We start from the raw sequence: 72089 nt of genomic DNA on the forward strand, positions 1-72089 counted from the left end.
GGCAGAGCCAGTCGGCAGGTGTGATGCAGCCACGGCGGTTCAATTCATCAAGAAGGTGATATTCCGGTTTGGCTTTCCGCACATCATTATAACAGATAATGGTACTAACTTGTCAAAAGGGGAGATGGAAGAATTTTGTCAATGTGAGCACATCCGGCTCGATCTAGCATCGGTGGCTCACCCCCAATCTAATGGTCAAGCAGAGAGGGCAAATCAAGAGATTCTACGGGGTATCAAACCCAGGCTTATGGTTCCCTTAAAGCGGACACCGGGTTGTTGGGTTGAGGAGCTACCTTTTGTGTTATGGAGCATCAACACCACACCCAATAGGTCTACGGGTTACACACTGTTCTTCAAGGTCTATGGAGCGGACGCCGTTCTTCCTAGTGACATCCGTCACGGTTCGCCCCGTGTAATAGCTTATGTTGAAGCTGATAATGAGAAGGCACGTCAGGATTCTCTGGACCTGTTGGATGAAGAGCGTGATCTTGCAGCAGCACGATCGGCAATTTATCAACAAGATCTCCGACGTTATCACAGCCGCCGGGTTAAAACCAGAACCTTTCAAGAAGGAGATTTGGTGCTCCGGCTCATCCAGGATCAGACTGATATGCACGAGTTATCCCCATCTTGGGAAGGACCCTTTATGGTCAGCAAAAATCTGCACAACGGGTCTTACTACCTCATTGATGTTTGAGAGCATAAAGACTCACATCAATCAGAGGAGGAGACCAAGCGGCCATGGAACATAGCTCTTCTTCGGCCTTACTATACTTGAGCCATAGGCTCTTCATATGTACATATTTATGATAATGTATATATTATATAATAAACCGGAGCCTCCATTAAAGCGGGGTTTATGTTCTTTTTACATCATGTGTGTGCTCACAAGAGTTTCTACTGACAAAGCGGAGTTTTTTGTTAAACCGGTATTTACAGCCGCGCGGATATAAAGAATATCACTAGGGGGCTTGGTCATATCTGAACTATAGCTACACCTCTTGATTGGTTTGAAACGACAAAGGGATATCACTAGGGGGCTTGGTTGTTATCACACCACAGCTACACCTCTTGATAGACGTTTAGCCAGAAAGGAAATTATGTGGAGCCAAAGAGAGTGTTGCACAAAGCACAAACTCAAACATGGGCACCCACGGAGCACAGCTCACAAAGTTACTTGGGGGCTCTTTGTGCAAGCAACAAAGAGTTTGAAAGGACCCTCGTAATTGGCTATCAAGCCACGACTTGGAAGCCTGGTGTATTCACCTAAAAACCCGGGTTAACCTGCCTTCATCAATTAAGCCACTCCTGTCCAGGTAATCCTGGTATGACCCATCGAACGTTTAACATGTCACTCTTTTATAAACCCTGAACTTGTCAAAGTTAAAACGATGATTGGTTAATTGGAGGCCCATCTTAAAAGGCTTTGTTAAATGGTTTAACTCAGAGGCCTGGCAGCCCATGAAAAGCCTTGATTTGGAGCCTGGCAGCTCGTAAAAAGCCTTGCGTATTTTTCCTTTTTGAGTTTTATTTGTTGAATTTTATAAGTATTTTTGATAAACCGGCGTCCTTGACCCGGCTTGCTTCTCAACTACAAGTTGTTGACACATGCTCAGTTGTAAACAGGTGTTTATTGACCCGGTCTGGTTTGACTAAATCACCAGTGTTATAAAGAAAACCCGGTAGTTATCCCGGTCCGGTTTATATATAAACCAGTAGTATAGAGATGAGATTATCAACGCTCCGGATTGGTATTAACACCTTTGCCTTTGAGGGAGTCCTGGATTAGGGGGTGTTCAGGTAGCCGGACTATACCTTCAGCCGAACTCCAGGACTATGAAGATACAAGATTGAAGACTTCGTCCCGGGTCCGGATGGGACTTTCCTTGGCGTGGAAGGCAAGCTTGGCGATGCGGATATTCAAGATCTCCTACCATTGTAACCGACTTTGTGTAACCCTAACCCTCTCCGGTGTCTATATAAACCGGAGGGTTTTAGTCCGTAGGACAACTTCATCATACAACAATCATACCAAAGGCTAGCTTCTAGGGTTTAGCCTCCTTGATCTCGTGGTAGATCTACTCTTGTACTACCCATATCATCAATATTAATCAAGGAGGACGTAGGGTTTTACCTCCATCAGGAGGGCCCGAACCTGGGTAAAACATCGTGTTCCTTGCCTCCTGTTACCATCCGGCCTAGACGCACAGTTCGGGACCCCCTACCCGAGATCCGCCGGTTTTGACATCGACATTGGTGCTTTCATTGAGAGTTCCTCTGTGTCGTCACTTTTAGGCCCGATGGCTCCTTCGATCATCAACAACGATGCAGTCCGGGGTGAGACTTTTCTCCCCGGACAGATCTTCGTCTTCGGCGGCTTCGCACTACGGGCCAATTCGCTTGGCCACCTTGAGCAGATCCAAAGCTACGCCCGTGGCCATCAGGTCAAGTTTGGAAGCCTAAACTACACGGCTGACATCCGCGGGGACTTGATCTTCGACGGATTCAAGCCACAGCCAAGCGCGCCGCACTGTCTCGATGGGCATGATATAGCTCTGCCGCCGAACAGCGCCTTGGAGGCCGCACACGCATCGGCTCCGACCATTGATTCGGAGCCTACTGCACCGATTGAGGATTAGCGGTTGGACGCTGCCTCAGGGGCTGCGATCTCAGAAGCGATCGAGCCGAACTCCAGCCCCGCACTCCGCATGGCCCGTGACTCCGAGGAGCCGGATTCCTCTCCGAACTCCGAGCCCCCCGTGCCCCTGCCGATCGAATCCGATTGGGCGCCGATAATGGAGTTCACCGCCGCGGACATCTTTCAGCACTCGCCCTTCGGCGACATCCTGAATTCTCTAAAGTATCTCTCTTTATCAGGAGAGCCCTGGCCGGACTACGGTCAGCAAGGTTGGGATACGGACGATGAAGAAATTCAAAACCCACCCACCACCCACTTCGTAGCCACTGTCGACGACTTAACCGACATGCTTGACTTCGACTCCTAAGACATCGACGGCATGGACGACGATGTAGGAGACGAACAAGAACCAGCACCTGTAGGGCGCTGGAAGGCCACCTCATCATACGACATATATATGGTGGACACTCCAAAGGATGGAGATGGCAATGGAACAGCGGGGGACGATACCTCTAAGAAACAGCCCAAGCGCCGGCGTCAGCGGCGCCGCTCTAAATCCCGCCAAAGCAAAAACGGTGATTCCGACATGGGAGATAATACTACTCCGGATAGCGCCGAAGATCACCCCCTCCAGCAAGATTCAGCACAGGAGGACAGAGAAGCCAGCCCTCACGAGAGGGCGGCGGACCAAGAGGTTGAGGACGATAATTATACGCCTCCCTCCGAAGATGAGGCAAGCCTCGACGACGATGAGTTCGTCGTGCCAGAGAATCCCACCGAACAAGAGCGTTTTAAACGCAGGCTTATGGCCACGGCAAGCAGCCTCAAGAAAAAGCAGCAACAGCTTAGAGCTGATCAGGATTTGCTAGCTGTCAGATGGACTGAAGTCCTTGCGGCCGAAGAGTATGAACTCGAACGCCCCTCCAAGAGTTACCCAAAGCGCAGGCTGCTACCCCGACTAGAGGAGGAAGCACCTACATCACCAGCGCATGACATGGCCGACCAGCCACCTCGTGGCCGCGACAGAGAGGCCTCTCGGCCCTCCACTCAAGCCATGCCCTGGCGCCACGTCAAGCATACTAAGGCACGGGAAAATGCGCCCGACCTGCGCGACATACTGGAGGACAAGGCAAGGCAAACAAGATCGATCTACGGATCGCGCAGGCGCCCCACGGCATGTGACGGTGATCGTCACTCCGGATGCAATGAATCTGGCCGGGCCGAACTCAACAGACAAAGCTCCTTCGAGATGCGTCGTGATATAGCCCAATACAGAGGCGCCGCACACCCACTATGCTTCACAGATGAAGTAATGGATCATAAAATCCCTGAGGGCTTCGAACCCGTAAACATCGAATCGTACGATGGCACAACAGATCTTGCGGTATGGATCGAGGATTATCTCCTTCATATCCACATGGCCCACGGTGATGATCTACACGCCATCAAATACCTCCCACTCAAACTTAAGGGACCAGCCAGGCATTGGCTTAACAGCTTGCCAGCAGACTCAATCGGTTCTTGGGAGGACCTGGAAGCCGCATTCCTTGACAACTTCCAGGGCACTTATGTGCGACCACCGGACGTCGATGACCTAAGCCACATAATTCAGCAGCCAGAGGAATCGGCCAGGCAATTCTGGACACAGTTCCTAACAAAGAAAAACCAGATAGTCGACTGTCTGGACGCAGAGGCCTTAGCGGCCTTCAAGCATAATATCCGTGACGAGTGGCTTGCCCGGCACCTGGGAAAGGAAAAGCCGAAATCTATGGCAGCCCTCACGACACTTATGACCCGCTTTTGCGCGGGAGAAGACAGCTGGCTAGCTCGCAGCAACAATTTAACCAAGAACCCTGGTAATTCGAATACCAAGGACAAAAGCGACAGGTCACGTCGGAACAAACAAAAGCGTCGCATTAACAGCGACAGCAACGAGGATACGGCAGTTAATGCCAGATTCCGAGGCTAAAAATCTGGTCAATGGAAAAAGCCATTAAAAGAAATACTCAGGGCCCGTCCAGTTTGGAACGAATACTCGACCGCTCATTCCAGATACATGCCACCCCCGAAAAGCCAGCCAATCACACCAACAGGGACTGTTGGGTGTTCAAGCAGGCAGGCAAGTTAAGAGCCGAAAACAAAGACAAGGGGCTGCATAGCAACGACGAGGAGGAGCCTAGGCCGCCGAACAACAGTGGACAGAAGGGATTTCCCCCGCAAGTGCGGACGGTGAACATGATATATGCAACCCACATCCCCAAGAGGGAGCGGAAGCGTGCGTTACGGGACGTATATGCGATAGAGCCAGTCGCCCCAAAGTACAACCCATGGTCCTCCTGCCCGATCACCTTTGATTGAAGGGACCACCCCACTAGCATCCGCCATGGCGGCTTTGCCGCATTGGTTCTAGACCCAATCATTGACGGATTTCATCTCACAAGAGTCCTCATGGACGGCGGCAGCAACCTGAACCTGCTTTACCAGGATACAGTGCGAAAAATGGGCATAGATCCCTCAAGGATCAATCCCACCAAAACGACTTTTAAAGGCGTCATACCAGGTGTAGAAGCCAACTGTACAGGATCAGTCACACTGGAAGTGGTCTTCGGATCTCCGGATAACTTCCGAAGTGAGGAGTTAATCTTCGACATAGCCCCGTTACGTAGTGGCTATCACGCACTGCTCGGACGAACCACATTCGCAAAATTCAACGCGGTACCGCACTATGCATACCTCAAGCTCAAGATGCCAGGCCCTAGAGGAGTAATCACGGTCAATGGGAACACCGAACGCTCCCTCCGAACAAAGGAGCACACGGCAGCGCTCGCAGCAGAAGTACAAAGCAGCCTCTCTAGGCAGTTCTCCAGTTCGGCCTTCAAAAAGCCGGACACTGTCAAGCGCGCCCGGAGTACCCTACAACAAGACCACCTGGCACGTTCTGAGCTAGCGTAGCAATGCAGCCCCAACCCTAGCCCTCGCGATATAGCGAAACCAGTACTTCGCGTACATAACTACGCTCTTGAAATACCATGGGCACAGGGGAAGGGGCACTATCACGGCACACCCAAAATACGGCTTAAACCGCACCAGGGGCTGTCGGATTCCTTTTTTTTCTCTTACTCTCAGGACTCCATACTTCGGATGACCCGTTCGGCATTTCAACTTCCGCACAAATTATGCAAGATCCAGGAACGCAGACAAGCCATGCCGCATTATGGAACTTCCAGGTGGTCTCTATTGCGAGCAGTATACCCGTTTTTAATACAATTCTGCGGCCTGCCCCTGGCCAGGACATGTTAAATAGTCCAATTTCTTTTGCTAATCGCACTATTTGTATCGTTCCGCTTTCATAGCAACCTTTCTGTAAACAATGCATAGCTTTTTGTCTATTTTTTGCATTATCCTCTTTCTATATATTTGTTTATTAATAACATGTCGCATCCGTACACTGTGGTACGGCAAAATACGCCAGGGGCTTCAGTACCCATCTATATGGCGTGAGAAGTCTGTACACTTCCACAAGTGCGACACCCCCGAACTTATAGCACTATATGCATCGGCTCCGAATCATGATTTGGGTCAATGGTTGGGTTTGCCCGGCTCCTATGTTTTGGTGCCTTATGTTCCGCTATATCGGCTAAGGTAGCACTAGGAGAACTACTGCGATTGTGCCCCAGTTGAGCTGGGCTGAGCACCTCAGTAGAGAAAGCTAAAACCGACTGTCATGATGAGGCGAGAGACCGGTCGCTGTTCGAGAGGTTTTTCGAGTCCTTAAAGGCTTATGCCGCTTCGAACGAGGAACCGGCTTTGTCCGGCCAAGGCGTGGATAGCACCCCGAACTCGGTCTTCCGAATACTAGGGGCTTCGCCGAAATTTAAAATTATAGAGTTCTATGGCTAAGTGAGAGTGTTCAAGCATTATAGTCCGATTGCCTTGTTCGTTGTGCTGAGCGCCTCCCTCGACGGACCCAATCATGGGAAAAAGAGCGCTCAGGTTTATCTCGAACACCCCAGCACTAGTGGCATGGGGGCAGAAGCCGACGACTGGCCATCTCTCAATTTTTTGATAAACGGTCGCACATAAAGTAATATTTAAATTCAAGCATTGCTTAGCGCATATGAACAAGTTTTCAGCGCACAGGATAACACGAGCGAGTTCATTCAAAAATTACATCCTTGGTGCATTCATCCGCCATAAGGCGGGCACTGGCCAGAACATCCTTGTAATAGTTCTCGGGCTTGCGATGCTCCTTCCCCGGCGGCGGCCCGTCCCTCACAAGCTTCTCACCGTCCAGCTTACCCCAGTGCACCTTTGCACGGGCAAGGGCCCTACGGGCACCTTCGATGCAGACGGAGCGCTTGATGACCTCGAGCCTTGGACAAGCCTCCACCAGCCGCCGCACCAGTCCGAAGTAGCTCCCAAGCAGGGCCTCTCCAGGCCACAGCCAAACTATGAAGCCCTTCAGGGCCTGTTCGGCCGCCTTGTGGAGCTCGACCAGCTGCTTCAGCTAGTCGCTCAAGGGCACAGGGTGTCAGGCCTCAGCGTACTGAGACCAGAACACCTTCTCTGTCAAGCTGCCTTCCTCGACTCGGTAGAATGCGGCGGCATCGGATACGCTGCGGGGAAGATCTGCGAATGCCCCTGGAGAGCTCCGGATTCGGGTAAGTAACAAGTAGTTTACTTTTATATGTCTACTTTGCATAGAGAATGCCTTACCTGCCGCTATCTTTTTCACCGCATCCAATTCCTGGAGGGCCTTCTGGGTTTCGGCCTTGGCAGATTTGGCAGTTTTAAGGGCCGCAGCAAGCTCGGACGCTCGCGTCTTCGAGTCGAGCTCCAAACTCTCATGTTTTTTCATGAGAGCCTGAAGCTCGTGCTGCACCTCGCCGACCTGCGCCTCAAATTTCTCCTTCTCGGTGCGCTCCGTGGCCGCTCCCTTCTTGGCCTCGGACAGCGCCTGCTTGAGGGTCGCCACCTCAGTTGTGGCCCCTACAATAAGCAGTATACTCCTGTCATTTTTTGCAATTGCGTCTTCTTATAGGCATTTTTTCTATAGGGTATCTCTTACCTTCTTTCTCCTCGAGCTGCCGTTTGGCAAGGCCAAGCTCTTGCTCGGTCCGCTCGAGGCCCTGCTTCAGGGCATCCACCTCCGCAGTCAGTGCGGCGGTGGCCAGCAGCGAAGCCTGCATATGTATATTGACTCCTTTTTAGTTAGACTCCTACGATATTTAATAGATCCTCTATTCGGCTTTTCTTTCTGAACGCCAAACAGAGCATCAGGGGCTACTGTCTATACGGTAATATTTTTTACATATTTCTACTTACCTCGAAGCCTGTTAGAAGGCTAGCACAAGCTTCAGTAAGTCCGCTTTTGGCGGACTAAACCTTCTGGACCACCATACTCATGATAGTACGGTGCTCCTCGTCGATGGAGGCGCCCTTAAGCACCTCCAGCAGATTGTCCGGCGCCTCCGGTTGGACGGAGGACGCCGGCTCAATAGGCTTGCTCCTCTTGGCAGGAGTTCGCCTGTCGTGGTCCGGAACCGTTGATGATTCCGGCGCGGTGTCCGGATTAAAGCCGGACTTGGAGCCCTGGGGGGTCTTGTCCCCTTTACTCCTGGAGTCCGGGAGGTCGCCTCGCGGCTCCTCCTGGACCACCTCCTCTTGCCCTGGAGCTTGTTGCGACGCCACTTCAGCGTCATCCGCGGCACAGGGGGAGGCAGCGGGCGGAACTGAATTCACGTCCGATGAATCCAGGGAGCCACTCGATGACTCGTCGAGCCCGTCCTTGGGCGGGCTGCATGATTATATTCAACATTAGGGAAAGCTGTGCAACCAAAGGAATATCATGAGTTACTCTGGTATCCGAACACTTATGATTTCACCGGATGGTTGGCCCTTTCTGGCCACTCCTCTTCGTCCTCGTCGGCCTCGGGGGTGTAGTCCGGCGGAGGGGTTTTCCTCTTCCTGGACCCCTCGGCCTCCCCTACTGGGGTGGCCTTCCTCTTCTTTCCTCCCCCCGCTGGAGGGGGAGAGGTTTCTTCTTCCTCCTCCTCGTCTTCACGGGAGGAGTGCGTCTCAGACTCGTCGGACGACGAGTCCGACACCACCATATGCCGAGAACTCTTTCGAGTCCCCGTGGCCTTCTTCTTCTTGGCCTTCTTATCCGGCACCACATAAGGTGCCGGAACTAGCAGCTTCACTAGGAGAGCAGGGGCTGGGTCTTCGGGCAAGGGAGCCGGACAGTTAATCAGTCCGGACTTCGCCTGCCAATCCTGTCAAAGCAGGATGCTGCGAGCTGAATCCGCGGTCTTCGGAGGCGGATGTGGGAGACTCGGCGCCTTTGGTTAGCCCCTTCCAGACATCTTCGTATGTCGTGTCGAAGAGCCTGCTTAGAGTTCGGTGCTGCGCCGGGTTGAACTCCCACAAATTGAAGTCCCGTTCTTGACACGGAAGGATCCGGCGGACGAGCATGACCTGGACTACGTTGACAAGCTTGAGCTGCTTGTTCACCAGGGACTGGATGCATTTTTGCAGTCCAGTCACCTCTTCTTCGTCGCCCCACAACAAGCCCGTCTACTTCTAGGACGTGAGCCGCGTAGGGGGTCCAGATCGGAATTCAGGGGCTGCGATCCACTTCGGATCGCGTGGCTCGGTGATGTAAAACCACCCTGACTGCCACCCCCTCAAGGTCTCCACAAAGGAGCCGTCGAGCCATAGGACGTTGGCTATTTTGCCCGCCATGGCACCTCCGGAATCCGCCTGGTAGCCGCGCACCACCTTTGGCTTGACGTTGAAGGTCTTGAGCCAGAGGCCGAAATGGGGGTGGATGCAGAGGAAAGCCTCGCACACGACGATAAACGCCGAGATATTGAGGATGAAGTTCGGGGCCAGATCGTGGAAATCTAGGCCATAGTAAAACATGAGCCTGCGGACAAATGGGTGGAGAGGAAAACCCAGTCCGCGGAGGAAGTGGGGAAGAAATACTACCCTCTCATGGGGCCTTGGGGTGGGGAGAAGCTGCCCCTCCTCGGGAAGCCGGTGCGCGATGTCTTTGGACAGGTATCCGGCCTTCCTTAGCCTTTTGACATGGCCCTCCGTGACGGAGGAGACCATCCACTTGCCTCCCGCTCCGGACATTGTTGGAGAAGGTTGAGGTAGGAAGTGCGGGCTTGGGCGCTGGAGCTCGGGTGCGTAGAAGATGGGTAGGCAAAGGAGGAAGAAGGCGTAGGTAAAAAGGTGGATCCTTATCCCCTTATATGAGCGGATGCAACTATGCGTCCCCACCAGCCTAGTAAAACTCGCTTGCCTCCCAAGCGTCGTGATAAAAGGCGCGGTTGGGTTACCCACGTCCCTATTGATGAGAATCCCGTAAATGGGGGACACGATCTCTGCTTTGACAATACGTGCCAAGGAAACCGCCTCGCAAAACACACTGAGGTGGAAAAGTGAAAATGATTCGAGTAAAGGCTTGGCCGTAGTGTGATGTCACGCTGCGGAATACGTCAGCAGATTAGATTTGTGTTAATATTATTCTCTCTGTGGCAATACGTGGAAACTTATTTTGCAGAGCTGGACACTACTCTTGGTGTTTACAAACTTTTATGAAGAACTTGGAGGAGGAACCCGCCTTGCAATGCCGAAGACAATCTACGTGCCGGACTCGTCGTCATTGAAGCCTGGTTCAGGGGCTACGGAGGGAGTCCTGGATTAGGGGGTGTTTGGGTAGCCGGACTATACCTTCAGCCGAACTCCAGGACTATGAAGATACAAGATTGAAGACTTCGTCCCGTGTCCGGATGGGACTTTCCTTGGCGTGGAAGGCAAGCTTGGCGATGTGGATATTCAAGATCTCCTACCATTGTAAACGACTTTGTGTAACCCTAACCCTCTCCGGTGTCTATATAAACCGGAGGGTTATAGTCCGTAGGACAACTTCATCATACAACAATCATACCATAGGCTAGCTTCTAGGGTTTATCCTCCTTGATCTCGTGGTAGATCTACTCTTGTACTACCCATATCATCAATATTAATCAAGCAGGACGTAGGGTTTTACCTCCATCAAGAGGGCCCGAACCTGGGTAAAACATCATGTTCCTTGCCTCCTGTTACCATCCGGCCTAGACGCACAGTTCGGGACCCCCTACACGAGATCCACCGGTTTTGACACCGACAGCCGTATACACCGTTGGTCAACCAATGAGGTATGTTATGTATACTGTTTTTTGTACAAACACTTTGACTATTTCATCTATGTCCTATACACTTCCTGGATATATTGACCAGTTTAGCAGTAAACCGCTAGACACTTTTAAGTTGTTAAACCCAGGAACACAATTCATCATGGGTTATGCATAAATATATCCCAAAGGGTGGCACAAGTTGTCATGAGGCATTACAAAACATGCTCGATGGCATGGCAAATAAAAGATTTTTAGCTATCCTATTACAAGAAGCCTTCAAAATGTCTCCAATGGCATAATTGTTTTTCACAAGGTCGGCACATGGTGGACAGTAAACCGGCAACCGGTTTAGGATGCTTCGTCTGGACGGTTTGATGGTTGAGGGTCAGTTGGTGTGGGCACTTCTTCATCCCTCCCCAGACGCTGGAAATTAGCCGTTGACCAATCGATTCCAGTTAAAGCTTGAAACACTGCTTCTTCATGAATAAGATTGGAATGGTTAATATCAGGTGCATAAGTGTGCTTATGAATCGGAGGCACAAGTTCTTCAACTTCATGCATGTCGGCTAGCTGCCTCTTCCCCTCCGCATTGTAAAACGGTTGAAAATGGGACAAATCTGTATCATCGGCCAATTTGCTGGCTGCTGGCCACATCTGTTTGCTCAGCCGCCAGGGATCATCATCGTTAAAGTTGGAACCATCTTCTTTAACTCCTGGGTATCCTTTAATGATGTCATCCGCTTCAAGATCTGGAATCCAAGCTTTTGCTTGAATAAGTGTCGTTAAAGCTCCGGCTTTGGCAGCTGCTTTCTTCAACTCGGCGATGCGGGCTGGTAACATGGCCAATTTCTCAAGCGTTTCTTTAATCAAAGTTGGGGCCGGTTTGTTATAAGCTGCCGTGCTAATAGCCCGCTGAGACCCAGAGTATAGCTGCTGAACCAATGTGTATGCTGCTTTGAGCTTCATCCGCATATCTGTACCAAGATGAGCAATCCGAGTGCATGCCAAAGATTTTATCAACATTTTGTTCAGTTTTAAGGTTCATCGACTTGCGCAACACACGTAAGCAGGCACTTACCAAAGATAGTAGAGGTCATAGCATTGATTTGGTGTTTCAAACCGGCTAGTTCATCAACCACTGGCTTCAGGGCTGCTTCGGCGTCTACAGCTCTTTTGGTTAAAACGGATTTCTCGGTTTCCCAGTCAGCACGATATTTATTGAAAGATTCTTTCAACTTTTCCACCACGGCCAGGGCTTGGGTCAGCTCCTATTTGGCTTTTTTAGCCTCGGCTTGTTGTGACTTCACATTCTCTTGCAAGTCAGAATTTCGGGCATCTTTGCTTCTCAGTTCAGCCTGCCACATTGAAGGTATATTAAACAAACAGAATATATATGTGCTAAGTACAAAGTGTCTAACAAGTTATGCACTTCATACTTGGGGGCTAATGCCTATTTGCTCGGAAGTACTACACTTTATACAAGTCTCCAGAATAATGCAAGAATTATACTTGACACTTGGGGGCTAATGTACGTCTGTTCTAAAACAGATGTGTTGATTAAAAACCGGATTAACTTGCCAAGTTAAACCGGCCTTTGGAGGCTATGCTGCAGAAAGTTGTCTAATTATTTCAAGATGAGTCTTATCTATCATTAGAGACCTGCCATTGCAAGGATCAATGATGAGAAGCGTAAAGTGTTACAAAGACCCGGTTTATGATTAATAATCATACAACGGCCCTTGGGGGCTACTTGGGATAGTAGTTCAGCTATAAATCAATAAACAAAGGGAGAGGAATTTACCTCATATCGCTCTTTCATCAAATTCACCAAACCGGCTTCATAATCCCGGTTTGAGTGCAGACGGTTCAAGAAGCCAGAATGGAGCTCATCAGCGTTAGATGAGCATAGTTGGATAAATCGCTGCTCCATTTACCTTTCTCCCTGGCAGCTTGCTCTTGTTTGGCACTGTGTTGAGCCAAAATGACGGGATGGCGAGGAGAGTTGTGGCCCATTCCAGTAATAGTAACGTCATCACCTTGGCCTTCAGGGTTTTTGGTTGATGATATTGGAATTTCAGCATCTTTCACCGGACTAGCCCGGTTTGGTTCTGCCAGTTCAGCATCAGGCGCGGCAGGATCAGCGTCTGCTGGTTCATCAATATTTTGGCCTTCAAGGGGCGGGTTATCAGAAGCAGCTTCAGGATGAGGGCTTTCCGATTCACGAGTTTGTTCCAGTTCACCTCTTGGTTCTTCTTCTTCGGTGACTGGATCTTCGAGCGGATTGGTGGTCCGAGCTTTCTTACTGGGTCTGGCTTTGCCCCTGCAAATAGAATAAAAGAGGATTAACATCCTAGTCAAAGGATTTATGACGCATTGAAAGGAAAGGTTTTTACAACTCACCCGGCCACAGTTTTCAAAGGGGGGAGTTGAGTTGCTGTCGATTCACCAGAAGATGAAGGAGGTGTCACCTGATAATTTGAATTGGACAGATTAAGAGGCTGTCTGAAATAACCTGCCTTGGGGTAAGAATGGTCAGAAGTAGGAGAGACCTCAGACCGGTGCTTCCGAATCGGAGTATCAGGTAAACCGGCTAAGGTGGCCTGTTGGCCACTGTGCCAGGTTGTCCGGCGAGCTTCATGTTGCTGAGTCTTCAAAATAAATGTTGGATCCAAGTGAGCAAGAGGATGAGAAAAGCTTACTTTCTGGACTGCTTGGCGAGTTTTTTGTGTTGGCATAGAGTTTGAACCGGAGGAAAGGGTAATTACCTCTACATCATCAGCTTGACTAGCTTCTGCGTCCTCCTGAGGAAGATCATTGTTAATGAGATGCATGAAAAGAGAGCCAAGTGAGTCAAGTTCTACCTCAACTTATGGATCATCAGTATCATCATCAAGCTCCATATTAATCCGGTCAGCCGTTTTCTGTTTTGACGTCCGTTTTACGGCTTTGGTCTTTGGGTGGGATGGCTTGATCGCTTTGTCTCCAATCGGCTTTGCCGCTTTCTCTATGGTTTTCTGTTTCCAGAAGGGGTCATCTCCCTATATACAAAGAAGAAGGATTACAGATTGCATAAGCTAAAATATTATAGATGAGGGGGAAATATAATGCTTACAGCAGGCGGTTTGTTTTTGGCATAGAAGGGACTCAGACCGGTTTGACTACAGATCAGTTCCGATTCATTCAGAATCTTCATTACACCTTCAATGACCTCTTCCTCAGATAATTGGATGCTGCAATGGCGTTGAGGGTCGTCAACCTCACCGGTATATTCACACATTAAACCGGGACGCTGGCTTAGCGGCAAGATACTCCAGGATATCCAACAGCGCACAAAGTCCATGCCTATTAAATCATTCGCCATAAAGGCCCGGAGTTTGGCGAGTTAAGGAGCGTATTTTGCGCTTTCTGAAGAGCTCAGGCGTTGTGGCATTGGGTGAGTGTTGGATAGTTTGTGATCACGAAAGCCGGGGAGGGGATTTTCATCTTCAGGCCAAGTGTCTCTGCAATAAAACCAAGTTTGGTTCCATTCCTTTGGGTGGCTATGATGTTTGGCATGAGGAAATTCAAGTTCTTTCCGCTTTTAAATCGAGACACCACCAAGTTCTGTGTTCGGTCCATTTATAAACTCTGTGTGCCGGTTTAAGTGGAAGAAATCCGGAACAGTTCTGCAGTTGGTTCTTCTTGTAAATATACTTCACAGAAGACCTGGAAGTTGCATAAATTGGAGATCGAGTTGGGACCGATATCTTCCGGATGAAGTTGGAAGCTGGCAACCACATCTCGGTAAAACTTTGATCCTGGCGGTTTGAAGCCATGGCCTATGTGATCAACAAAGACCACCACCTCGCCCTGCCTTGGGGTCGGAGGATTTTCTGTTCCGGGAACTCGCCATTTGATTTCAGTTTTCTTAGGTAGGGAGCCAATGCTGATCATCTCATTCAACTGAGTCTCAGTAACCCGGGAACGAGCCCAGTTGCAGGCAGTGAATTGTTTGGCCATTGCGAAACAAACAAGCTGAAAATGAAAGGCCGGTTTATAAATCACGCATGATTATATGCACGATACAATGGAGTAAGAGACATACTGATAGAGGACATGGCATAAACCAGAGATCAATGCAATAATGCATAAAAGGTAATACCACGACAGGGGTACTCAGACACTATTAAACCGGAATATAATTATGGAGACAAAAGGCTCTTCCAGTTTATGAGTGGGCTAATGGTACAGATTGATTATGCAAAGTTAAACCGCTTATGATGGTATGAGGAGAAACATATTTCACAGAGATGTATAAACATTTCGGATCTAAGATAAGACAGAAAAGCAAAATATTTCGACCTAAAAAGGGTAAGACCCGAAACAGTTTATGAAGGACTGCAGCAGTTTTCTGCGTATAAGGATTTGTGAGGGTAACAAAAGATTCATCACGGCAAGGGATATGATAAGTACGAAGCATTCATCTACGGGCCAAGGAAGAATAGCGCTATAAGCTCTGACGAACCTCAAGAACAGCGAGGAAACCCTAATGGATCTAGGAAAGAAGGGGGAAAGGACTTACTGCGACCACGGAAGCCGCGGAAAGGGCGCTGTGGAACTCTGGTGCGAACAGGTTGATGCAGCGGCCGACGACGGAGCAGAGGCGAGGTTCGAAGATGACGGCGGCGCTCAAGTGCGGGGTCGTTGAGAGGAAGAAGAAGAGATGAATGGGTAGCAGAAAGAAAAGAAAGGGGTCCTCTGCCCCTATTTATAAGGCGAAGCGGTAAAACGGCAAGTGCGGGAATCGAGGAGCCCAAAAATGGATAAGTTAATAAAGGTGTCGCCTCGGTGACTGAATACACATTAAATGAAGGTAATCTCTGATGTCGATGGATGGATGACGTCAGGGCGATTTATCATAATTTGGAAGTATGACGTCACGGCGGTTTACAAGATCAAGGTGAAGATATGAGAGAAGATTTCTTCTAAGTGTAGAAGATTGACATGAACAAGTTCAAACCAATCTGGGGCCTAATGTTGGGGATATTACTACTGGAGGTAAACCGGCCTTATGTAGCCGGGTTGACTCTTTGAAGATTAGAAGCCCATGAAGATGCAAGGATGATGGCGCTTTACGGAAGGCCCAAGGCCCAAAGGCGGGTTACAGCCTGTAAATGTAAACCGACCTAGTCATATAACTTGTATTGTAAGATAGGAAGAGTAGAGACCGAACCGAACACGTTTATGATCCGTCTTCGGGACTCTGTAGCCCGGCGGGCGTCAACCTATGAATATAAAGGGACGACCCGGCCGCGGTTGAGAGAGAGACAACAACTCGAGAGCCAGACAAAGCGGATTCGCTCCCTGGCCTTTGAAACCCTAGCAATACCAATCACAACTAGATGTAGGCTTTTACCTTCCTCGAAGGGGCCGAACTAGTATAAAACTCCCCGTGTCCCCTTGTCCTGTTTAACCCCTTTAAGCTAACCCGTAGCGATGTCTCCATGGCTAAGTCCCTTCACAAGGACATCTGCCGTGACAAACCCACGACAGTTCTAGTTTCGAAGTGCGGCACTATTCCCAGATGGAGTACTTCTTTTTCTACTCCCTCCTTTCCGGTTTTATAGGGCTTATCTCAAAATTTTAGTTTTTCCATTTTATAAGGCTCAATTTGGTTGTTCCCCAACACATGTTCAGATTCCAAGGTGCATTAAATCATTGCATGCAAGTATTAAGAGAAAATTGACCAATGCATGAACTTTATGCATGCATGCATTGCAACTAATGCATTAAACCTATCTCTCGGGACTTCTCGCACGCACCATCGTGCCAACAACAAAAACTTGTACTCTGATTTTAGTAGTACGTTATACAGGAAGAGAAGAGGTGCACGCACGCACTCGTCCTCTCACACACGTGTCTGTTTTTTCTCGAAAAGGAGGATGATGACCCCCGGCCTCTGCATCTGGGAGTCACACACGCAAATTATTGAAATATATCGAGTGCAGTGCTTTGATGTGTCACGTCAACTCGTACATCAACGAGAAGTTTGATTATCCTCTCCCTCGCGAACTTAACTGCACCTACCTTTGGCTGTATGACAGGTTGGCCACACACTATAGGGCCCACCTGTCATACACGCAAAGGCAAGAGCGTCCCTCCCTCGCCCATGAGCGTGGTGGCTGGCAAGACTAGGAGAAGCTTTCGCTACATGCTCTCCCTCCCTTACGCGGTGGACATGCAGCAGTTCAATCGGTGTCAGATGGCCAGAAGCGTACTGTAGTACTCCTCCAGTGCAGTAGTATTCCATCATTTTTCGACTTCCCGAAGAGGCGAAGAGCCAAGCGCAGCCCGGATGCTCGTGTGGCAGTTTCATGTGTATATTAGTCTAGGATAGCGTGTACCGTGCCTGTAAGCTTAAAATCGTTGGGGTCGGCTCCATGCTATGTGGCCGTCTCCAAGTTTTTTTTAGAAAATTAAAATAGTCTTCTGGCCCTACCCGAATACTGCCACACATACTGCCCGGAAAAGCCCCGCCCTCAACTTTTAACTACGCGAAAATAGTTCGAGCTTGTTCATTCTATATAAATACAGTACTTACTGTATGTTTATTCACCCGTGGGGTTGTTCAATGAATGGAGGGGCGGGGAGCACAAGTAAACAATACTGTAGTACTACTAGTAGTAAGTAGGAGTCGTACAGTAGTCACCTTAAACAGAGAGTTTCTTTTCTTTAATGCCACATACACAAATTGAAACGCTTGTTGTGGAGAGAAAAAAGATAATCACTCCACTATATATGGACGCAGGGGCCTGAGCGCTTGCTTTCTTTATAGTTGCTCTCTTCATTCTCTCATCCTCTCTAGATATAAACAAGACAGTGGTAGCGACATTTTCTCTCTGCTCACCGCTGGTCACAGATCTGGCGGGATCCCTTCGGCCGGTGTGTGTAGAGGACTAAAAGGTGCATCGTTCACGCGTCATCGCCACCGAGGGAGGAAACCCACAGCTGCCGGAGGGGCCCGATCCTCTGCCCGTGCCGTTCTCTTCGACACATGGCCGGCTCGGGAGGTCCTCCGACCCTTCTTCCTCCCTGCCGTATTGTCCGCAGATCCAACCTGCCACCGCCGACATGTCGGCGACCCTCAGGTATAAGTTCTTCGAAAGTGGCCTTGCTCTACTGCCCCAGCTCCCCACGTGTCTGCATGTGCATCTTTTTCTACTCCCATTAGCTCTTCCAAAGCCACCTATATTTTAGTATTATTAGGGGTAAAGCTACTTCATGCATTCGAATCTAGGGCTTTGTCCAAACAACGAAGAAAGGGGGGAAAGTTGTAGCATGCATCTAGGACTTGATTCAAAGAGGAAATAATATGGTGAAAGTAGTAGAGACCGAATACCCAACCGGTCTCTTGGTTGAAAAGGGAAATAATGGGAAAACGCAGTACAAACTGGATAAGGAACAAATCTATTATTGGTTGAAAAAAGAATAGAAAGTGGCGGCTGGTGGACAAGTCAACAGAGTATATCCAGGATTAGATTTGCTGCCATCACATAGTAAAAGGTCTCCAGGATTAGATTTGCTGCCCTCACATAGTAAAAGGTCTCAGGATTAGATTTGCTGCCCTCACATAGTAAAAGATCTCCAGGATTAGATTTGTGCCCTCACATAGTAAAAGGTCTCCAGGATTAGATTTGCTACCCTCACATAGTAAAAGGTCTCCAGGATTAGATTTGCTTCCCTCACATAGTAAAAGGTCTCCAGGATTAGATTTGTTGCCCTCACATAGTACAATGGCACTCCTGCTGTTTTCCCCAGTATGATAAGTAAGTTGCTCCTTTACGCTGCTGAGTGTCCTGGTGTCCCCACGGTCCCATGCCCTTAAAACAACTCTTTAGCTATTGTTGATTTACTGTGTCTGGTAAACAAGCAATGCCACCATTAAAGTAATCCCATATTTGAGGAATCTCATTGTTGATCATAATGCTTCTGGTAACATGAAGCATTGCGACGTTTTAAAATTTCTATTGTCCTTGCGTGATTTCCATGAACATAATTAAGATGCTTCTTTTCATTTTGTATATGTTTCGTATATTCTTATTGACCAGCAACTGTTTACTTTCTATCTTTTTGTGCAGATAGGGATATCCATTTCACGTTGTTGCTATTGTGACCTTTTGGTGAACTGCACAAAACACTTTTTTCTAGAATGAGTTTCTTGTGTAGTTCAACTAAAATGTCACGTGGGCAACATCTCTCAATTTTGGTGGAACTGCAAAAAATGGTGATTGGAGTTTCCAAAATCTCCGTCAAGTTCTGCTGGTAATCTCATGCAACATTTTATTAGCCTATGCAAGATGGAACCGTCACTGTCACCACAATGGCACTTTATTTTAGTGGAACTGCACAAAAGGATAAGAAAATTATAGTTGCACCTTACATGAGCCGGACAGCCAACCTTAATGTTCCTCAATTTTAGTGCAACTACTAAAGAAGAACCTGCCAGCTCACAAGAGCAAGTACTTCTTGCTAGCTGAATGATGCAATCTTTGCTTCATTTCAGGTGAACTGCAAAAAAGGCGCATGAATTGAATCATGGAACTCCAGGCAGACCTCATCCAAGTAGAGCTGGAGGTTGAGTTCAAGGAGGCCACTATTAAAGCGAAATCATGCTCTCCTGTCTCCTTGTTTGTGCTGTGCAAACATGCTGTGCAAACAGGAATACTCAACTACAGATGTTGTGACGGTCAAGAGCATTCGCCAAGTTCTTCGATTGTATGACATGGCTAGCCAAGATGGATTTAATCCCGATATTCACTTTATCAAAAGGCTCTAATGTGTTGGTTCTGAATCTTGCAAGCTAGGAATCAGTGAGATGTGTAGGCATCTTTGTTGTACTTATTATTTGAATCTTATTTGTTGGTTCTGAATCTTGCAAGCTGGGAATCAATGAGATGTGTAGGCATCTTTGTTGTACTTATTATTTGGATCTTATTTGTTGGTTCTGAATCTTGCAAGCTGGGAATCAATGAGATGTGTAGGCATCTTTGTTGTACTTATTATTTGGATCTTATTTGTTGGTTCTGAATCTTGCAAGCTGGGAAACACGACATGATGATGTAGAGGACAACAACCATAACAAACAGTTCAAACTTGGTTGTATTATCTTTATGAAAGTGCGACAAATGTGCTGATCGTGTGCGTCCTGAGAATAATAATTCTAATTGTTGTGCATGTTCATCATGTGGCACTGATAGAGCGAGCGAATGCATTGCTTGTTTTAAGTACAAATTTCTATTAAAGCTAATTAAATTTAAGTAAAGTGACCACTAACTCCTGTTATTATAGTACCAATATAGACCCGCTCGTGAACCGACGTGTGGCCGAGGGTGCATCTTCTGCCGGGCGTGCAGCGGACGACGGAGGGGTAGTAACTGTTGTCGCCTGTACACACTCAGCTTACTGTTGAATCTAGTTCCCCAAGAGCTGAAAAATGAACTGCTGCTGCCGCCTAAACACTCGTTCACTCGAAGAGACTCCAATGGCGATCCGAGGGGTGAGCCTGCTAGATATGGACTTCAGCAAGGAGTTCCCCTTTGAGTTCGCCATTCAGTATTATGGATGCACCAAGTTGAATGTGATGTACACCAACGATACGGACTCGGTGAAGCTCTGCCTCGCCTCAGTCCTATGGCTGCACCAGGTTCTGGAGCATTCGCCCGTTTCATCGGCAGCGCCGACTGCACCTTCGCTACTGTGGAGAGAAGGAAGAACGCGATGATTCGGCCATCTGGTGCAACAAGCTTGTCGATATCCAGAAGCAATACAAGATCATCAGCAACGGGCAGGAGAAGGACTCCGTGGTTGACCTCGCTGAGACCATCATCGACCCCTGATACGCCTACATGAAAGGAGATGACCTGAACACGTGGGAGGTACCTCTGAATCTAGCCTACATAACCTACGCGGCCAAGGACGCATACGCATGCTGCGACATGTACATGCAGATCTTGGACATGAGGGCGTGTCTGCTTCCCGTAACCGACGAGTACACGGATAGCCGCAGATGTTGTACTTTATCTGTTTATAAGCACCTTTATCATCTGAGTGTTTCATGCATTAGCCTATGCGTCGTAATTATCTGTTTTGTCCGAAATATTTCTTTTGAGAACCCATTAACCTGATTGCTTTTTTAGTGGCTATTTGCTTATGTATGTAAACTAGTTCACTTGTCCGTTAAAAAAATTAGTTCACTTGGCTGCCGTGCTTTGAATCTCCTTCCTCCCAACATATTCCCCTCCTCAGGTGGACCCAGAAGGTCTCTCAATTTTCTCCCACTTTCTTTTTCGATGTAAACTGAGTTTTCTCCCAGTACTTTCCCCTAGAACCAACTCAACTATCCCATGTCTAGCCTAAAAAATAATAATACCCCACGTACTATTAACTCATCAAATTAAAATGATATCTTATTTCGTAAGTTGAAAGTTCTTACAAAATAATAATAATAATTGTTTATATATAACTTGGCAAGTTAACTCCTAGGGAGTGCGTACATAAGCTTGCAAAGATTATATTGACGTGCAATCATGTGTTTATGTTTTTATAACATTTCTCCGTCTAGCCCAACATGATATTTTCACTCAGCCCAGCAAGTCCGCGGATTTCGAGAAAATTGCTAATGGGATTTAAACGGGCTGCATAGATGCTACATCATTGTTTCACCCAGCCCACCAAATGGACTGACAGCTAGGTCCACGGCCACAGCCTAGTTTTTTATCATTTGCCAAGTAAGTCGCTTTGTCAGGCCTGTTGGGCTGCAAATCTTTCAAGACGAGGAGAGCTTCATTCGGCTGGCCGAGAAAATGGCCTATCAGTAATGAGAAATGGGCTATACATTTTTAAAACACATCAAACCGGCAATTAGTTTCAAATATCTTTTTTTCATTTCGAGATTTTAAATTGCATTAATTTTTATGCGTGGAGAATTTGTTGGATTTTATATTGATATACATTTATTTTTAAAATCAGTTTGAATGTGAGTCAAAATTTCAGGATTAAAAACAGTTCGGATCGCACCGAAATATGCAAAATTTCGTATAATTGTTTAACCGTGGCCACAATATGGGCTGTAATGCTAACAAAAAGAATATGGGCTCAAAAAAACCTTAATAATTAGCAAATGGGATGTAAATTATTAGAAATAATGGCAGATGGGCTGCATGCTGTTTTCCACAGATTTGAGGCGTTCCTAAAAAATGTTGACGCACAAGTAGTGACTGTTGGATGCCCATCGAATGGCCGTCGTGCTTCTTCAATCTCTGCTCTTCCTGCTCCAGCCGCTCAAACAAGCACCGGTGGGACTGCCTGCTCCCTCCTCCCCACGGCCGGCTCTGCTGTCGCGCAGGCCTCACCGCCCCACCGTACTCCCATCGCTGGCCTAGCCATCCCTCTACTCACCCACACCTGCTGTTATTCTCCGGCGACGGCAGACGAACCAGTAAACCCTCGTACAGTCGTACTCCCCTCTGCGTGGGAAACAACTGCCGAGTCTTCCTTGCCTCCGTGTCGTTCCCTTCCTAGGACTCGCCGTTGTCCACCGCCCTGGTGCTCTCGGCGCGGCCTGGCCAACGTGGTCAACGACCGACATGCATCTGAAGTGGACTGTACGTGGAGAGGCCGACAGGTGGGTCCACGGCTGCACACAAGGAAATGCCTCCTTATCACGCGCAAAATAATGATTCCTCCACCTGACATCAGGGACCCACCGAAAGGGCCTCTGTATTTCGCGAAAAAAACGTTACCGCCGCTGACAGCTCGGACCCACCAGCTATATCTTCGCACGCAAGGAAGTGCCTCCTTATTACACACAAAAAAAATGAATACTCCCCCTGTTAGCTGAGACCTAGTATAGTGGTAGGCTGACTTGTGGGCCTACTAAGTTGACGGGGATGGAGGGCTTTGTCAACTTAGTCAATATGCATGATTCTAGCTCCAGTGACCGTACGATGTCCATCCAACGGCCGTAGTGCTTCTTCAACCTCTGGTCTTCGTGCTCCAGCCGCCCAAACCAACGCCGGTCGTGCCTTGTGCTCCTGCCTCCCGTGGCCGGCTGCGATGTGGCGGAGGCCTCATCGCCCCCTACTACTCCCACCACTGGCCAGGCCATCCCTCTACTCACCCACACCCCCTGTTATTCTGCGGCGACGGCAACCTCACACCGCAGCGAACCAGTGAACCCTCGTACTCCTCTACGCGTGGGCATCCACTGCTGCATCTTCCCTGGCTCTGCGCCGTCCCCTTCCTAGGCCTCGCCGTCGTCCACCGCCCTGGTGCTCTCGGCGCGGCGTGGTCAACGTGGTCAAGGAACGGCTTCCATCGGACGTGAACTTTACGTGGAGAGGCTGACAGATGGGTCCACGGCCGCAGCAAGGAAGTGCCTCCTTATTACGTGCAAAATAATTATTCCTCCACCTGACAGCGGGGACCCACCGGACAGGCCACCGTATTTCGCGAAAAAAACGTTTGCCCCTGACTGCTGGGACCCACCAGCTACATATTCGCACGCAAGGAAGTGCGTCCGGGCAAAAAAAATGATTCGCCCCCTGACTACTGGGACCCACCAGCTACATCTTCACAGGCAAGGAAGTGCCTGACAGTCGGGACCCACCTGGTCGAGGCGTACGTAGCGTTGTCAGTCTGGTCGAGAACGTGTACGTACATGTATATTGGTGGATGTAGAGGTGCACACGTGTCGTAGTAGAGGCGCGTATGTGTCGTAGTAGAGGCGCGCACGTAGCATATACACGTACGTACAATGGCTAGGGTGCAAGAAAGAAAATACGGCCATGTATGTGTACATACGGGCGGGGTCTCGAACGCCTACTCTCGCATACGTACGGCCAGGGCTCGTGTACATGGCTGGGTCGGAACGGAGAAACAACGTCGTCGTCATGTTCATGGGGAGGCAACAGAATGCATCGTGTTCATGGGGAGGCAACGGAATGCGTCGTGTTCATCGGGAGCCAACGGAACGTGTGGGAGCCAACCGGCTGGGTCGGAACGGAATGCGTGGTCGTGTTCATCGGGAGGGCTTGGACGGAACAGGCGATGGAAACGAGGCCTGGTGTACCGCACAACAGAGGAAACGGACCTCCTATGTTCAGAACGGGGTCCTGTTGATCAGGAGGGGTGTGGCATACCGCAAAATGGAGGAAACGGACCTCCTACGGTCGAAACGGGGGCCCAGTTGATCGGGAGGGGTGTGGCGTACCGCAAAACGAACGAAACGGACCTCCTACGGTCGAAACGGGGGTCCTGTTGATCGGGAGGGGTGTGGCGTACTGCAAAACGGACGAAACGGACCTCCTACGGTCAAAACGGGGGTGCTGTTCATCAGGAGGTGTGTGGCGTACCGCAAAACGGGACTCCACGGGATACTGTTCATCTCCACCGTCGACCTCCTCTAGCCTCCACGGGCTACCGTCGACCTCCTCCAGCCTCCACGGGCTCCTGTTCATCCAGCCTCCACCGCGTGCTACTCCATCGGCTACTATTCAACCACCCCTCCACGGGCACCCCTCCATAGTCTATTGTTCATCCAGCCCTCCACAGCATGGGGTCCTGTTCAACCACCCCTCCACGGGCACCCCTCCACCGTCTACTGTTCATCCAGCCCTCCACCACACCACGGGGTCCTGTTCATCCAGAGGCAACGCCACCGCTCACTGTTCATCCAACCCCCCTAGCAACGCTTACTATTCGTCCCAGAGGCAGCATCGGTCGGCTTCAGTTAGCAGCAGTAGCGAAGGAATCGCTCGATCGGGTTCAGTTAACATCGATCGATCGCTCGGGTTCAGTAACGCGTAGCCTGTAGTGCAATCGCTCGGGTTCAGTTAGAGCCCAACACCTCGCTCGGGTTCAGTTAGATCCAACGCCTCGCACACACGCGTGTACGTGTACGAGAGAAACGCGCATCGCTCGGCCCCTGACCTCCCACCGTAACCGGGAACTCCCCGAAATTTTCCTCCCCCTCGCTACTACCACGGTTTTTTCCGTCATGGACGGCCCAAAGAATGTCATGCAGCTGCATCTCCGGCCCGCCCAGGACGAAAAGCCCATTTTCTGTCATGATTTTTTGTCATAGAAGTAGGAGCCCACCACATCTATGATGATACCGGGTTTTGTCACAATTATCGTCATATAAGTGTCATATGTATGACAGGAAAAAAATTCGTTCGGCCCAAAATGTCACGGATGTGTCTTTTTTTTGTAGTGAGGGGTTAATCATAAGTGGGATCATTTTCCATGTAAGGACAGTACCCAAGCACCGATCCACCCACATATCAAATTGTCAAAGTACCGAAAACGAATCATATGAACGTGATGAAAACTAGCTTGACGATAATTCCCTGTAGCGACCAGACCTCAAACAGTCTGATCTCTGTGCTCCGGTGTCATCCCTGGATCAGTAATGCTGACACCACACAGTACTCAGAGGATTTATAGCAGAGTAGCAATCACACACTTATTACATCGAGTGTCTCAAAAGAGAACTTAGCACAATAAATATGGCTTAAGGCCATCTAATAATGATAACAGCGGAAGGCTTGGAAGATAAGTGAGTCCATCAACTCCAACGGCATCACGGAGTATAGAACCACGACCTAAAACTCCTCAATCGTCGTCTGAAAAGTCTGCAACATTAACGTTGCAGCCCGAAAACGTGTCAGCACATGGAATATGCTGGCAAGGTAACACATAGAGAGTAATGGAATGCAACGACTATACTATATGCATATTTGGCTGGTGGAAAGCTCTATGGTTACAGTTTTTGCGTAAAGCCAATTTTTCCCTACTTCAAAGGAATAAATTTAATTACTATCATGGTGGTTGTTAAACATTGAGAATGGTTGACAGCATTCTCAATCCCAATTAAATAACATCTTTAAAACCCAACAAAATTAAGTTTAGAGTAATATGTTGAGATTCACATGATAATCCAGGTACTAGATACTCAAGATGTCCATAACCGGGGACACGGCTAACCATGATTAGTTTATTACACTCTGCAGAGGTTTGCGCACTTTTCCCCACAAGACTCGATCGCCTCCGTTGGATTTCTCGCACTACAAGGTGTTTGAGAAACGGATGACCGAGACATAGTCTTTCAGAAGCGCTAGCACCTTACGATCGGGTAGACCGTACCACCTACATCCCCTACATCTGCTACTATACCACTGTAAGAGTTCGCACAACTTAGTCAACTATGCCAGAGGCCATAATGGCTTGTGGCTGCACACGGAAGTTTCTAGTATGAATAATCTCATGATCCCTTTGAGCCTGGGTGGCGGTCCAAAAGAAAAACAGGCAAGTCCTGGAATACCCAGGTGCCTCAATCCACCAAGATGTGTGTTTAGGTTGCCACCTTAGATAAACCATTAATTAACAATCTCACATCTGTCATGGATATCACTCACCCAATCCACGTCTACTAGCATAGCATGGCATAGTAAGCAAACGTAGAAGTAACTCCCAAAGGTTTGATAATAAACAGGTAATAGGTACTACCTCATCTACTTCCCATCCCACAATTTAATTAGATCCTAATCATGCAATGTGTGAGGATTGATCTAATGCAATAAAACTGGGTTGTAGAAAAAGGTATGATCAAAGTGTTACTTGCCTTGCTGATGATCCGCGAAACCTAGAGATTCGAAGTAACAGGCGGCGCACTCCGGGTATTCTATCGCAGACAAACAACAAGCATACAATAAGTACTCATCTAATGCACAGGTAAAACTCAAATAGAAGATCTGACTAGAAAGTTCAACTTAAGAACCCTGGTTTGCAAAAAGAATCAAATCGAACGAAGCAAAAGAAATCAAACAGCGAAAGAAAACAACTTCGTTCTAGTAATCTGGATCTAAGGCAAATTTTACAGTAGCAAAAACATGTTTAAGTTGGTTATTCGGAAAGAGGGTTTCGAGACGAAACTCCAGGCGCTTGAATCGCCTGATTCCCATAAACGAGCGAAAAGTTATACTAAAACAAAAATCGGATCAGAAATCGCGAGAAAAAAAAAACCGCGAAAAATCCAACGAAAAAGAAAAACGACGAACATAATTTTTTTTAAATGGCACGGAAGTCGAGGCGGCGGCGAACCTCGGGCGGCGGGCAACTCCGGCGGCGGCGGCGGCTAGGGTTAGGGCGGCGGCTAGGGTTAGGCGGCGGCGGCTGCGCTCTCTCTCTCGGGCCTCGGGCGGCGGCTTATAAAGCCCCCGGCCAGCGGTGTCCTGGCCGAGTACGGCCCAAAGTCGGTTCCGCGCGGGTTTTTTTTAATAATTCCGCTCGGAAGAAAAAATAAAAAGAAATACTAAATGGACTCCAAAAATCACGAAATAAATTTTTCTGGGTTTCTAAAATCAAGCCCGATAAAGTGAACATTTATCTGGGCCCAAACTACAACTTTGAAAAACGCGCATTTTTCCTAAAATCAAATAAAATACCGAAAAACTCCGAAATAAAACTTATTTGATTTTTTTATTAAATCCTCAATATTTATATATTTTGGGAAAGTCATTTTATTCCCTCTCTCATATTTTTGCAATAGAAATAATTGATGATACAATAAATAAAATCAAATGATCCTGTTTACATAATTTGAGAAAACTCAAATATGTAAATAACGAAATCCCCAACTCTCTCCGTGGGTCCTTGAGTTGCTTAGGATTTTCTAGGATCAAAACCAAAAGCAAAATAAAACATGATATGCATGATGACCTAATGTATAACATTCCAAATTGAAAATTTGGGATGTTACAAACCTACCCCCCTTAAGATGAATCTCGCCCTCGAGATTCGAGTTGGCTAGAAAATAGGTGAGGGTGGTCTTTGAGCAAATCTTCCTCTCGCTCCCAGGTGGCTTCATCCTCCGTGTGGTGGCTCCACTGAACTTTGCAAAACTTGATAACCTTGCTGCGAGTAACTCGGCTGGCAAACTCGAAAATCTTGACTGGTTTCTCCTCATAGGTCAAATTGTTATCCAACTGAATTGCTTCCAATGGCACTGTGTCTCTCAAAGGTATGTCAGCCATCTCCGCGTGACACTTCTTCAACTGAGAAACGTGGAACACATCATGAACTCCTGTCAATCCTTCTAGCAATTCCAACTTGTAAGCCACTTCTCCCATACGCTCCAAAACTCGATATGGCCCTACAAATCGTGGCGCTAACTTCCCTTTAACTCCAAAGCGCTTAATCCCTCGAAGTGGGGATACTCGAAGATAAGCTCTGTCTCCAACTTCGTAAACTGTCTCCTTGCGTTTAGAATCTGCGTAGCTCTTCTGCCTGGTCTGGGCTACCTTGAGCCTATCGCGAATCAACTTCACCTTCTGTTCAGACTCCTTAATCAGATCTGGTCCAAACAACTGGCGGTCTCCAACTTCGTCCCATGACAACGGTGTCCTGCACCTCCTTCCGTACAAAGCTTCGAAAGGTGCCATCTTCAAACTGGTTTGATAGCTATTATTATAAGAGAACTCTGCATATGGCAAATTATCGTCCCAACTAGATCCATAATCTAGCGCACAAGCTCTCAGCATATCCTCCAAAATCTGATTGACTCTCTCGGTCTGTCCATCTGTCTGCGGATGAAAAGTTGTACTAAATTCTAGTCTAGTACCCAAAGTCTCATGCAACTACTTCCAGAACTTTGAGGTAAACTGGGTTCCGCTATCTGATACGATGCTCCTCGGAACTCCATGCAAACATACGATCCTGGTCATGTATATCTTTGCCAACTTAGCACTGGTGTAAGTGGTCTTTACTGGGATGAAATGTGCTACCTTCGTCAATCGATCGACTACAACCCAAATCGAGTCATAGCCTGAACGAGTCCTTGGTAATCCCATGATAAAATCCATGCCTAGCTTATCCCACTTCCATTCGGGTATCGGCAATGGTTGCAACAATCCTGCTGGCTTCTGATGCTCTGCCTTTACTCTCTGACATACGTCACAAACTGCTACATACTCCGCAATATCCTTCTTCATTCCGGTCCACCAGAAAATATCCTTCAAATCCAAATACATCTTGGTATTTCCTGGGTGAATCGAATACGGTGAATCATGTGCCTCTTGCAGAATCAACTTTCTGATCTCCGGGTCATTGGGTACATAAACACGGTCTTCAAACCATAGGGTGTCGTGCTCATCCTCCCGAAATCCTTTAGCTTTTCCTTTGCTCAGTTTTTCCTTTATAGCGGCAATCTCTTTGTCAATTTTCTGAGCTTCCCTGATTTTATCCATCAAGGTTGACTGAATTTCTAGCGCTGCTACATAGCCTCTCAGAACTGTTTCCACACATAGTTCATGAAGATTTTCCGCTAACTCCTTGGGTATTTCTCCCGTCATTAGTGTATTGACATGACTCTTACGGCTCAATGCGTCAGCTACTACATTAGCCTTCCCGGGATGATAATGCAATTTCATATCATAATCCTTGATGAGCTCCAACCATCTCCTTTGTCTGAGATTCAACTCCTTCTGTGTGAAAATGTACTTCAAACTCTTGTGATCCGTGTACACCTCACAATGGTTTCCAATGAGTAAATGTCTCCATGTCTTCAATGCATGCACTACGGCTGCTAACTCCAAATCATGCGGGGCATAATTCAATTCATGGGGCTTCAGTTGTCTTGAGGCATACGAAACAACTCTCCCTTCCTGCATAAGCACTGCTCCAAGTCCTCGACGTGAAGCGTCGCAATACACCTCATAATCCTTGGTTTGATCTGGCAAAATCAACACTGGTGAGGTAACCAAGCATTTCTTCAACTCCTGGAAACTAGCCTCACAATCCTCAGTCCATTTGAACTTGGTATCCTTCTTCAGCATCTCCGTCATAGGCTTCGAAATCTTTGAAAAAATTTCAATAAACCTCCGGTAGTATCCTGCGAGTCCAAGAAAACTCCGGATCTCTCCAACTGTTGTTGGTGCTTCCCAGTTGGTCACGGTTTCAATTTTAGCGGGATCCACTGCTATACCTTCTCTGGATATAACATGTCCGAGGAATCCTACTTCCTTCAACCAAAACTCACATTTGCTGAACTTGGCATATAATTGATGTTCTCTGAGCTTTCCAAGTACCAAACGCAAATGCTCCTTATGCTCCTCTTCATTCTTTGAATATACCAGGATATCATCAATGAACACTACGACGAACTTATCCAAAAACTCCATAAACACTTTGTTCATCATGTTCATAAAATAGGCAGGCGCGTTAGTCAGACCAAATGACATAACGGTATACTCATACAGTCCATATCTTGTGGTGAATGCTGTCTTAGGTATGTCCTGCTCTCGGATCTTCAACTGGTGGTATCCTGATCGCAAATCGATCTTGGAAAATACTTTAGCTCCTTGCAATCGATCAAACAGATCATTGATCATTGGTAGCGGGGTACTTGTTCTTGATTGTTACTTCGTTCAATCCTCGATAGTCAAGAACCATCCTTAACGATCCATCCTTCTTCTCTACTAGAAGTACTAGTGATCCCCAAGGCGAAGAACTTGGGCGAATATATCCCTTATCCAGTAACTCCTTAATCTGCTTCTTAATTTCCACCAAATCCTTTCCTGGCATCCTATATGGTCGCTTCGATATTGGCCCAGTGCCTGGTAAAAGCTCAATCAAAAACTCAATGTCTCTATCCGGTGGCATGCCTGGCAACTCTTCGGGAAATACATCAGGAAAATCCTTTACCACTGGTACTTCCTCCTGCACAACTCCTGATAGGGAATTTACGTGTGTCCTCTTTGGCACATGCCGAGATACATACTTGATCCTTCTTCCTTCTGGTGTGGTAAGCAAAATTGACTTACTAGCACACTCAATATTCCCTTCATAGTTTGATAACCAATCCATGCCTAATATCACATCCAATCCTTGAGATTCCAATACTACTAGGTCTGAGGGGAAAACATAGTTACCAATCCTTAATGGTAAATCCGGGGTCACGTCTCGGAGGCATCTGAGGGTTTAGAAAAGATGAGATATAAGAATAGAGGGGGTCTAAAGAGAAAACACTACCCATATGCACATGAGGCAAAAGCAAACAATTCACTTCAATCAATCAAACAAGGGCATACAATCGATCTAACTATCGCAAAAGTGCTCGGACTACTAAATTTACATGGTGGACTACTACTACTAATGAGGTGGTCTACTAGAAATATTCTATGGTTGTAGACTCCATGATATCTACTCCTGCTTCATCAACATAATCATCATTGCTACTATCTTGTTCGGAGTCGGTGCCGTCAATGGTGATGTAGTCTTCCGGGCTAATCTCCTTGGGTTCCTCGTCTTCATCTACTGGTGTCGGGCCTCCCATAAATATTCCAATCTTCTTGATCAGATCGTCATTCTTCTCCACCAATACTTCAATTTCTTCTTCATAATCTTCACGTGTAGCCTTGAGTTCTTCCTCCAGTTCCTTGATTCTGGTCTTAGCCTTCTTCAGATCTATCATGTCGGCGCACATCTGATTCTCCTGTCGTCGAATGTGCTGATTTAACTCCTGAATAAAAGCAGCAATTGATCTATCTTTCCTGGTGCTGATCATCTCCCAGTGTTCATCTCGGCGCCCACAAATCTGGTAGATAGTATCCTTGAGATCCTTGTGGTAGATTTCTCCAATGCGTCCCATGGCGATGTGAGCTGCCATACTCTTTCCTAGACTCCAAGTTGGTGCATCAAAAGAAAACTCTATGGGCTCAGTGACTGGCATGAACGTCCTTCCTGGAACTTGAACATGAATCATCCAGCGCTCTTCTTCAGGTAAGGTGGCGTTGTAGGTTCCCGTGAAGCTTGGTATTCCTATGTTCAGGTATCTAGTGACTTCCTTCAAGTGGCGTCCAAAGGGCGTATCCTCATCTGGTTGGGTGAACTTGTTCCTTGCATCCGCCATCCTAAAGAGTAGAAAAGATGAGAAGTCAGAAGAGAAGAGAGTGAGTAGTGATCTAGGTCTTTGGCTTAGTGGTCGTGTCCTACAGTCAGCGTGTGCTCTGATACCATCTCTATAGCGACCAGACCTCAAACAGTCTGATCTCTCTGCTCCGGTGTCATCCCTGGATCAGTAATGCTGACACCACACAGTACTCAGAGGATTTATAGCAGAGTAGCAATCACACGCTTATTACATCGAGTGTCTCAAAAGAGAACTTAGAACAATAAATATGGCTTAAGGCCATCTAATAATGATAACAGTGGAAGGCTTGGAAGATAAGTGAGTCCATCAACTCCAACGGCATCACTGAGTATAGAACCACGACCTAAAACTCCTCAATCGTCGTCTGAAAAGTCTGCAACATTAACGTTGTAGCCCGAAAACGGGCCAGCACATGGAATATGCTGGCAAGGTAACACATAGAGAGTAATGGAATGCAACAACTATACTATATGCATATTTGGCTGGTGGAAAGCTCTATGGTTACAGTTTTTGCGTAAAGCCAATTTTTTCCTACTTCAAAGGAATAAATTTAATTACTATCATGGTGGTTGTTAAACATTAAGAATGGTTGACAGCATTCTCAATCCCAATTAAATAACATCTTTAAAACCCAACAAAATTAAGTTTAGAGTAACATGTTGAGATTCACATGATAATCCAGGTACTAGATACTCAAGATGTCCATAACCGGGGACATGGCTAACCATGATTAATTTATTACACTCTGCAGAGGTTTGCGCACTTTTCCCCACAAGACTCGATCGCCTTCGTTGGATTTCTCGCACTACAAGGTGTTTGAGAAATGGATGACCGAGACATAGTCTTTCAGAAGCGCTAGCACCTTATGATCGGGTAGACCGTACCATCTACATCCCCTACATCTGCTAGTCTACCACTGTAAGAGTTCGCACAACTTAGTCAATTATGCCAGAGCCCATAATGGCTTGTGGCTGCACACGGAAGTTTCTAGTATGAATAATCTCATGATCCCTTTGAGCCTGGGTGGCCGTCCAAAAGAAAAACAGGCAAGTCCTGGAATACCCAGGTGCCTCAATCCACCAAGATGTGTGTTTAGGTTGCCACCTTAGATAAACCATTAATTAACAATCTCACATCTGTCATGGATATCACTCACCCAATCCACGTCTACTAGCATAGCATGGCATAGTAAGCAAACGCAGAAGTAACTCCCAAAGGTTTGATAATAAACAGGTAATAGGTACTACCTCATCTACTTCCCATCCCACAATTTAATTAGATCCTAATCATGCAATGTGTGAGGATTGATCTAATGCAATAAAACTGGGTTGTAGAAAAAGGTATGATCAAAGTGTTACTTGCCTTGCTGATGATCCGCGAAACCTAGAGATTCGAAGTAACAGGCGGCGCACTCCGGGTATTCTATCACAGACAAACAACAAGAATACAATAAGTACTCATCTAATGCACAGGTAAAACTCAAATAGAAGATCTGACCAGAAAGTTCAACTTAAGAACCCTGGTTTGCAAAAAGAATCAAATCGAACGAAGCAAAAGAAATCAAACAGCGAAAGAAGACAACTTCGTTCTAGTAATCTGGATCTAAGGCAAATTTTACAGTAGCAAAAAACTTGTTTAAGTTGGTTATTCGGAAAGAAGGTTTCGAGACGAAACTCCAGGCGCTTGAATCGCCTGATTCCGATAAACGAGCGAAAAGTTATACTAAAACGAAAATCGGATCAGAAATCGCGATCAGAAAATAACCGCGAAAAATCCGACGAAAAAGAAAAACGACGAACAGAATTTTTTTATTTATTTATTTTTTAAACGGCGCGGAAGTTGAGGCGGCGGCGAACCTCGGGCGGCGGGCAACTCCCGCGGCGGCGACGGCGGGCGGCGGCGGCTAGGGTTAGGGCGGCGGCTAGGGTTAGGCGGCAGCAGCTGGGCTCTCTCTCTCTCGGACCTCGGGCGGCGGCTTATAAAGCCCCCGGCCAGCGGTGTCCTGGCCGAGTACGGCCCAAAGTCGGTTCCGCGCGTTTTTTTTAAATAATTCCGCTTGGAAGAAAAAATAAAAAAGAAATACTAAACTGACTCCAAAAATCACGAAATAAATTTTTCCGGGTTTCTAAAATCAAGCCCGATAAAGTGAACATTTATCTGGGCCCAAACTTCAACTTTGAAAAACGTGCATTTTTCCTAAAATCAAATAAAATACCGAAAAACTCCGAAATAAAACTTATTTAATTTTTTTTATTAAATCCTCAATATTTATATATTTTGGGAAAGTCATTTTATTCCCTCTCTCATATTTTTGCAATAGAAATAATTGATGATACAATAAATAAAATCAAATGATCCTGTTTACATAATTTGAGAAAACTCAAATATGTAAATAACGAAATCTCCAACTCTCTCCGTGGGTCCTTGAGTTGCTTAGGATTTTCTAGGATCGAAACCAAAAGCAAAATAAAACATGATATGCATGATGACCTAATGTATAACATTCCAAATTGAAAATTTGGGATGTTACATTCCCATGTGTCCTCGGGAATGCTTTCCTTCATATAAGAGTTTGTCTAGGCTTGTCCTTTGCTACAAAAAGGATTGGTCCATCTTGCTGCACCTTATTTACTTATATTACTTGCTATTCGTTACAAATTATCTTATTACAAAACTATCTGTTACCGATAATTTCAGTGCTTGCAGAGAATACCTTACTGAAAACCGCTTATCATTTCCTTCAGCTCCTCGTTGGGTTCGACACTTTTACTTATCGAAAGGACTACGATAGATCCCCTATACTTGTGGGTCATCAAGACTCTTTTCTAGCGCCGTTGCCGGGGAGTGAAGCGCCTTTGGTAGGTGGAATTTGGTAAGGAAAAATTTATATAGTGCTGAAATTTACTGTCACTTGTTACTATGGAACATAATCCTTTGAGGGGCTTGTTCGGGGTATCTTCACCCCGACTAGTAGAGAAAAGAGTTGCTCCTCAACCTACTGAACCCACTGAAAATGTTTACTTTGAAATTCCTTCGGGTATTATAGGGAAACTTCTAGCTAATCCTTTTGCAGGAGATGAAACATTAAATCCTGATTTACACTTAATCTATGTGGATGAAGTTTGTGGATTATTTAAGCTTGCAGGTATGCTCGAGGATGTTATCAAGAAGAAGGTCTTCGGTTTATCTTTGAAGGGAGAGGCATTTACATGGTATAGGCTATGTGATGATATGGGATCATGGGACTGCAAGCGATTGAAATTGGAATTTCATCAGAAGTTTTATCCTATGCATCTTGTTCACAGTGATCGTAATTATATATATAATTTTTGGCCTTGCAAAGGAGAAAGCATCGCGCAAGCTTGGGGGAGGCTTAAGTCGATGTTATATTCATGCCCCAATCATGAGCTCTCAAGGGAAATGATTATTCAAAAATTTTATGCTCAGCTTTCTCTCAGTAATCGCTCCATTCTCGATACTTCTTGTATTGGCTCTTTTATGATGAAGACTATTGAATTCAAATGGGATTTTTTGGAAAGAATTAAACGCAACTTTGAAGATTGGGATCTCGACAAAGGTAAGGAGTCAGGTATAACACCTAAGTTTGATTGTGTTAAATATTTTATGGATACTGATGCTTTCCGTGAATTTAGCACTAAATATGGACTTGACTCTGAGATAGTAGCTTCTTTCTGTGAATCATTTGCTACTCATGTTGATCTCCCTAAGGAGAAGTGGTTTAAATATAATTATCCCATTGAAGTAAAAGTAGTTGCACCTATTAAAGTTGAAGAAAAGACTGTCACTTATAATTATCCTATTGTTCCTACTGCTTATGTTGAGAAACCACCTTTCCCTGTTAGAATAAAGGATCATGCTAAAGCTTCAACTGTAGTCAACAAAAGTAATATTAGGACACACAAACCCCCTGAGCAAACCTAATATTTCTATGGTTAAAGATCTCGTGGCCAATAATATTGATGGGCGTGTTATTTACTTCTGTGATGAGACTGCTAGAATTGCTAGACCTGATACTAAAAATAAACATAGGCCTGTTGTAGGCATGCCTGTTATTTCTGTTAAAATAGGATATCATTGCTATCATGGCTTATGTGATATGGGTGCTAGTGCAAGTGCAATACCTCATTCCTTATACAAAGAAATTATGCATGACATTGCACCTGCTAAGATAGAATATATCGATGTTACCATTAAGCTTGCCAATAAAGATACTATTTCACCAATAGGGATTGTTAGAGATGTTGAAGTCTTGTGTGGGAAGGTTAAATATCCTGTTGATTTTCTTGTTCTTGGTTCCCACAAGATAGCTTTTGTCCCATTATATTTGGTAGACCCTTCTTGAATAGTGTTAATGCTAAGATAGACTGCAATAAGGATATTGTTTCTATTGGTTTAGGGGATATGTCTCATGAGTTTAATTTGCTAAGTTTCGTAGACAACCCCGTGATGAGGAATTGCCTAGTAAAAATGAAATTATTGGTCTTGCTTCTATTGCCGTGCCTCCTACCGATCCTTTCGAACAATATTTGCTAGACCAGGAAAATGATCTCTTCATGAATGAAAGAAGGGAAATAGATGAAGTATTCTTTAAATAAGGACCTAATCTGAAACACAACTTACCTGTTGAAATCCTAGGGGATCCTCCTCCACCCAAGGGTGATCCTGTGTTTGAGCTTAAACCATTACCTGATACTCTTAAATATGCTATCTTGATGAAAATAAGATATATCCTATTATTATTAGTGCTAACCTTTCAGAGAAGGAGGAAGATAAATTATTGAAAACTCTGAAGCAGCACCGTGCTGCTATTGGATATACTCTTGATGATCTTAAGGGCATTAGTCCCACTCTATGTCAATACAAAATAAATTTGGAGAAAGACGCCAAACCAGTTATTGATCACCAATGACGGCTAAATCCTAAGATGAAAGAAGTGGTAAGAACGGAAATATTAAAGCTCCTTTAGGCAGGTATAATTTATCCAGTTGCTGATAGTCAGTGGGTAAGTCATGTCCATTGTGTCCCTAAGAAGGGAGGTATTACTGTTGTCCCTAATGATAAAGATGAATTGATACTGCAAAGAATTATAACAGTTTATAGGATGGTAATTGATTTCCACAAATTAAATAAAGCTACTAAAAAGATCAGTACCCTTTGCCTTTTATTGATCAAATGCTAGAAAGATTATCCAAACATACACACTTTTGCTTTCTAGATGGTTACTCTGGTTTCTCTCAAATACATGTGTCAGCTGAGGATCAAGAAAAGACCACTTTTACTTTCCCTTTCGGTACTTTTGCTTATAGACGTATGCCTTTTCGTTTATGTAATGCACCTGCTACCTTTCAAAGATGCGTGATGGCTATATTCTTTGACTTTTTTGAAAATATTTGTGAGGTATTCATGGATGATTTCTCCGTTTATGGATCCTCTTTTGATGATTGCTTGAGAAACCTTGATTGAGTTTTGCAGAGATGTGAAGAAACTAATGTCGTTTTGAATTGGGAGAAGTGCCACTTTATGGTTAATGAAGGCATTGTCTTGGGGCATAAAATTTCTGAAAGAGGCATTGAAGTTGACAAAGCTAAAGTTGATGCTATTGAAAATATGACGTGTCCTAAGGACATCAAAGGTATAAGAAGTTTTCTGGGTCATGCCGGTTTATATAGGAGGTTCATTAAGGACTTTTGAAAAATTTCTCGGCCTCTGACTAACCTATTACAAAAAGATATTCCTTTTTTCTTTGATGATGATTGTGTAGAAGCATTTGAAATACTTAAGAAAGCTTTGATTTCTGCACCTATTGTTTCGCCACCTGATTGGAATTTACCTTTTGAAATTATGTGTGATGCTAGTGATTATGCTGTAGGTGCAGTTCTAGGGCAAAGAGTTGATAAGATATTAAATGTTATTCAATATGCTAGTAAAACTCTAGACAATGCCTAGAGAAATTGTGCTACTACTGAAAAAGAAATTTTAGCAGTTTTATTTTCATGTGATAAGTCCAGACCTTATATTGTTGATTCTAAAGTAACTATCCACACTGATCATGCTGCTATTAAATATCTTATGGAAAAGAAAGATACTTAACCTAGACTTATTAGATGGGTTCTCCTGCTACGAGAATTTGATTTGCATATCATTGATAGAAAGGGAGCTGATAACCCCGTTGCAGACAACTTGTCTAGGTTAGAGAATGTTCTTGATGACCCACTACCTATTGATGATAGCTTTCCTGGTGAACAATTAGCTGTCACAAATGCTTCTCGTACTGCTCCATGGTATGCTGATTATGCTAATTACATTGTTGCTAAATTTATACCACCTAGTTTCACATACCAGCAAAAGAAAAAGTTTTTCTATGATTTAAGACATTACTTCTGGGATGACCCACATCTTTATAAAGAACGAGTAGATGGTGTTATTAGATGTTGTGTACCTGAGCATGAACAGGAACAGATCCTACGCAAGTGCCACTCCGAAGCTTATGGAGGACACCACGCTGGAGACAGAACTGCACATAAGGTATTGCAATCTGGTTTTTATTGGCCTACTCTCTTCAAGGATGCCCGTAAGTTTGTCTTGTCTTGTGATGAATGTCAAAGAATTGGTATTATTAGTAGACGTCAAGAAATTCCTATGAATTATTCACTTGTTATTGAACCATTTGATGTTTGGGGCTTTGATTATATGGGACCTTTTCCTTCCTCTAATGGGTATACACATATTTTAGTTGCTGTTGATTACATTACGAAGTGGGTAGAAGCTATTCCAACTATTAGTGCTGATCATAACACCTCTATTAAGATGCTTAAATAAGTTATTTTTCCGAGGTTTGGAGTCCCTAGATATTTAATGACTGATGGTGGTTCACATTTTATTCATGGTTCCTTTCGTAAAATGCTTGCTAAGTATGATGTTAATCATATAATTGCATCTCCTTATCACCCGCAGTCTAGTGGTCAAGTTGAATTGAGTAACAGAGAGCTCAAATCAATTTTGCAAAAGACTGTTAATAGATCTAGAAAGAATTGGTCCAAGAAACTTGATGATGCATTATGGGCCTATAGAACTGCATATAAAAACCCTATGGGTATGTCTTCGTATAAAATGGTTTATGGTAAAGCATGTCACTTACCTCTCAAACTAGAAAATAAGGCATATTGGGCTATCAAAGAGCTCAACTATGACTTCAAACTTGACGGTGAAAAGGGGCTATTTGACATTAGCTCACTTGATGAATGGAGAACCCAGGCCTATGAGAATGCCAAACTGTTTATATTGGTGATTATGTATTGCTATACAACTCTCGTTTGAGATTTTTTGCAGGCAAACTCCTCTCTAAATGGGAAGGTCCTTACGTCATCGAGGAGGTCTATCATTCCGGTGCCATAAAAATCAACAACTCCGAAGGCACAAATTCGGGGTGTTGAATGGTCAAAGAATCAAACATTATATCTCAGGTAATCCTATAAATGTTGAAACTAATGTTATTGAAACCGTAACCCCGGAGGAATACATAAAGGACACTTTCCGGAACATTTCAGACTCCGAAAAGGAATAGGTACGTGGTACGGTAAGTAAACCGACTCCAAAACAGTTCTAATGGCAATTTTTTTCCGTTTTGGAATATTTAATAAAATAGGAAAATAAGAAGCAGACCAGAAAGGACACGAGGCTTACACAAGGGCCAGGGCGCGCCCTACCCCCTGGGCACGCCCCCTGCCTCGTGGGCACCTCGTGCGCTCTCCGGACTCCGTTTTCTTGCAAAATACTTCTTTTGGTCGGTAAAAATTCATTATATAATCTCCCGAAGGTTTTGACCATCTTATCACGCAAATATCTCATGTTTTTGTTTCGAGCTGTTTCCTGCCAGGGTTGTCAAGGCCAGGCATCATGTCGTCTCCCTCCTCCTCCAACAATGAGGGCAACGATGCTTGGCTAATGAAAATAGAGCTGAAGAGAGAAGAACCCGGAGAGATCAACAAGGATGATGGGATCAAGAAGGGCATGGGGGATCAAGTCCTGACAGTAGTAGAAGCAGACATCCTTCAACCTCACCACAATCTCTTTACCATAACGGAGATTGAAGCTCTCAAGATGATTGAGTTAGCTCGCATTCAAAACAAGTATCTCACAAGTGAAAATATTTTGTTGAAGGAGCATATCATCGCACTCAAGGGCATTATCCGCAAATTGGAGGATCTCCTACACTCGATGTGCGACTATCCATCATCGCCAACACCTTCTTCGCCAACAAAGAAGAACTGAGCATCGGGTATGGGCACTCCCCTTGGCAACTGCCAAGCTTGGGGGAGTGCCCTGGTATCATATCACCATCACTTTTATATTTACCGTTTTTCTTACTTTGATCCTTTGATAATATCTTGATCTAGTAGAATAAAGTTTTAGTATGATCTAGTTGCGAGTTTTGCTTTATGATTCTTCTATGTAATCGAGTCCATGAGCTATATATGATAAAGATTAGTGTTGAGTCAAGGGCTTGATTATCTTGCTATGACCTTGAGGGAATAAAATAAAAGAGAAAGAATAAAAAGAAATAAAGAGATCATATGGATCTTATGGAGAGTAATGAGCTCACATATAAAGAGTATGATGAATAAAAGTTGTTGAGAGTTGAAAAACATAGTTTTGGTCATCATTGCAATTAATACGAAGTAATAAAGAAAGAGAGGTCTTCACATATAAATATATTATCTTGGACATCTTTTATGATTGTGAGCACTCATTAAAGTATGATATGCTAAAGAGTTGATGTTGGACAAGGAAGACAACGTAATGGGTTATGTTTTATTACATCTGAGATAAATTATATTGTCATGGATCATCCAACGTGTTGAGCTTACCTTTCCCTCTCATGCTAGCCAAGTTGTTTGCACCAAGTAGAAATACAACTTGTGCTTCCAAATATCCCTAAACCCAGTTTTGCCATGAGAGTCCACCATACCTACCTATGGATTGAGTAAGATCCTTCAAGTAATTTGTCATTGGTGCATGCAATAAAAAATTGCCTTCTAAATATGTATGACTTATTAATGTGGAGAAAATAAGCTTTATACGAGATTGTGATATGGAAGAAATAAAAGCGACGGACTGCATAATGAAGGTCCATATCACAGGTGGCAATATAAAGTGATGTTCTTTTGCATTAAGATTTTGTGCATCCAACCATAAAAGCGCATGACAACCTCTGCTTCCCTCTGTGAAGGGCCTATATTTTACTTTTATCTTCTACCTTATATAAGAGTCATGGTGATATTCACCTTTCCTTTTTACATTTTATCCTTTGGCAAGCACAATGTGTTGGAAACATCCAGATACATCTAGCTAATTGGATGTGGGTTTGCATGAACTATTATTGTTGATGTTACCCTTGAGGTAAAAAGTTGGGAGGCAAAACTATAAGCCCCTATCATTCTCTGTGTCCGATTAAAACTCGATACCCATAAGTATTGCCTGAGTGTTAGCAATTGTGAAAGACTAAATGATAGTTGAGTATGTGGACTTGCTGAAAAGCTCTTATATTGACTCCTTCCTATGTTATGATAAATTTCAATTGCCTCAATGACTGAGATTAGAGTTTGTTGGTTCTCAATGAAGTTTATGATTCATACTTGAAATTGTGATTGAATTGTTACTTTAGCATAAGAGATCATATGTTGTTGTTCTAAGAATGATCTTGATGCCCTCATGTCTATATTTTATTTTATCGAAACCTCTATCTCCAAACATGTGGACATATTTTTCGATTTTGGCTTTCGCTTGAGGACAAGAGAGGTCTAAGCTTGGGGGAGTTGATACGTCCATTTTGCATCATACATTTATATTGATATTTATTGCATTATGGGTTGTTATTACACATTATGTCACAATACTTATGCCTATTCTCTTTTATTTTACAAGGTTTACATGAAGAGGGGGAATGCCGACAGCTGGAATTCTGGGCTGGAAAAGGACCAAATATTAGAGACCTATTATGCACAGCTCCAAAAGTCCTGAAACTTCCCGGAAGTTATTTTCAGAATATATAAAAAATACTGAGCAAAGAAAGCACCAGAGGGGGCCACCCACCAGCCACAAGGGTGGGGGCGTGCCCTACCCCCCCTGGGCACGCGCCCTGCCTCGTGGCCCCCCTGGTGGCCTTCTGATGCCCATCTTTGGCTATATGAAGTCTTTCGTCCGAGGAAAAATCATAAGCAAGCTTTCGGGAAGAAACTCCGCTGCCACGAGGTGGAACCTTGGTGGAACCAATCTAGGGCTCCGGCAGAGCTGTTCTGCGGGGGAAACTTCCCTCCGGGAGGGGGAAATCATCACCATCGTCATCACCAACGATCCTCTCATCGGGAGGGGGTTAATATCCATCAACATCTTGTAACACCCATGATGCGGCTATATCTCCCACGTGTCGGAGCACGCCTTAGAGGCATAACCGCATGGTAGGCATGTCGCAAGAGGGGTAATCTTTACACATCCCATGTACTGAAAAAGAAGGGATAAAGAGTCGTATTACAATCTCCACTTCACACAATACATAAATATATCATACATCATCCAGAATACAATCAAGGTCCGACTATAGAACCAAAATAAAGAAAGACAACCCCAAACGCTAGATACCCGATCACCCCAACTGGGCTCCACTACTGATCAACAGGAAATGAAACAAAACAACGATCAAGATTATCATCGAGCTCCCACTTGAGCTTGGTTGCATCACCTACACTGGTATCATCAGCACCTGCAACTGTTTGGAAGTATCTGTGAGTCACGAGGACTCAGCAATCTCACACCCGTGAGATCAAGACTATTTAAGCTTATCGGTAGGAAAGGGGTAATGAGGTGGAGCTGCAGTAAGCACTAAGCATATATGGTGGCTAACTTACGCAAATAAGAGCAAGAAGAGAGGCAACACAGCGGTCGTGAACTAGAAGTGATCAAGAATTGACCCTGAAACTACTTACATTGAAGCATAACACAAGAACCATGTTCACTTCCCAGACTCCGCTGGAAAGAGACCATCACGGCTACACACGCGGTTGATTCATTTTAATTAAGTTAAGTGTCAAGTTCTCTACAACCGGACGTTAACAAATTCCCATCTGCCCATAACCGCGAGCACGGCTTTCAAAAGTTCAAACCCTGCAGGGGTGTCCCAACTTAGCCCATCACAAGCTCTCACGGTCAACGAAGGATATTCCTTCTCCCAGGAAGACCCGATCAGACTCGGAATCCCGGTTACAAGACATTTTGACAATGGTAAAACAAGACCAGCAAGACCGCCCGATGCGCCAACATCCCGATAGGAGCTGCACATATCTCGTTCTCAGGGAAACACCGGATGAGACAAGCTACGAGTAAAACCAGACCTCGAGTTTTCTCGAGGTGGCCCCGCAGGCGGCTCGGTTCGGACCAACACTTAGACAAGCACTGGCCCGGGGGGTTAAAATAAAGATGACCCTTGGGTTGGCCGACCCAAGGGAAGGGTAGTAGGTTGTTTGGCAAATGTAAAACCAAGGTTGGGCCTTGCTGGAGGAGTTTTATTCAAAGCGAACTGTCAAGGGGGTCCCATAACACCCAACCGCGTTAGGGACACAAAATCAAGGAACATAACACCGGTATGACGGAAACTAGGGCGATAAGAGTGGAACAAAACACCAGGCATAAGGCCGAGCCTTCCACCCTTTACCAAGTATATAGATGCATTAAAGTAAATAAGAGATTATAATGATATCCCAACAATATCCATGTTCCAACATGGAACAAGCTTCATCTTCACCTGCAACTAGCAACGCTATAAGAGGGGCTGAGCAAAAGCGGTAACATAGCCAAACAACAGTTTGCTAGGAAGGGTGGGTTAGAGGCTTGACCTGACAATATGGGAGGCATGATATAGCAAGTGGTAGGTAGCGCGGCATAGCAATAGAGCGAACAACTAGCAAGCAAAGATAAAGTGATTTTGAGGGTATGGTCATCTTGCCTGAGGTCCTGCAAGGAAGAAGAACGAGTCCATGAAGAAGACAAATGGACGTAGTCGAACGGATCCTCGCAACCCCGGAACGAAACCGAAGCTAACGGGAGAAGCAACCCGGAAAGAATCAAGCAACATAGTAAACAACCATCACATAAGCATGTCATGATGCACAACCAAGTATGATGCATGTCCGGTTTAATGAGGCATGACATGGAAAAATGCACAAACAACTCTACAAGTTAAGTGGAGCTCAATATGGAACGAGTTGCATATTGACGAAACACAACATGACTTATTTAGTTCTCTCTCGTTTATGTACTCAACAATATTAAATGTTAATAACATGGCAAGAGGTGAAACATAATAAAACTACCTATCTAGGCAAGTTTAAATGAGGCTGGAACAACAAACAACAAGTCCGAAAAATCCTCATATGCATATTACGAATTTGGTACTGTTCTGTCCTAAAGCATATTTTAGAGTTGTTAAACATGCAAGATGAGTGCACCATGTTAAACTAGGCAATTTTCGACCCCATTTACATATAAAGATTATTTAAATCCGTGCTATGGTTAATTAGTTATGAAATAAATCATTTTGACATGGCATCTGAGAAAAATTTAATCAAACATCATTTTAAGCATTTTAAACATGGATGAAAGTTGTATATTATTTATCTACACAAAATTCTGAGCATTTTACATATATAACTTATTTCAAACCGATGCATGGTTATTCAGTTATTAAATGCATGAACGGCAAGGGGTAATCTGTAAATATTCAGTTTTTGGGATAAATGGCAAAATTCGCAGTGCACGAAAAAAAATGCATGGGCCGAAATCTGGCTGGCCCAGCAGCGCATAGGAGAGGGGCTGGGCGCGTCCTCGCCCATGGGCTTCGGCCCGGTCAGAGGACAAGCTGGCAGGCCGCATCTGGGTGAGGGGGCGTGCTGGGCCAACAGGGGAAGCAATGCGGGCCCACCGGATCTGACTGACGTGGTCAACGAAGAAACTGGGCGCTCGTCGTCTCGTTCGTGAAGCAGGGATCGAGCAGGTGGCTGCTTTCGCTCCAGGAAGAAGAACGAGGCGGTGCTGGGACTTGAACAGGCGGCGCAGATGGTCAGGAACGGGCAGCGCCGAGTGGATCTGGACAGAGACAAGGTCTTGGCGATGGCAGGTTGGCGCGAAGACGACGAACGGTGCGGCGGCTTGCTCCGGGCGGTGAGGACCGGAAGGCGGCGGGGAAAGGGACTTGGCGGCGGCTGATCCACGCGTAATCGAGGCAGAGCGGCTAGGCGCTTGTCCTATGACGAGGCCGAGGAGGCAGCATCCATGGCGAGGCTCGGCGAGGATGAAGACGGCGCAGGCGAGGAGCTCATCAAGCGACGGCCTTGTTACAAAGAATAGAGAGAGATAGAGAGAGAGTGAAACGGGTGAGACATAGGGAGCAGCGAGGGAGACAAAGGAAAGAAGCAGGGGCACGAGACAGGGCCTGGAGTCGTCGGGTTGGTCGCCAACGTGAGGAGGCAGGGAGCAGGGGGGCCTCGGTTGTTGCTGCTGTTCACCGCCAATGACTGGATCGGGATGGGCTTGCTCCGGCGAGATGTGTGCAGAGGAGGCGGGGGTCGAGAGGCGCGGGAGGTGACAAGGCAGTGGCAGCTCTCTCGATCCCTTCGGGGAACAAAGTAGGAGGAGGGGGGCTCGCTGGTTGGACCGGGATGGATCCCGAGGAACCAGGTGGAGTGGCGGCGGGGAGGAGGTATGGATGGGACAACCATCCTAGATTCTAGGGTTAGGTTGATTTGGTAGGTGGTCTTATATATATAGCAAGTGGATTTTGATAGGGGCATTTGGTCCCTTCGATTTTAATCGGACGGTCCCGGATAAATAGGCTAGGGCGTACAAACAAAGAAATAAAGACATTTTAGGGATGTTTGGGGATGATCCGGACCCAATGGTCACGTCTGAGCGATTCGGGTTCGGGGCAGCTTTCGAACGCGCGAGGGGTTTGACGAAAGGCCAAAGATAAAGGGGGGTTAGGAGGGGTTTTCGGAACCTCCGATTGCGACCGTTGGTTCCGATCGAGAGGGAGGATAGGTAGGCCTAGGTGGGCTGGTTGTGACTATGTAGATGGCCGAGGGCCGCGGGAGAGAAGAGAGAGAGAGAGACCCGGCAGCAGTTTTCGGAGACCAAAAACATCGGACGACAAGACCGGCTATAATGCCGCTATATGTATCCGTTGGGGCATCAAACAGACTCCGAATGCGATGAAACTTGGCAGGCGGTCTACCAACACTATAATAAGATCGCACGCGAACTTTCATCCCATTCCGAGAAAATTTTCCGGCCACTTATAAAATAATATTTCGGACATGCCACGGGCGCGTGCGAGTGTGGTCGGGCTCAGAACGGACAACAGAAAGAACGGGGAGGCTAGGACGGATGCAAGTTTCGAAAACATGATGATGCAATGCACATGATGACATGGAAAGATGCGACACGCAAGCAAATGACATGGCAATGATAGTGAATAACTAGAAGATACCTGGCGCATCGGTCTCGGGGCGTCACACATCTTCACCAGCACCATCTCATCTCAAACCCTAGTTCATCTCTTGTATCCAATCTTTGTATCCAAACCTCAGATTGGTACCTGTGGGTTGCTAGTTGTGTTGATTACTCCTTGTAGTTGATGCTAGTTGGTTTACTTGGTGGAAGATCATATGTTCAGATCAATTATGCATATTAATACCCCTCTGATTATGAACATGAATATGCTTTGTGAGTAGCTACGTTTGTTCTTGAGGACATGGGAGAAGTCTTGCTATAAGTAGTCATGTGAATTTGGTATTCGTTCGATATTTTGATGAGATGTATGTTGTCTCTCCTCTAGTGGTGTTATGTGAACGTCGACTACATGACACTTCACCATTGTTTGGGCCTAGAGGAAGGCATTGGGAAGTAATAAGTAGATGATGGGTTGCTAGAGCGACAGAAGCTTAAACCCTAGTTTATGTGTTGCTTCGTAAGGGGCTGATTTGGATCCATATGTTTCATGCTATGGTTAGGTTTACCTTAATACTTCTGTTGTAGTTGCGGATGCTTGCAATAGGGGTTAATCATAAGTGGGATGCTTGTCCAAGTAAGGACAGTACTTAAGCACCGGTCCACCCACATATCAAATTATCAAAGTACCGAACGCGAATCATATGAACGTGATGAAAACTAGCTTGACGATAATTCCCATGTGTCCTCGGGTGCGCTTTCCTTCATATAAGAGTTTGTCCAGGCTTGTCCTTTGCTACAAAAAGGATTGGGTTCACAAAACTATCACAAAACTAGCTTGACGATAATTCCCATGTGTCCTCGGGAGCGCTTTCCTTCATATAAGAGTTTGTCCAGGCTTGTCCTTTGCTACAAAAAGGATTGGGTTCACAAAACTTTTATTACTTGCTATTTGTTACAAATTATCTTATCACAAAACTATCTGTTACCGATAATTTCAATGCTTGCAGAGAATACCTTGCTGAAAACCGCTTATCATTTCCTTCTGCTCCTCGTTGGGTTCGACACTCTTACTTATCAAAAGGACTACGATAGATCCCCTATACTTGTGGGTCATCAAAGGTTGCGGTGGTGGAAATAGGGTTTTGTGGTGCTCCTGGATGTTTTCGGGGTATGTCAATATATATAGGAGGAAGAAGTAGGTCGGTGGAGCAATAAGGGGCCCACGAGGGTGGAGGGCGCGCCCAGGGGGGTAGGCGCGCCCCCCTGCCTCGTGGCCTCCTCGATTGTTTCTTAATGTCCACTCCCAATCCCCTGGATCACGTTTGTTCCAGAAATAACTCTCCAGAAGGTTTCATTCCGTTTGGATTCCGTTTGATATTCTTTTTCTATGAAACACTAAATATGCAAAAAAAACAGCAATTTGGGCTAGGCCTCCGGTTAATAGGTTAGTCCCAAAATAATGTAGAAGTGTAAAATAAAGCCCATTAACATCCAAAAGAGATAGTAATAGCATGGAACAACCAAAAATTATAGATACGTTAGAGACGTATCAGATACTACTCGCCATTGAAGGCAAGTTCGGGGGCTACTGAGGGAGTCCTGGATTAAGGGGTCCTCGGGTGTCCGGGCTGTGTAATATGGGCCGAACTGATGGGCCATGAAGATACAAGGTAGAAGGCCTCCCTCGATGTCTGGATAGGACTCTCCTTTGCGTGGATGGCAAGATTGGCGTCTGGATGTATAGTTTCCTTCTTCTGTAAACCGACTATGTACAACCCTAGACCCCTCAGGTGTCTATATAAACCAGAGGGGCTAGTCCCTAGAGGCTATCAGAATTCATATAGGCTAGACATCTAGGGTTTAGCCATGACGATCTCGAGGTAACTCTTGTAACCCCTATACTCATCAAAGTCAATCAAGCAGGAAGTAGGGTTTTACCTCCATTAAGAGGGACCGAACCTGGGTAAACATTGTGTCCCCTTTGTCTCCTGTTACCTTCGATCCTCAGAAGCACAGTTCGGGACCCCTACTCGAGATAAGCCAGTTTTGACACCGACAGGGATTACAACCCCTTTTACACATCGGGTTGCGAGTAGTTGTTATTTGTGTGCAGGTGTTGTTTACGTTGTTTTGCTTGGTTCTCCTACTGGTTCGATAACCTTGGTTTCGTATCTGAGGGAAATACCTACCGCCGTTGTGCTGCATCATCCCTTCCTCTTTGGGGAAATACCGACGTAGCTTCAAGCGACATCAGGATGACAACCTCGGCGCCGTACACGAGGAAGAAGGGTGTGAAGCCGGTTGCTCGATTTGGCATGGTCCGGAGACTCCAAACGACGGTCGGCAGTTCCTCGATCCAGCAGCCGGCAGAGCGCTCCAGTGGCTCGACCAGTCGAGGCTTGATGCCGAACAGGATGAGGCCATTTGCTCGCTCCACCTGGACGTTTGACTGCGGATGGGAAACAGACGCTAGGTCCAATCAGATGCCCTGTGTCGCGCAAAAAATGGGCCAAGGTGCCTTTGGCAAAGTTTGTGCCATTGTCGGTGATTATGCTGTGCGGGATGCTGAACCAGACGATGATATCCACGATGAACGTGACAATAGTTGGACCATTCAGCTTCTTGATTGGACTTGCCTCGATCCACTTTGTGAACTTGTCCATGGCAACTAGCAAATTGGTCATGCCGCCTTGTGCTTTCTTGAATGGGCCCACCATATCCAACCCCCATACAACAAACGTCCAATTAAGGGGGATGGTCTTGAGTGTAGAGGCCGGCAGGTGCTGTCTGGAGCTGAAGCGCTGGCACCCCTTGCACTTGCGGACCAACTCCTTGGCATCGTCCAAAGCAATCGGCCAGAAGAAACCATGGTGGAAAGCTTTGGCAACGAGGGATTTGGAGGCAGCATGGTGGCCAAATTCGCCTTGGTGAATATCCCTGAGGATTGATATGCTCTTCTCCGGCTCCACGCAGCGCTGGAAGACACCAGTCACACTGCGCCTGATGAGCTCTCTGTTGACAATTGTGTATGCTGCCGCCCGACGTTGCACCTACCGGGCCAAGATCTCGTCGGCTGGTAGTTCTTGGCTCACCAGAAAATTGAGGATGGGATGTGCCCAAGATGGAGCTTCTCCCACTGTCATGACAACAACCGGTACCAGGGTGGTCGGGTTGGGAGGTGGCGGGTCAGAGCCGGCTGCTGCTTGCTGCGTCACTGAAGTCCCCAGGCCGACTACAGCAGTCCCCAGGCCGAGTTCTGAAGTCCCCGGGACGGATTCCGGTTCTGCAGCCCCGGGCCACTTGCCGAAGTCCTCGGGCCGACTGCTGAAGTCCCTGAGCCGGATCCAACTGCTCCGGGGTCAGCTGGCGTGAAGATGGACTCTAATTCTGGCGAAGGCTTGATAGACGGCTTACGCAGGCACTCAAGGGAGACGCAGGCTGGTATGTCTTTCCGGGTGGAACCAATTCGTGCCAGGGCGTCGGCTTACTCATTACCGGCCCGTGGCACATGGAGGAACTCGCTCCCGTCGAAGTGCCCACTAATCTGCTGGACGAGGAAGCGGTAGCTTGCGATGTTGGCATCCCAGTTGCTAGATGACTGCTGGACCACCAAGTCTGAATTGCCATAGCACAGAATCCGGCGGATGTTGATCGCTTTGGTTAGCCGGAGCCCATGGACGAGCGCCTCGTACTTGGCCATGTTGTTGGAGGCGGCAAAGTGGATCTGCAGTGTGTACTTGAGCTTGTCACCTTTGGGACAGGTGAGGACGATGCCGGCTCCCAGGCCAGTGCGCATCTTTGAGCCATCAAAGTGCATCCACCAATGGGTAGAATCCGGCGCCGGCGGCAGGTACTGGGTCTCGGCCCAGTCGACTAGGAAGTCGACCAGCGCTTGGGACTTGATGGAGGTGCGGGTCTGGTAGAGGATGGTGTGGGGAGCCAGCTCGATGGCCCACTTTTGCCACCCGGCCTGATGCATCTCTATTTCCCATGATCTCGGCAAGGGGGCAGTGCAGACGACCGTGATGGTGTGCTCCTGGAAGTACTACTTCAGCTTCTTGGCGGCAAAGTACACGCCGTAGCACATCTTCTGGTAGTGGGGGTAGTTCTGCTTGGAGGTGGACAGCACCTCGCTCAGGCAGTAGACCAGCCACTGGACCGACTTGGCCTTGCCGTCTTCCGGGCGCTTGACCACAATCACGGTGCTGGCGACCCGGTTGGTACCAGCGATGTTGAGGAACATGGGCTCTTTAGCACCCGCAGCGACCAGATCAGGCGGCATGGACAACATGCGCTTGAGCTAGAGGAAGGCGTCATCCGCCTGGTCGATCCACTCGAAGCATGTGGTCTTCTTCATCAGCTGGTACAAATGGAGGGCCTTCTCGCCCAGCCGGCTGATGAACCGGCTGAGGGATGCTAGGCACCCGGTGAACTTTTGGACATCTGCAGCCAGGTCGACTTCTTCATCCGCTCAATGGCCTTGATCTTCACAGGGTTTTACTCGATCCCGCGCTCAGCAACAAGGAAGCCAAGGAGCTCGCGGCTGGTACTCCGAAGACACACTTCTCTAGGTTGAGCTTGATCTGGCAATGCAAGTTGGCGAAGGTCTCCTTCAGATCCTCCAAAAGGGTGCCGCACTTCTCCGTCTTCACCACAATATCATCCACATAGACGTGGGCATTTCTACCGAGTTGCTTTAAGAGGCACTTCTACATACAACGCTGAAAGGTGGCGCCGACATTCCCATAGCCAAACATCGTGGTGATGTAGCAGAAGGCACCGAATGGTGTGATGAAGGTGGTCTTCAGGTGGCCGGCCGGATCCAGCTTGATCTGGTGGTAGTAGGCGTCCAAGAAGGACAGCAGCTCACAACCGGCCGTGGAGTCGATCACCTGATCTATCCGGGGCAAGGCAAAAGGGTCCTTGGGGCAGGCTTTGTTGAGGCTAGTGTAGCCGATGCACATGCACCACTTGTTGTTCTTCTTCAAAATGACAACTGGGTTGGCAAGCCAGTCCAGGTAGAACACTTCCATGATGAAGTTGGCTGCTAGAAGCCGGGCGATTTCTTCACCAACGATCCTTCTCTTCTCTTTTGATAGGCGGCGGAGGGGTTGCTTGACCGGTTTTGCATTCGATCTCACATGGATCTTGTGCTCAGCAAAAGCCGTCGGAACACCCGGCATGTCCTTGGGGGACCATGCAAAGATGTCCCGATTCTCATAGAGGAAGTCGACGAGCTCGCTTTCCTATTTGCTGTCGAGGTGCGATCCCACGACAGCAAATCTCTCCGGGTGCGCCGGGTCCAAGATGATCTGCTTGGTTTCCTTGGCTAGCTGGAAGGAGCCCTGGGCCTCCGCGTCATTGGGATTGGATGGTATGGCCGGCTGCTCGCTGGCCATGGCCACCACCCGGTCAAGGTGGTGCTTCTCTTCGGTAATGACAAGGGACTCGCCTAGCCGACTGCTGGCAGCAGCGCACGTGAGCAACTTCTGGTAGTCGTCGACAATCATGATGATGCCCTTGGGACCCGGCATCTTCATCTTCAGGTACACGTAGTGCGGTACCGCCATGAACTTGGCCAGAGCAGGTCGGCCCAAGAGCGTGTGGTAGGGGTTGTTCAGGTCAACCACTTCAAACTAGACTGGCTCACGGCGAAAGTGGAGCTTGTCACCGAACAAGACATCAATCTTAATTGTTTCGATTGGAGAGCAGGAAAGGCCGGGGATGATGCCATGGAACACGGTCCGGCTGGGCAGGAGCTGCTTTTCCTTGATGCCTAGCTTCTCCATGGTGTCGCGGTAGAGGATGTTGATGCTGCTTCCGCCATCTACTAGGATTCGAGAGAAGCAGTAGGCCCACCTCTCCGTTGAGAAGGTGGAGTCCAGCACCATTGCGTAAGCACACGGCGAGGGCATCACGGCCGGGTGGTCGTCACGGCTCCAGCTGATGGGCCTCTCGGACTAGTGCATAAATTGGGGGACCTCTGAGGCGATAGCATTCACCTCGCGGTGGTGCTGGTGCCGGCTATGCTTGTTGTCGGCTTCACTGGTGAAGACGACATAGGTGGTGTTGGCGTCGGGGAAATCATCTTGGAGCATGCCAACTGGGTGAGCCGCCGGCTACTGAGGAGGCGGGGCTGCCACGCCGGCTGGAGGAGGCGGCAGGCTCTCACCCTTCACGATTCTGGCGAGCCAGTTGCACTACCAGGTGGTGTGGTTAGACGGCTTAGCACTGCTGTGGAACTTGCACGGGGCATTGAGGGTCTGCTCGATGGAGAAGGCAGGCTACGAGGCACCCTTGTCGCCCTTCTCACGCTTGGGGCTGGGTTGCCCGGCCGGCTGCTAATCCTCGACAATGGCTACTTGCCGGCTTCTAGAACATGTCTTTGCACCGGTTGCTGGGCCTTGCGCTTGTTGTCGTTCGGCTGTTGGCGCCGGTTGGAGTCACCAGGCGGCGTTTGAGGAGCCGGCGGGAGCACCTTCCCGGACGCATCAACCCGGATCTCCGACTTCATGGAGGAGTCGGCGGTGGCGTACTTGTCCGCCATGACCAGGAGCTCATCCAATGTAGCCAGCTCATTGCACAAAAGCTTGTGCTTGAGAGGGTTCCCTCTCTGCACCCAGCGGTGAAGTACTCAATGGACCGCACCTCATGCACCCCTTCGTAGGAGTTATGTAGCTCGGCCCAATGCGGCAAGTAGTCACGGGTGGACTCTGTTGGGCCCTAAACGCACATGGAGAGCTAGCATTGCTTGGGGGCCGCTTGTAGGTGCTTGTGAAGTTGTGGACGAAGATGTTGGCGAAGTCCAACTAGCTGTTGAAGCTGTAGGGTTTGAGGCTGTTCGGCCATGTCCGGGCCGTGCCCTAGAGCATGAGAGGAACATACTTCACGGCAATGCGCTTGTTGCCATTTGCTATGATGACCACCGTAGTGTAGTTGGTCAGCCAGTCCTCCTGCTTCACGGAGCCGGTGTACTTGGGAGTATCTCGAGGGAGCGAGAAACCTTTGGGGAAGGGCTCATCGCAGATGCGCGGGCCGAAGCAGGCCGGGACGACTGTATCCTCCTCCTCGACCGCAGGGACCGGGCTAGGCGGTCGATCTGGTGGCGGTCGTCATTCTCGCCGACTCCTTCATGGGGGCCTAGCCGGCCTCCGAGAGTTCGGTGGTCTATCGGCGCCAGAGAGGCCAGCCTCTCCCTGCGAGGGGGAGGCGGACACTCATCCTGGCAGCGGTCCTCCGCCCTTGGAGGGACCTGCTGGCTGTTGACAACCGTCAGGCGGGTTCGCCAGCTGTGGCTGGCAGCCGGCTCCGGGTTTCGCTGGCCGCCACTTGGTGACCGGGAGGTTGCTCCATGCTCGCGGGGGGGGGGGGTGGTTTCCGGCTTGCTTGCTGGCTTCCACCACGCGATTGCACGCATCTTGCTGCGTGTTTGCGGCGTCGAGCAGCTCCTGGAGGCACAACATTTGGCTGCGCCGCTCGTCGCCCTCCAGGTGCTTGAGTTCTTCTGTCGCCGCCTGGGGCTGCGCGTAGGTTCTGCGCTGGATTGGCATAAATCATGCGTCCGACCACTAGCTTGCTGGCTATGGCCGCGCCGTGTTGGCGAACGGCGCAGGCTCGGCTGGGCTCGCCAGCAGCCGGCCTGCCGCCCGTGATGCGGTCAATCTCGCGCTGGTTGGCCTCAACGTGACGCTTCATGGCCACCATCTTGTTAGTGCTGTCAAGGAGCATGACACGGAACGCCTCCAGGGTCGCCCCATCGGCGTTGGCAGCAATGGGGGTGGCCGGGTCCTGCATAGCCGCTCGCGATGTGTCCTGGGCGGCCCCAACGGAGTCCCTGCTGTGGCCAGTGACCATCACCTCCATGACGACGTCAGCGCAGGCGTCGCAGGCGACAGGAGGGAGCGGGTCGGTGATGAACACCACGTTGCCGGGGAAGGCATCGGTGGAGGCTGCATCAGAGACGTCAAGTGCCTTGAAGAGCTCGGTGAAGGGGTCGACAGAGCCAACGGACTCTGCGTCGGAGGCAGGCTCATCGGAGAGGCTAACCTTGCTGAGGAAGTCGACGAGGCAGCTCGCGGGGCAGGCTGCTCCTGCGCCATGCGGTGCGCTGGCGCAAGCACAAGTGGGTGTGCCAGGCTGGCTGATCAGGCCGACCATGACGTGCTTTCCAGAGAGGAAGAGGGTTCCCGTCCAGAACATGTCTCCGGCCGACGCTGCGTTAGGCCCCACGGTGGGCACCAATTGTCGGGGTATTCTCGCGACAGATGCCAGGGGTGGCTTATCATTGATGGGGCCAAGAGGACGTCATCGGGCCCTGGAAGTGGGAATGGGCGAGATCTTGATCGCACATGAGTCTTATCCAGGTTCAGGGCTCTCCGAGGAGATAACACCCCTAGTCCTGCTCTGCGGGGTGTCTGCATGATGACTATGATCCAATGGGGGCTACAAGCTTGCTCCTTGAGCTGTGTCGCTAGAGAAGGAAGAAGGGCAGAGCTGCTACCTTGCTTTCTGTAGCTATGGTGTGTGTGTGGCATGTGAGCTGAACCCCTTGCATGGGAGAGCCTGGGGTTTTATATAGGCTTACCCCCAGGGGTACAATGGTAATACGGTCGGGTGTAGGACTGTCGGTGTCAAAACCGGCGGATCTCGGGTAGGGGGTCCCGAACTGTGTGTCTAGGCCGGATGTTAACAAGAGGCAGGGGACACGATGTTTTACCCATGTTCGGGCCCTCTTGATGAAGGTAAAACCCTACGTCCTGCTTGATTGATATTGATGATATGGGTAGTACAAGAGTAGATCTACCATGAGATCAGAGAGGCTAAATCCTAGAAGCTAGCCTATGGTATGATTGTTGTTCGTCCTATGAACTAAAACCCTCCGGTCTATATAGACACCGGAGAGGGCTAGGGTTACACAGAGTCGGTTACAATGGTAGGAGATCTACATATCCGTATCGCCAAGCTTGCCTTCCACGCCAAGGAAAGTCCCTTCCGGACACGGGACGAAGTCTTCAATCTTGTATCTTCATAGTCCAGGAGTCCGGCCGAAGGTATAGTCCAGGACTCCCTCAGTAGCCCCCGAACCAGGCTTCAATGATGATGAGTCCGGCGCGCAAATTGTCTTCGGCATTGCAAGGCGGGTTCTCCTCCAAATTCCGTGTACCTGTTGAATAGTGTTCGGTTTCTTGTAAATGTAGTGCTCCTTGGCTTCTACGCCCAATAATGGCCGTTTTCCACATGTCAAACGAATACAAAAAGTCAGGGTGTTGTGTTTTTTTATATTTACACCCCTAGCCGCGTGAATGAGCCGCCTATTTAAGGGGACGAGGATTTAGATCCAAACCACACCTTCTCCCCTCCGCGAGTATTCATCAGAGCGTATCCAACAGAGGTCCATTCCATCATGGCCGGCTGCCGCAGCTCCTCCTCTCGCCCTTCCAGCCCTCAGCCTGGAGATTGGAAGAGGTGCTCCATCCCGCACAGCGAGCTAGTGACGCTCCAGGCCAAGGGATTTCTCCCCCCGGCCTATATGGTCCCAGTTCAAGCTGGACTTGCCACCTACAATGGCGGAGAGCAAGCGGAGAGCGCCCCCAATCCCTCCAAATGAGAGCGGGTATGCCTTGTCCCTTACTTAATAAGAGGGCTCAGATTTCCAATTCATCCGTTTCTCCAGGGGCTCCTGGAGTTCTATGGCCTCCAGCTGCACAACCTCACGCCTGCCTCCATATTGCATATCGCGGGCTTCGTAGCCCTTTGCGAGCTGTTTTTGGGATGCGAGGCTCATTTCGCGCTGTGGAAAAGGCTATTCTGCCTCGTGCCCTATTCTAAGAAGGGGTCAATATATCAAGTGGGCGGAGCTGAAGTGTGGCGCATCGCTGGGACCGGATATCTATCCAGAACCCCAAAGAAGGCGTCCGAGGACTGGCCTTCGGAATGGTTTTATATAGAGGACCTCCCGCTACCAGATCCTGTCCGGATCGGCCTCCCTGAGTTCGACAATGCTCCCCTAAATAAGCACCTAAGCTGGCATCCACGGAGCCCTCAGAGGGAAAGTGACAGGGACGTTCTTTACCTGATGGGCCGGATAAGATTGTTAGCTCATTCTGGACTAACCATGATCGGGGTCATGGCCGCATGCATCATGCGAGGGGTGCAACCACTTCAGTATAGAGGCCGCCCCATGTGGGACTTCAACGGGGAGGACGACGCCACCCGCCACGGCCGTAAGGGGCCGGATTCGGCTGCCGCTCTAATAAAGACCTTGTCCGCTTTGTACAAGGGAGAAGAGGAGGAATTTCTCCGCGTCAACCCACAGGGTGGATTTTCTATGTACAATCCCCCAAGTTGGGTAAGTGGACACTTTTACTTGCCCATCCGTTTTATATTCCCATTGTTAAATATTCAGTCTAACGACTTCAATGCAGGAACTGCGCCAGGCTGTTATAGAAATAAACAGCCCTCCCCCACAACCCGAGGACCCGGGATGGTCCCTCGACCTGGCCTCTCAAGAGGATCCGGACCTATCTGTGGAGCTGATTGATGGGGTGTTTCATCAATTGAGCAAGGACAACGCCTTGGTGGCCATTACGGCCGATTACCCAGGGCTACTCCCAGCCTCACAGGTAACTGAGACCGAAGTCCCAGTAGTTTGAAAAGGGATCTATTCTCGCGTGTTTTCGATTGTCGTATGACAACCGTGTTTTGCAGGGGAGGTCCCTGAGACGGGAGGCCGAGCCTGCGGCGACTGGCCAACGAGGGGCGGCAAGGCCCCGCGGGCTGAAAAGAAGTGCGGTCCGGACTAAGACGCCAGCGCAAAGGTATAGCGCGCCATCTTATTCCCAGGTGTTATTCCTTCAAGGTATATTAACGCTCGTGCTCTCTTCAGGACGAAGAGACCTCGCCAGACTATATCCGTAGAGGCTGCCAATCGCGCCTCCACTAGCCAAGCTCCAAAGCCTGGTCCGGAGGCGGAGGCGAACACGAGGCGCGCACCGGACGCTCCTCCGACAGAGGATGCGGACAGGCTGTCTGCCACCAATTCCGAGGTGGAGAGTGCCATGAACCACAGGCGTCGCCGGATAGTTCTTCGCGACGCTTGTTTCTCCCGAGAGGCATTGGATGCCTTCAAATCGGGAGATGCGTACCTCCGTGCCACTCAAAATGGTCTAGCCAGAGCCACGGAGCAATATGTAAAAGACATACAGGTAAGAAAATTTTGGTAACTATATATATATACCAGTAGCCCCCGAGACTTGAAACAGTTAGGATAACTAATTTAAGGATCATCTGTTATGCAGGTTCTTACAGAAAGGAATACCCCGCTGTCCCAGGAGCTGGGAGAGTGCAAAGCCCAACTTGAGGCTGCACTAGCCGCGGCAGGGGAGCCCAAGGAGACCCCCTCTGGTAATATACGCTTCGAAAGATAAGTATTTTGCGAAGTTGTAGGATCTAGAAGTAGATGTGTCTAGAGGGGGGGTGATTAGACACTTAGTGCTAAAGTTGCAATTTTTAGGCCTTTTTGGTTTGAGTGGAGTTTTAGGCACAATTTCAACATACACAATACATATCAAGCAATCATGCAAAGAGTATATGAGCAGCGGAATGTAAAGCATGCAACTTGCAAGAATGTAAGGGGAAGGGTTTGGAGAATTCAAACGCAATTGGAGACACGGATGTTTTTCACGTGGTTCGGATAGGTGGTGCTATCCTACATCCACGTTGATGGAGACTTCAACCCACGAAGGGTAACGGTTGCGCGAGTCCACGGAGGGCTCCACCCACGAAGGGTAATGGTTGCGCGAGTCCACGGAGGGCTCCACCCACGAAGGGTCCACGAAGAAGCAACCACCCACGAAGGGTCCACGAAGAAGCAACCTTGTCTATCCCACCATGGCCATCGCCCATGAAGGACTTGCCTCACTAGCGGTAGATCTTCACGAAGTAGGCGATCTCCTTGCCCTTACAAACTCCTTGGTTCAACTCCACAATCTTGTCGGAGGCTCCCAAGTAACACCTAGCCAATCTAGGAGACACCACTCTCCAAGAAGTAACAAATGGTGTGTAGGTAATGAACTCCTTGCTCTTGTGCTTCAAATGATAGTCTCCCTAACACTCAACTCTCTCTCATAGGATTTGGATCTGGTGGAAAGAAGGTTTGAGTGGAAAGCAACTTGGGGAAAGCTAGAGATCAAGATTCATATGGTAGGAATGGAATATCTTGGCCTCAACACATGAGTAGGTAGTTCTCTCTCAGAAATAGGATGCTGGAAGTGTAGGCTTAGTCTGATGGCTCTCTCTATGAATGAAGAGGAGGTGGAGGGGTATATATAGCCTCCACACAAAATCCAACCGTTACACACGATTTACCAATCTCGGTGGGACCGAATCAACAAACTCGGTCAGACCGAAATAGGAAACCTAGTGACCGTTAGAGATTTTCGGTGGGACCGACTGGATCAACTCGGTGGGACCGATGTTCTAGGGTTAGGGTAAATCCAAAACTCGGTTTGACCGATTACTCAAACTCGGTGGGACCGATTTGGGTAATAAGTGAAATAGAGAGTTGGCCAAGCAAACTCGGTGGGGCCGATTGCATATCTCGGTGGGACCGAAAATATTGCAATAGGTAACAAAGAGTTTGCAAGCCCATCTCGGTGAGACCGAGATCCCATCGGTGAGACCGAACTGATTAGGGTTTCTGGCAGTGGCTATGATAGGTGAAACTCGGTGGCGCCGGATAGGAATAATCGGTAGGTCCGAGTTTGGCTTTGGGTTTAGGTCATATGTGGAAGTGGGAAAGAAGCTGAGGATTTTGGAGCATATCATTAAGCACATGAAGCAAGAGGATCATTAAGCAACACCTCATCCCTCCTTGATAGTATTGGCTTTTCCTATGGACTCAATGTGATCTTGGATCACTAAAATGTAAAATGAAGAGTCTTGAGCTTGAAGCTTTAGCCAATCCTTTGTCCTTAGCATCTTGAAGGAGTTCCCACAACCTTTAGTCCATGCCACTCCATTGTTGAACTTATCTGAAACATGCTAGATAGAAATGTTAGTCTAACAAGAGATATGTTGTCATCAATTATCAAAACCACCTAGGGAGCACTTGTGCTTTCAATCTCCCCCTTTTTGGTAATTGATGGCAACATACATCAAAGCTTTAGATAAAGATATAAAGAACAGCAAGTAAAGCTTTGGAAGGACATGTAACAAACATAGGCTCCCCCTACATGTATGCACTCATGTAAATATGAAATATAGAGGCATGTGAGAGCATAACCATGACAGAGTAGGCAATGTGTTACATGTATCTTGGCCATATGCATTAGAGCAAAAGATTATCAAGGAAAATACCTTCATGCTCATGAGTCCTTCTTGCAAACAGTATGTACATAAGCAATAACTCCTCATACTCATGATTTTGATGCATATACTTACCTTGTGGTCTTGGATTGGCTTAGGATGGAATGAACCTGCACAAACAAAGTTAGATAACACAGGTACATCCACTAGCCAGAGCAAACAAAAGAAACCACAAGAATACCAAGACTGGGATGACATGTAGAGAGTGAGTACAAGGTACCACATTGGATTCAACATGTCCCCAAGAATAAAGATATGCAATGAATTTGACTGATTTCTTTCCTTATGTGTCTTGCTCCCCCAGAATCTTACATGGGATATTGGGAGAAGATAAGGAACAGCAAATCAGAGCTGAAAGATACAAATGAACATGCCTTTCCCCCTAAAAAGACATGTGACATCTCTCCTCTTGAACATCAAGCATCTGGGACGTCTGGGATCCTTGAGTATTCTCTCCCCCTGGAAGTCTCTCTCTCCCCCTTAATACTTTCTCTCTTGTAGGTTTGGTCCTTGAGACTTTTTCTCTCCCTTGATGTGATCTCTCTCTCCTATAAGCTTTGATGTGATCTCTCTCTCCCCCTTTGACATCAATTTCCAAGAAGGGCTTTTTGGAATCCGTCGTATAGGTTTGGTCCTTGAGACTCAGCACAAAGCAATGGATAAAACTGTGATGCTTTAAGAGGACAAGATTCATTGAGTAGAGCTAGATCAGAAGAAATATAGAACAAGTGGCAAATTGTTTTTCCTGTTGCGAAGTCGGTGGCACCGAGTGGAATGTTTCGGTGGTACCGAAAGGATTCGGTTGGACCAAAAATTACAAGTCGGTGAAACCGAGTTTACACAGAGAAAAACACTTGTCACCTCAGCTCACTAGACATGTAGGATCTCACAAAGATTTGCAATGAATTACCTGAAGGATTTGCATGGAATTGAATGCAGAAAATGCAGAACAAAAACAAAGAGAGAAGAGAAGAAACTGAAAGATCTAGATGAAGTCACATCTTGTTGAAAAATAGAAAGAAAATAAACATGCATGAGACAAATGCAATAACACAGAAAAGAACACAAGAGAACTTCATCTAGAGTTGGGCGGTGACATAGTCACCTATGTTAGAGTATATTGACTTAGGAGTCAAGTGAGAACACTTGATCATAGGTCATACTCATCGTTTAAGCATCTTGATGTATTCACATCTTGTTGAGTTGCTTTGACTCATGTCTTGGAGTAAAGCTTCTCTAAGATGGAATAACATACCTTGGGTGGTGGTGTGGTTCTTGCTCATGTAGTTGAACTTGTGTGGGTGCTCAAGGTTGATGTAGCTCATCAAGAGTTGGGAGCACCACTTGGAGTTTGAGTTCATCTACCTACATGGGTTAGTTCTTGCAAGGAAGATCACTTGTGTATCCAAAAATGACAATCATGAAGCTCAACATAGAATTTGTCAAAGGATATGTTTGAATGGTTTTGTGCTTCCTTGTCTTCAACCACCATTGTGTGGAGTCTTGGTGATGTAGAGATTGATCAAGATGTGAGTGAGTCGCAATCTCATGGAATTAGATTCAACCAAGCACCTACATGGGTTAGACAACATGCAAGGTACAAATATATCCAAGACATAAGATAGTCATCATAAGAGATATATCATGGATTAGTCATAAGCTCATGTCTTGCATGTATCCAATGGAGTTTCTACTCCAAGTTCGAAGCATCAATGATGTTCAATTCACCTCTCAACCTGCAAAATACTTTCTCATCAAGAGGTTTAGTAAATATATCCGCTAATTGCTTATCGGTGCGAACGTGCTTAAGATTAATGTCACCCTTAGCAACATGATCTCGAATGAAATGATGACGAACTTCAATATGCTTAGTTCGAGAATGTTGTACAGGATTATGACCAATTTTGATAGCACTTTCATTGTCACAAAGCAGTGGAACATGTTTCACATAAATCCCATAATCTTTAAGAGTTTGGGTCATCCAAAGTAATTGAGCACAACATGAACCAGCGGCAATGTATTCCGCTTCGGCGGTGGATAAGGATACCGAGTTTTGTTTCTTGGAAGACCAAGACACAAGAGATCTACCAAGAAATTGACAAGTACCCGAAGTGGAAATTCTATCAACCTTGTCTCCGGCATAATCCGAGTCGGAATAGCCAACAAGATCAAAAGAAGACCTCTTAGGATACCAAATGCCAAAATTTGGTGTATGGATTAAATATCTCACTATCCTTTTCACAGCCTTAAGATGACATTCTTTAGGAGCAGCTTGATATCGTGCACACATGCACACACTTAGCATAATATTGGGACGTGAAGCACATAGGTATAACAATGAACCAATCATAGAGCGATAAACCTTTTGATCAACCGGTTCACCATCTTTGGTCAAATCATTATGTCCACTAGTAGGCATGGGTGTAGACATACCTTTGCATTCTTGCATATTGAACTTCTTGAATAAGTCCTTGGTGTACTTATTTTGAGAGACAAATGTACCTTCCTTAGTTTGCTTGATTTGCAAACCGAGAAAGAATTTGAGTTCACTCATCATAGACATCTCAAACTTCTCTGACATTAGCTTTCCAAACTTTTCACTAAAGAGAGGGTTAGTTGAACCAAATATGATATCATCGACATAAATTTGGCATACAAATAGTTCTCCATTAACCCTTTTAGTAAAAAGAGTAGAATCAATTTTACCAATTTCAAAACCACTTGTAATAAGGAACTTGGTGAAGCATTTATACCATGCTCTAGGAGCTTGTTTAAGACCATAAAGAGATTTGTGAAGTTTGTAAACATGATTTGGTTTCTTAGGATTGATAAAGCCGGGAGGTTGTTTGACATAACTTCCTCCTCTATTTCACCATTTAGAAAAGCACTTTTAATGTCCATTTGGTACAAGGTGATATTATGGTGATTAGCATAGGCAAGTAAGATGCGAATGGACTCAAGTCTAGCAACGGGAGCATATGTCTCACCATAGTCCATACCTTCGACTTGTGTGTACCCTTGGGCGACGAGACGTGCTTTGTTGCGAACCACTTGTCCATCTTCATCTTGCTTGTTGCGAAACACCCATTTGGTACCAATGATGTTGTGGTTGTTGTCGGGCTTCTCAACCAATGTCCAAACTTGGTTTCTCTCAAAATTGTGTAGCTCTTCATGCATAGCGTTTATCCAATCCGGATCTTCCAATGCTTCTTCATCCTTCATAGGTTCAATGCTAGAGAGGAATGAATAGTTTTCACAAAAGTTAGCTAAACGAGTTTTTGAGCGAGTGATTCTCCCGGTTTGTATATCATTGAGGATTTTCTCGACGGGATGATCTTTGGAAATTCTTGCTCGAACTTGTGAGAGCTTTTGCTTGGGTCTTCGTTGAACATCTTCTTCATCTTGTTCTTCTTCTTGGCCTTCTTCATTGTTGACGTCGTCGTTCTCTTGTCGTGGTGGAGAAAGAGGTTGTTGATGTTCGTCTTGATGCATTTCCTTGTCTTCTTCATCTTGGTGTGTCCCACTTGTGGATGCTTCCGTGTCGATTCTTGGTTCACCTTGTCGTGAAGTAGAAGCTTCCACTTGGACGGATGAAGTACTCTCCTTCACCTCCATTGGACGAATTTTGCCAATGGACAAGTCTTGGATTGCTTCTGAAGGGTCTTTGTCTCCTACATCAATTGGCAATTGCTCTACTTGCGAGCCATTAGATTCATCAAACTTCACATCTACCGTCTCTTCAACCTTTCGGGTGAAATTGTTGTAGACACGGTAAGTGTGAGAGTTTGAGCCATAAACAAGTAGAAAACCTTCATGAGATTTAGGAGCAAACTTTGAACGACGATGCTTATCAAGAATGTAGCACTTTGAGCCGAATACTCAAAAGTATCCAACTTGGGGTTTGTTACCGGTGAGAAGCTCATATGCCGTCTTGCCGAGTAGCTTGTGAAGATATAAGAGATTTGTTGCGTGACAAGCTGTCTCAACCGCTTCTGCCCAAAAGTGCTTCGGCGTCTTGTATTCATCAAGCATCGTTCTTGCCATTTCGATGAGCGTCCGGTTCTTCCTCTCAACAACTCCATTTTGTTGAGGTGTGTACGTAGCCGAGAACTCGTGTGAAATCCCTTCTTCGTCAAGAAAGGTGTCCACATTTGCGTTCTTGAACTCCGTTCCGTTGTCACTCCGAACCTTCTTGATCTTCACGTCAAACTGATTTTGGGCCTTCCTAGCGAAGTTTCTGAAGATCTTCTGGACCTGCGACTTGTCATTAAGAAAGAACACCCACGTAAATCTTGAAAAATCATCAACTATAACTAGACCAAAAGAATTTCCACCGAGACTCTTGTAGGCGTTGGGACCAAAAAGATCCATATGAAGTAGCTCGAGTGGCCTTCTTATGGTCATGATGTTCTTCACGGGATGCCTTCCTCCAACCTATTTACCTGCTTGACAAGCACTGCAAAGTCTATCCTTATCAAATATGACATCGTTAACTCCAAGGATATGATTTCCTTTAATAAGCTTGTCAAGGTTTCTCATGCCAACGTGACCTAGTCGTCTATGCCACAACCAACCTTTTGAGGATTTAGCAACAAAGCAAGTTTTAGGTTGTGCCTTTTTAGAGAAATCGACAATGTAAAGATCACCTCTACGCATACCGGTAAAGACCATTTTATGATTGTCTCGACGAAATACTTGGCAATCTACCTCAGTAAATAGGACATTCAAACCGAAATCAGCAAGTCTAGATACTGAAAGTAAGTTGTAGCCGAGAGATTCAACGAGCATGACATTTTGAATGGAACTATCATGTGAGATGGCCACCTTACCAAGGCCAACCACTTTACCCTTTGAATTATCACCAAAGGTGACATATTTTCGAGGGCCATCATTTTCAGCAAGCTCACGAAACATCTCTTCATCTCCGGTCATATGATCAGTACATCCACTATCAAGAACCAATTCCTTTCCTCCTAATTCATATCCCCGAAGATTTGCCATAAGACCAAAATGTCTCATTGCATCATCAAGATCGAAGTCACTATCATCATCATCATCATCATCATAGTATCCATGTTCATCATGATCTTGTGACTCATCATTTCCTAGAGAGGGTAATTCATTAGATAAATGATCATCAAAGTGGTCACTTTTATGAATTCTTATAGCTTCGAATATGATATCACTAATGATTCCAACATCTCCTTTAGCATGCTTAAGATTGGTAAGTTCAAATAGACAATTACCAAAACTAGGATCACTAGAGTTCATCTTACTCCAGGCAATAGATTTATGGAGAATTTCATCCAAAGTTTTCAAGGAATGATCGGGAAATCGTTCCTCAAGAAATTTCCATATAGTATAGGCATAATTAAGAATAGGCAAACTAGCAATCAAATTTTTGGGCAATCCTCTAATGACGAGCTCAATAGTTCTAAGATTGCGAATCATGTCAATATCTTCATCTAGGGTAGGATGCAAAGGATCAATATGAGGGGCACAAGGGCTAGCAATATACTTGTTCAAATGATATTGATTGAAAATTACAAGCATCTCATTTTTCCACTCATGAAAATACTCTCCATCAAGAATAGGCACTCTATATCTAAGACTCCCTAAGATAGACACAACCATCTTCCTCCAATGGTGATTAAACCAAGGCAATGGAGACCAAAGCTCTGATACCACTTGTACGATCTAGAAGTAGATGTGTCTAGAGGGGGGGTGATTAGACACTTAGTGCTAAAGTTGCAATTTTTAGGCCTTTTTGGTTTGAGTGGAGTTTTAGGCACAATTTCAACATACACAATACATATCAAGCAAGCATGCAAAGAGTATATGAGCAGCGGAATGTAAAGCATGCAACTTGCAAGAATGTAAGGGGAAGGGTTTGGAGAATTCAAACGCAATTGGAGACACGGATGTTTTTCCCGTGGTTCGGATAGGTGGTGCTATCCTACATCCACGTTGATGGAGACTTCAACCCACGAAGGGTAACGGTTGCGCGAGTCCACGAAGGGCTCCACCCACGAAGGGTAATGGTTGCGCGAGTCCACGGAGGGCTCCACCCACGAAGGGTCCACGAAGAAGCAACCACCCACGAAGGGTCCACGAAGAAGCAACCTTGTCTATCCCACCATGGCCATCGCCCACGAAGGACTTGCCTCACTAGCGGTAGATCTTCACGAAGTAGGCGATCTCCTTGCCCTTACAAACTCCTTGGTTCAACTCCATAATCTTGTCGGAGGCTCCCAAGTAACACCTAGCCAATCTAGGAGACACCACTCTCCAAGAAGTAACAAATGGTGTGTAGGTAATGAACTCCTTGCTCTTGTGCTTCAAATGATAGTCTCCCCAACACTCAACTCTCTCATAGGATTTGGATCTGGTGGAAAGAAGGTTTGAGTGGAAAGCAACTTGGGGAAAGCTAGAGATCAAGATTCATATGGTAGGAATGGAATATCTTGGCCTCAACACATGAGTAGGTAGTTCTCTCTCAGAAATAGGATACTGGAAGTGTAGGCTTAGTCTGATGGCTCTCTCTACGAATGAAGAGGAGGTGGAGGGGTTTATATAGCCTCCACACAAAATCCAACCGTTACACACGATTTACCAATCTCGGTGGGACCGAATCAACAAACTCGGTCAGACCGAAATAGAAAACCTAGTGACCGTTAGAGATTTTCGGTGGGACCGACTGGATCAACTCGGTGGGACCGATGTGCTAGGGTTAGGGTAAACCCAAAACTCGGTTTGACTGATTACTCAAACTTGGTGGGACCGATTTGGGTAATAAGTGAAACAGAGAGTTGGCCAAGCAAACTCGGTGGGGCCGATTGCATATCTCGGTGGGACCGAAAATATTGCAATAGGTAACAGAGAGTTTGCAAGCCCATCTCGGTGAGACCGAGATCCCATCGGTGAGACCGAACTGATTAGGGTTTCTGGCAGTGGCTATGACAGGTGAAACTCGGTGGTGCCGGATAGGAATAATCGGTAGGTCCGAGTTTGGCTTTGGGTTTAGGTCATATGTGGAAGTGGGAAAGTAGGTGAGGATTTTGGAGCATATCATTAAGCACATGAAGCAAGAGGATCATTAAGCAACACCTCATCCCTCCTTGATAGTATTGGCTTTTCCTATGGACTCAATGTGATCTTGGATCACTAAAATGTAAAATGAAGAGTCTTGAGCTTGAAGCTTTAGCCAATCCTTTGTCCTTAGCATCTTGAAGGAGTTCCCACAACCTTTAGTCCATGCCACTCCATTGTTGAACTTATCTGAAACATGCTAGATATAAATGTTAGTCCAACAAGAGATATGTTGTCATCAATTATCAAAACCACCTAGGGAGCACTTGTGCTTTCAGAAGTGCGGCGTGGGTGCAAATCTGACAAATTAAATTGCAGATGGCACCGGATTAAATCCGGAAGAGCAACAACTCCGACGCCAGCTAAAGGCTGGTGAGAGCGTGCTGACCAAGGTGAGGCGGGAGAAGAACGATCTCCAAGATGCCAACACCAAGCTGGGCGTTGAACTGAAGGATGTTCGTGCCCAGCTGTTGGACTCCGTGAAGGAGAATCAGCGGCTTCGACGCGGCATATATAGTAAGTGCTTAAATGAACTTTGAAAAAAAGAGTTCGGTGAGGAAGTCGACTAATAGGGGAATGTCTGTAGGTATGCTAACAGGTCGTCCTGGAGAGGAAATGCCCAGTTCTACGGGTGACCTTCTTCCCGAGCTCTCGCAACTGCACGAGCGAGTTCGGTAGGTGATGCAAAGCGTCACCCAGGCCTTGTGGCCATCCGTCTCCATGCCCGAAGGCCTTGGAGAGCTTGTAGAGAAGCTGAAGGGAGCCCGGCGGCGCTTCCAATTATGGAAGATGTCGGCCTGCCATCAAGGCGGCAGGGAGGCCTGGGCCATGGTGAAGACGCGGTACACGAAGGCTGACCCGAACGACATGGCCGAGGTCGGACCCGTGGGGCCCGATGGGAAGGAGATCCCTGTGAGCTTAGTATACGGCCAAGTAGAATTGGCCGCAAAGTATTCCCAACAGGACTGTAAACTAGACAGCCTGTTAGATGGTATTGAAGAGGAATACAATCAGTCAGATTGACTATGTAATTATAATGGACATTTGTAATGCCTTCTAGCCGGATTGTAGATCGTTTGTCATGGCCGACCTTTTCGCTTCAACCTCGGGACCTGACGGTCCGGAGTGTGTCCGAATACCCTCGCGGTTATATAAGAACCGGGGTATGCATGGAGACCAGGCGTAGGGGTCATTAGTGCTTGAACAGACAAGTGCCCAACTAGTTATGTTATATTACATGGTTAGTAAGAAACATCTTCCAGGGAGAATAGTTCCGTTAGGGATTCCTTTCCCTGGGAGGCATGCCCTAAAGTGCATGTCCATTCTGCGAACAGAGGCGTAGGAAAAACATCTGGGGGCGTATAGATAAAATAAAAAAGATCATCTTTAGTTCACCGACCGAATATTCCCTTAAGAACGCTAGCTTTCGGCTTCACCCAGTTTGAGGTACACATCTGGCTGACCCGGCAGTAACAATCGCAGAGGTGCTCCCTTTACCACCTAGCCGAACAATCGGGAACGTAAGGGTAAGCACAGGAGCTAGGCAACCCAACTTGGCCAAAACATAAGTCATATCGATGCATATCATGGCGAATAAAAGGTACATGCAGAAGTGTGACACATGTGTTGGGCATGAAGCCCGTATAAATAAGCTTATGTTTAAAGAAGCCCCCAGGTTTAATGAGCGCGGATAGCGTGTCATTTTATGAGCCTTTGAAGGATATAAGAGAAAGAGAGGAGAAGGAGAGAAATCTAAGACAGAAAGTATATAAAAAATGGACAGAGGAAGGAGACGAACACAGAGTCCGGTGCTAGGCATAGAATCTTCATAGATGGGCTGTGTTCCATGGGTTCGGCTCGAGTCGGTTATCCGATGCATCTCGCAGGCGGTACGCTCCACCAATCAGGACTTGGTTGATTATGAAGGGACCTTCCCACTTGGGCTTGAGTTTGTCCTTTTTCTTGTCCGGCAGGCATAGAACTAATTCGCCAACTTTGTAATTTTTGGCCCGTACTTCTCTGCTTTGGTATCTTTGAGCCTGCTGTTGATAGAATGTGGAACGGGCTTTTGCCACGTCACGCTCTTCCTCCAAGGCATCCAAACTGTCCTGCCGATCGAGCTCGGCTTCTCTTTCTTCGTACATGCGCACTCGAGGTGAGTCATGAATTATGTCGCAGGGCAAAACTGCCTCTGCGCCGTACACCATGAAGAATGGTGTGTATCCGGTGGTGCGATTCGGCGTGGTCCGCAGCCCCGAGAGTACGGAGTCGAGCTGCTCTACCCAGTGCGTGTTAGATTCCTTAAGGGACCGCACTAATCTAGGTTTGATGCCGCTCATGATAAGACCATTTGCACGCTCGACCTGGCCGTTAGTTTGTGGGTGATAGACGGAAGCATAATCGAGCTTGATGCCCATGTTTTTGCACCAGAGTTTTACCTCGTCGGCCGTAAAGTTCGTGTCGTTATCAGTGATGATGTTGTGGGGGACGCCGTAACGGTGTACAACCCTGGATATAAAGTCTATCACCGGTCCGGATTCGGCCGTTTTAACAGGCTTGGCTTCTATCCATTTGGTGAACTTATCCACCATGACCAGTAAGTATTTTTTCTTGTGGGTTCCGCCTTTAAGGGGTCCAACCATGTCAATCCCCCAGACCGCGAAGGGCCAAGTGATGGGGATAGTTTGGAGGGCGGTGGGTGGCATATGGCTTTGTTTTGCAAAAAGCTGGCAACCGACACATCGTTGGACTAAGTCCTGGGCGTCTGCCCGGGCCGGCGGCCAATAGAAGCCTGTACGGAAGGCCTTGTTTACAAGGGACCGAGCTGCAGCGTGATGACCGCCGAGTCCGGCATGAATTTCAGCCAGGAGGTTCCGCCCTTCCTCTTCGGAGATGCACCTTTGAAGGACTCCGGTAGTGCTTTTTCTTATAAAGCTCTCCCTCATGGACTTTATAGGCTTTAGTTCGCCGCACTATGCAGCGTGCCTCGTTTTGATCCTTGGGGAGTTCCTGCCTAGTAAGGTAGGTGAGGAATGGTTCTATCCACGGGGTGATGACGGCCATTATTACGTGGGCTGAAGGTGTTATTTCATTGGCAGAGCCTCCAATTGTGTTAGAGTGTTCGGTGTCGGGCAGTGCGGTTGGGTCCGGGCTGTTATTGCTGGGTTCCCCTTCCCATATTACGGATGGCTTGAATAGCCTTTCCAGGAAGATGTTGGGGGGACTACATCGCGTTTTGCGCCAATGTGTGCCAGGACATTTGCCGCCTGATTATTTTCCCGGGCTATATGGTGAAATTCGAGCCCTTCTAACCGAGCTGAAATTTTTAGGACGGTGTTGCGATAAGCTGCCATTTTTGGATCCTTGGCATCAAAGTCTCCATTTATTTGGGATATTGCGAGGTTCGAGTCCCCGCGCACCTCTAGGCGTTGAATGCCCATGGATACTGCCATCCGGAGACCATGTAAAAGGGCCTCATATTCGGCTGCATTGTTGGAGTCTGTGTACATTATCTGGAGTACATATTGAACTGTATCTCCTGTGGGGGACGTCAAAACGACGCCAGCCCCTAGACCAGCCAATATTTTTGGAGCCGTCAAAGTGCATGACCCAGTTTGAATATGTGTCGTACTCTTTAGGGAGTTCGGCCTCCATCCATTCTGCGACGAAGTCGGCCAAAACTTGCGACTTGATAGCTCGCTGTGGCTTGTAAGTTATGTCGAACAGGAGGAGCTCAATGTCGCGTCACGGTTGTTTATAATATCGTTAAGTGGCACTTCCGAAGCTACTGTTATTGAACACTCTTGAAAGTAGTGTCGCAGCTTCCGGGATGCCATAAATACTGCGTACGCAATCTTTTGATAATGCGGGTACCGTGATTTGCACGGAGTAAGGACAATGGACACATAGTCGACCGGCTTCTGAAGGGGGAATTTGTGTCCGTCCGTTTCTCGTTCGACGACGAGCACTGCGCTTACGACCTGATGGGTTGCTACAATGTATAATAGCATTGGTTCGCCAATGTTTGGCGCGGCCAGGACTGGGTTTGTTGCCAAGATGGCCTTTATTTCATCGAGTCCGGCCGTGGCTGCATCCGTCCACTCGAAGTGTTCGGTGCGCCGAAGGAGGCGGTAAAGGGGTAGGGCCTTTTCTCCCAAGTGGGAGATAAAGCGGCTTAGAGCCGCCACGCATCCGGCTAATTTTTGTATTTTTTGAGGTCCTTCGGGATATCCAATTGTGACAGAGCTTGGATCTTGGCTGGATTTGCTTCAATTCCTCTGCCGGATACAATGAAGCCCAAGAGCTTTCCGACGGGAACGCCGAAAGCGCATTTTTCCGGGTTGAGCTTGATGTCGTATGTTCAGAGGTTATCGAATGTTAGCCTCAAGTCGTCTACTAGAGATTCGACATGTCTTGTTTTAATGACCACATCATCTACGTATGCCTCCACTGTTTTGCCGATCTGGTTTGCTAGACATGTCTGAATCATGCGCTGATATGTTGCGCCGGCGTTTTTGAGCCCGAAGGGCATTGTGTTGAAGCAGAATGGGCCATATGGTGTGATGAATGCCGTTGCAGCTTGGTCTGACTCTGCCATCTTTATTTGATGGTAGCCGGAGTATGCATCGAGGAAACACAATGAATCGTGTCCTGCAGTAGCGTCGATAATTTGATCGATGTGGGGGAGAGGGAAGGGATCCTTTGGGCAAGCCTTGTTAAGGTCTTTAAAATCAACGCATAGGCGCCAGGATTTGTCCTTCTTTGGTACCATCACCAGGTTTGCTAGCCAGTCCGGGTGTTTTATATATTTGATGAATCCGGCCTCCAATAGCTTGGCTAGTTCCTCTCCCATGGCCTGTCTCTTAGGTTCGGAAAAACGCCAAAGAGCCTGTTTGACTGGCTTGAATCCTTTTAGGATATTTAAGCTGTGTTCGGCTAGCCTGCGTGGGATTCCTGGCATGTCTGAAGGGTGCCAGGCGAAAATGTCCCAGTTTTCTCGTAGGAACTCTCGCAGTGCGGCGTCTACATCAAGGTTTAATTGTGCTCCAATGGAAGCTGTTTTGTTGGGGTCCGTTGGATAGTCCTGTAATTTGACTATTTCGTCCACCGGTTTAAAGGAGGTGGACTTGGATCTTTTATCGAGTATCACATCGCCCCTATTCACCGTGGAGCGCAGCGCAGTCAGTTCCTCAGCCGCTAGGGCTTTGGATAGCGCCTCGAGGGCCAGTGCGTTTGTCTTGTTTTCGACGCGGAGTGCTATGTCCAGATCACTAGCGAGAGTGATGATTCTGTTAGGCCCGGGCATCTTGAGCTTCATGTACCC

General features: G+C 47.1%; 1 protein-coding gene across 1 annotated transcript; it reads right to left on the bottom strand.

Moving 5' to 3' along the window:
* Positions 1–12174: 12174 nt before the first annotated feature.
* LOC147959826 (uncharacterized) lies at positions 12175–50594 on the bottom strand. The gene is made up of 7 exons (XM_087532937.1): positions 50442–50594; positions 49801–50348; positions 49471–49660; positions 48823–49287; positions 48547–48761; positions 12759–13144; positions 12175–12179 (listed from the first exon to the last, which is right to left on the bottom strand). Exons 1-7 carry the CDS (start codon positions 50592–50594, stop codon positions 12175–12177), a joined length of 1962 nt encoding a protein of 653 aa, XP_087389063.1.
* Positions 50595–72089: the final 21495 nt, after the last annotated feature.

The sequence above is a fragment of the Triticum urartu genome, chromosome 7A, assembly GCF_056163025.1.
Source record: "Triticum urartu cultivar PI428250 chromosome 7A, HENAU_Tu73, whole genome shotgun sequence".
NCBI classification, from domain to species: Eukaryota; Viridiplantae; Streptophyta; class Magnoliopsida; order Poales; family Poaceae; genus Triticum; species Triticum urartu.

Coding starts and splice junctions, on each gene's coding strand:
- LOC147959826 (XM_087532937.1), bottom strand. CDS start 50,594: ATGCCGCCTGATCTGGTCGCTGCGGGTGCTAAAGAGCCCATGTTCCTC. Junction 50,349..50,441: donor TGGTCTACTGCCTGAGCGAG/GTGCTGTCCACC, acceptor TAGTACTTCCAG/GAGCACACCATCACGGTCGT. Junction 48,762..48,822: donor ACTTTGCCAAAGGCACCTTG/GCCCATTTTTTG, acceptor TCCCATCCGCAG/TCAAACGTCCAGGTGGAGCG.